The sequence below is a fragment of the Cetorhinus maximus genome, chromosome 21, assembly GCF_964194155.1.
Source record: "Cetorhinus maximus chromosome 21, sCetMax3.hap1.1, whole genome shotgun sequence".
Taxonomy (NCBI): Eukaryota; Metazoa; Chordata; class Chondrichthyes; order Lamniformes; family Cetorhinidae; genus Cetorhinus; species Cetorhinus maximus.
The window spans coordinates 76,165,965-76,238,053 of record NC_135899.1 but is presented as its reverse complement, the minus strand read 5'-3'; the positions used below and the strand labels follow the sequence as shown (position 1 = coordinate 76,238,053).

Sequence of the window (72,089 nt, the reverse complement as noted above, 5' to 3'; positions counted from 1 at the left end):
CAAAATAAATTCATTGGCGCGTAAAGACCGAGGAGTTTATGGGAATAAGGAATGCCGGCCAGAGACAACAGATCTTTACTCCACCTAACTATCTTCTCACCATGTCCTTCAGTCCATTCCCCGCAGAAACACACCATAAATATTCCCTATTTCACTGGCCATTCCTGATTAATGTTTTTACAATTTTATTATCCTTTGTGTAAAATGGGTCCCTTCGGCTCCTGACTTTCTAATTTTAAACTTGTGCCCCCTGGATAATTGAACTCGTTTCACCAAAATGAACCACTTTCCTCAACTGTTCCTCTTAATCTTAAAAATTAACTGAGATTACCTCAAAGTCTCCACTTTTCCATAGAGGAAAAAACATTGCTTCTCTGACCACTTTTCACAACCTGAATCTTTCATCCTTACAGTTCTCTTCAATGCTCCCCACTGTACTCTGTTAAAAGCAATTGTATTTTATTATGATTGCACATAGAATTCTAAATGACACTAACACCTTATTCATCTACAATTCAGGTTCTTTACATTTGTGTGACAGCATGTGTTAACTTTATCTTCTTTATCCCCTCAGTCATTAACTCACCAAACTCATTCTCCACTGAGCCTATTGAGCATGTGGTTACACCCAAAATGTATGAAAGCCCAAAGACGGACAGAAATAAACAGAAGAGCTTCACAATCAGTACTACAGTGGCTGCAACGTACAGGATCTATAGGATGCACTTCAGCAAATTGCCAAGATTATTTGCACAACACCTCGGGCTTATTCTTCATAACTGATACTCTTAAATCGATGCAGTCTTGGTAAAGCTCAGTCGCCAATGATGGAAATGAAATTACCTGTCAAAACAAAAACCCATCCGCAAAGAAAAAACTCATTCAGAACCTGCCTACTGTCTCAGAATCTCTGGAGAGCAAAGAACAAGAAAAGCTAGAAGAAAATTGGCATGATCAATGTAGAGTCCCAGATGCAAAGGAATGCAGCGAACTGTAAGAGCACGTTTAATGATGTCTCCAAACGCACAAAAGAGTAACTGCCTGACAGGAAGCATGCCTTGAAGGCGACTGAGTGTGAACTTGGAAGAGTGCAGTAACTCCGTCCAGCGAGGAGAGATGGAACCAAATGCCTGCCTTAGGGCACTGAGAATGATGGGATGAAATTGTGTAACTCACTGGTGAATGATTAACGGAGAACATGGCTTTGTTTTTGAGGCAGACTTGACAATACTTTGCACATAGTTCAACATCCAGGAATCTATAAACTCTTTGAATTTAGTCTAACCCCAGATTAAAGTGGGCATAATGTCATTTCAGTTCATAGCTCATTGAGTATTTGTAGTACCACTTCCTCTGGTTACATTGTTCTCAACCCCCATTGCACACTGGCACTGAATTCCCAGGCTATCTGCAAGTTGGACCCACTCTCATGGATTCCTGGAACCTGACACAATCCTCACCGACTCCTGGAGTCTGTGACTCCTATATCCTATTTACTCCCCATTGACTCCTATATACTGACTCACTCCTCATTCTCCGATAGCCTGGTCCCGTTTAACCTTGCCATCTGGAGCCTGTCCCTTTTCTCCATTGCACATGCTGACCTGGCAAGCAACCAGCCAATAGAACTTGTGGCCCAAAGGGAGTGAACACCACCTAGTACCCTGTGTCCCTCTAACCAATTGTTTGAGCACCTTCACTGTAATATACATTCCAAAGGATGCAGTTATTGATCTTGAGAAGGTAGCACCAACTGAGGCAGGAGCAATTGGCAGTGGCACATGATCAGAAAGAACCTGCTGGATTGATGAGTTATATGGCTATAATTAATACCTTCCCAATATGCCAGTATGATGAAATTGGGCAGGTGAATCATGTTGCTATTGCTATTCAGTGAGAAAGGGGAGGCAATTGCTGATCACAATGACCATTGCAGCTGTTATTTGTTTGATACATGCGTGGTCAGCGCATTATCTATTCCTGTCGTGCTAACCTTGTAAAAACCCATCTGGTTAACTAATGTCATTTAGGGAATGAAATATGCTGTCCTTACCTGGTCTGGCCTACTTGTGACTCCAGACGCACAGCAATGTCGTTGTCTCTTAAATGTCCTCTGAAATAGCCTAGCAATCCACACATTTGCAAACTGCTGCAAAGTCTCAAGAAAGGAATGAAACCGGACGGACCACCCGGCATCGACCTAGGCATTCGAAACGACAACAGCAAACTCAGCGCTGTCGACCCTGCAAAGTCCTCTGGGGGCTAGTGCCAAAAGTGGGAGAGCTGTCTTACAGACTAGTCAAGCAACAGCCTGACATAGTCATCCCACGGAATCTTACCTTACAGATAATGTCCCAGACACCACCATCACCATCCCTGGATATGTCCTGTCCCACCGGCAGGACAGGCCCAGCAGAGGTGGCGGCACAGTGGTATACAGTCAGGAGGGAGTTGCCCTGGGAGTCCTTAACTCTGGACCCCATGAAGTCCCATGGCATCAAGTCAAACATGGGCAAGGAAATCTCCTGCTGATTACCACGTACTGCGCTCCAACAGTTGATAAATCAGTGCTCCTCCATGTTGGAGGAAGCACTGAGGGTCGCACAGGTGCAGAATGTACTCTGGATGTGGGGACTTTAATGTCCATCACCAAGAGTGGCTCGGTAGCAACACTACTGACCGAGCTGACCGAATCCTAAAGGACAAAGCTGCTAGACTAGGTCTGCGGCAGGTGGTGAGGGAACCAACAAGAGGGAAAAACATATTTGGCCTCATCCTCACCAACCTGCCTGCCACAGATGCATCTGTCCATGACAGTATCGGTAGGAGTGACCACCGCACAGTCCTTGGGGAGAAAAGTCCCACCTTCACATTGAGGATACCCTTCATGGTGTTGTGCGGCACTATCACCCGTGCTAAATGGAATAGATTTCAAACAGATTTAGCAACTCAAGACTAGGCATCCATGAGGTGCTGTGGGCCACCAGCAGCAGCAGAATTGTACTCGAACACAATCTGTAACCTCATGGCCCAGCATATCCCCCACTCTACCATTACCATCAAGCCAGAGGATCAACCCTGGTTCAATGAAGAGTGCAGGAGAGCATCCCAGGAGCAGCAACAGGCATACCTAAAAATGAGGTGTCAACCTGGTGAAGCTATAACATAGGACTACTTGCATGCCAAATAGCATAAGCAGCAAGTGATAGACAGAGCTACGCGATCCCACAACCAACGGATCAGATCTAAGCTCTGCAGTCCTGCTACATCCAGTTGTGAATGGTGGTGGACAATCAAATAACTCACTGGAGGAGGAGGGTCTAAAATACCCTCATCCTCAATAATGGGGGAGCCCAGCACATCAGTGTAAAAGGTAAGGCTGAAACATTTGTACTACCTTCAGCCAGAAAGGCCAAGTTGATGATACATCTCGGCCTCCCCTGGAGGTCCCCAGTACCATAGACGCCAGTCTTCAGCCAATTCGATTCACTCCACGTGATATCAAGAAACGGCTAAAGGCACTGGATAGTGCAAAGGCTATGGGCCCTGACAATATTCCGGCAATAGTACTGAAGACTTGTGCTTCAGAACTTGCTGCGCCCCTAGCCAAGCTGTTCCAGTACAGCTATAACACTGGCATCTACCTGGCTATGTGGAACATTGCCCAAGCATGTCCTGCACACAAAAAGCAGGACAAATCCAACCCGGGCAATTACCGCCCCATCAGTCTACTCTCCATCATCAGTAAAGTAATGGAAGGGGTTATCAACAGTGCTATCAAGTTGCACTTGCTTAGCAATAACCTGCTCACTGATGCCCAGTTTGGGTTCCGCCTGGGTCACTCTGCTCCTGACTTCATTACAGCCTTGGTTCAAACATGGACAAAAGAGCTGAACTCCCGAGGTGAGGTGAGAGTGACTGCCCTTGACATCAAGGCCGCATTTGACTGTGGGATCAAGGGGCCCGAGCAAAACTGGAGTCGATGGGAATCAGGGGGAAAATTCTCCACTGTTTGGAGTCTTACCTAGCACAAAGGAAGATGGTTTTGGCTGTTGGAGGTCAGTCATCTCAGCTCCAGGACATCACTGCAGGAGCTCCTCAGGGTAGTGTCCTCAGCCCAACTATCTTCAGCTGCTTCATCAAAGACCTTCCTTCCATCATAAGGTCAGTCGTGGGTATGTTCACTGAAGATTGCACAATGTTCAGCACCATTTGCGACTCCTCAGATACTGAAACAGTCCATGTCCAAATGCAGCATGACCTGGACAATATCCAGGCTTGGGCTGACAAATGGCAAGTAACATTCGTGCCACACAAGTGCCAGACAATGACCATCTCCAACAAGAGAAAATCCATCCATCGCCCCTTGACATTCAATGGCATTACCATCACTGAATCACCCACTATCAACATCCTGGGGGTTACCATTGATCAGAAACTGAACTGGACTAGCTATATAATTACTGTGGCTACAAGAGCAGGTCAGAGGCTAGGAATCCTGTGATAAGTAACTCACCTCCTGACTCGCTAAAACCTGTCCACCATCTACAAGGCACAAGTCAGGAGTGTGATGGAATACCCCCCAAATGCCTGGATGAGTGCAACAACAACACTCAAGAAGCTTGACACATCCAGGACAAGACAGCTCACTTGATTGGCACCATATTCACAAACATTCACTCCCTCCACCGCCGATGCACAGTAGCAGCAGTGTGCTCCAACTACAAGGTGCACTTCAGGAATTAACCAAGGCTCCTTAGACAGCACCTTCCAAGCTCACATCCCCTGAATGAATAAAAAAAAAGAATAAAGGGCATGAGCAGAAGAACAGGATTTTTAAAATTCTCTCACGGGACATGGGCATTGCTGACTAGGCCAGCATTATTGCCCATCCCTAATTGCCCTTGAGATGGAGGTGGTGAGCTGCCTTCTTGAACTGCTGAATCTATGTTGTGTCGGTGCACCTACAGTGCTGTTAGGAAGGGAGTTCCAGGATTTTGACCCAGCAACAGTGAAGGAATGGTGATATATTTCCAAGTCAGGATGGTGAGTGACTCGGAGGAGAACTTACTGGTAGTGTTCCCATACACCTGCTGCCCTTGTCCTTTTAGTTGGTAGTGGTCATGGGTTTGGAGGGTGCTGTCGAAGGAGCCTTGGTGAGTTGCTGCAGTGCATCTTGTAGATGGTACACACTGCTGCTACTGTGTGTCATTGGTGGAGGGAGTGGATGTTGAAGGTGGTGGATGGGGGTGGATCCAGCAGGCTGCCTTGTCCTGGATTGTGTCAAGCTTCTTGAGTGTTGTTGCAGCTGCACCCATCCAGGCAAGTGGAGGGTATTCAATCACATTTCTGACCTGTTCCTTGTAGATGGTGGACAGACTTTGGGGAGTCAAGAGGTGAGTTACCCTCTGCAGAATTCCCAGCCTCTGACTTGATCTTGTAGCCACAGTATTTATATAGCTAGTCCAGTTCAGTGTCTGGTGAATGGTAACCCACAGGATGTTGATAGTGGGGGATTCAGTGATGGTATTGCCACTAAACGTCAAGGGGGGATGGTTGGATTGTCTCTTGTTGGAGATGGTCATTGTCTGGCACTTGTGTGGCACGAACGTTACTTGATGCTTGTCAGCCCAAGCCTGAGTGTTGCCCAGGTCTTGTTGCATATGGCATGGACTGCTTCAGTATCTGAGGAGTCACAAATGGTGCTGAGCATTGTGCAATCATCAGCGAACATCCCCACTTCTGACCTTATGGTGGAAGGAAGGTCATTGATGAAGCAGCTGAAAATGGTTGGGCCTAGGGTACTGCCCTGAAGAACTCCTGTAGTGATGTCCTGGGACTAAGATGATTGACCTCCAACAACCACAACCATCTTCCTATCTGCTAGGTATGACTCCGATCCCTGGGGAGCTTTCCTCCTGATTCCCATTGCCTCCAGTTTTGCTAGGGCTCCTTGATGCCACACTCAGTTAAATGCTGCCATGATGTCAAGGGCATTCACTCTCCCCTCACTTCTTGAGTTCAGCTGTTTTGTCTATGTTTGGTCCGTGGCTGTAATGAGGTCAAGAGCTGAGTGGCCCTGGCAGAACCAAAACTGAACGCCAGTGAGCAGGTTATTGCTGAGTAAGTGCTGCTTGATAGCTATGTTGATGACCCCTTCCATCACTTTACTGATGTTCGTGAGTAGACTGATGGGGCAGTAACTGACCAATTTGGATTTGTCCCGTTTTTTGTGGATAGTACATTACTGGGCAATTTTCCACACCATCTCGATGCCAGTGTTGTAGTTGTACTGGAAGAGCTTGGATAGGGGTGCGGCTAGTTCTGGAGCACAAGTCTTCAGTACTATTGCTGGATAGATTAGCTTGGGTGTGGTATTAAATGGTATGGGAATGAAGAGGAGAATGGGATTCAACTGGATGGGATATAAAAGCTTATAAGGGGTGAGCGGGAGAGTAGGATTGGGCTGGATGTGGTCCTAAGGAATGTGGGGAGCGAGCAAAAGAGTGGAATAGGATTGGATGGAGTATTAAAGACTATGCAGTCAGCAGGAGAATGGGATTGGACAGCCATCACCACATAACTCACCAACATTTTTTTTCAGTTGCACTTAAGACAATATTTCGATTCACAGTTATATACAGTGACTATTGATTGAAACCAATATTAAAATGAATTGTTCAGATAAAATCTGCAAATACTGGAAATCAGAAATAAAAACTGAAAATGCTGAAAATAGACAGCAGATCGATTAGCATCAAAAAGAGGCAGTAAGGACACAAGAACTATAAATGACAAACTCACCTGCCTTTTCGCTTTCAGGTGCTAATTGTCTTTTTTCAGCTTCAATTTTTATTTACAATTGTGTTGCTTAATCTTGTCTTCTGCCCTTGGGAGGAGCTGCCTCACACACAATCACATCGCATGAGACATTTCCAGGAGGCAATGGGACTTTTGCTTAACCTGAGGCGTTGAAAATCCTCTCTGCAATTAATGACACGTTAATGAAACTATGGGGTAAATATTTGGATTGGGGGAGAATGAGGTGCCACGTCACACATACCCAGCTTGTGACTTCTCTCTGGCTTCCTAATGGCCAGCTAATTAGTCAGCATTTAGACATGAGCTGAAACCCGTGGAACCATGAGCAGGCTGAGGCAGGACTTCCAGAAAAGCAAGTGGGGAGCAGGGAAAGGCAGGTAGCAGAGGTGATGGTGGGGGTGGGCGGGTGGGTGTGGGGTGATGAAGGGAGGTAAGGTCTCCAATCACACAGTGAAAACATTTGGAGAAAATTGGAGACAAGTTTGGGAGAAAACTGTAAGGGTGAATACAATTTGCAACCAGCAAAATTATCACAGGCAAAAAAAAACACAGGGCAGCAGGGATCTAGAGACTTTTTTCTACCCTGAGGGAAGACTTCTACATCCCGTGGGCGGGCGTGCAGCTGACCTGACCGGGTATAAAATAGTGCGTGATGACTTCGGGCAAGTTTCCCAGCGCCATTGCTCACTCATGCAATATTTCGGTCAGCAGGCGCGCGTGAGTGTTGGCAGCATGCCCGCTGACGATGAAGAGGCCTATTAAGACCATTAATCAATTAATCAACTGCAATTTTTCGCTGCCTGCCCAACCTTACAGTTGGCGGGCAAGCGAATTGGCCAAGCAGCCTTTGCATTTTTCAGGAAGCCTCATCCATGGGCGGTATGAGGTTTCCAACATTGATTTTAAAAAATAAAAATGCTTTGACAGAGTTTTTATTATGTGTATGTCCATGTGTGTGAGCTCTATCTGGGGACATTTTTTTCATTTTTTCCACATCTTTATTTAAGGGTTTTATATTCTTCAGCTCCCTGAGGCAGCTCTCTGCCTTCAGGGAGCTTTTATTGTGTGCTCCCCCACGCACTCGCAGACTTTGACACTCGCCCCCACCCCCCCACCTCCCACCCCCCACCCCGGCAGCGCTGAGCCTTTCACGGGGGCCATTCGTGGGTGGTGGACCGTTTCCCGGCCCATCGCACCCACCCAACGACCCGAAAATCCTGCCCTAAGCTTTTATGATCAGAAATGCACTGCCTGAAACAGTGCTGGAAGCAGATTCAGTAGTGACTTTCAAATGGTAATTGGATATATACTTGAAAGGGAAAAAACTTGCTGTATTATGAAAAAAGAACAGGGTAGTGGGACAAATTGGATAGTTGTTACCGAGATCCAACAAAGGCATGATGAGCTGAATGGTCTCCTTCTGTATTGTGTTATTCGATTATTTTATGAAATACAGCTGATGAATATCCATCAATTCATCCATCCTATGGTGAGCTGTTTGGTACTGAAAGGGTAAAACAACACACCAAAAACCTATCAATAATCTGTTGTAGTAATATCAGAGTTCATAGGTGGACATTAGCATGCAAAGCTAAAACACAATCCCCGCTGGTCAGATTACTGTCATACTCATTATTAATGTGCTTGGTTATAGACTCTAGCAGTGAAAAATATAGTAATTAGGACAACAGAATGGGAACCTCCTCTGGGGCTAGTGTGCTTAACCAAATGACCATGCATTAGCCACTGTTCCATGACCTCCCCCACCCTGCTCCCCATTGCTACCACCTCCACACCCCCACCTTGCCCCCACCCCCTACTTTCCTAACCTGACATAGTCTTCCTGGTACTTTAGTTGGATGCAGTGCTGTTGTGAAATGCATTTCATTGATGTGTGAGTTGAAATGCACCAGGGAGATGTAGAGGTATGAAGAGAGCTGGTCAAAAGCTTGATCAAAGAGTGTGGGTTTCAAGGGGGTTCTTAAAGGGGGAAAGAGAGGTAGACAGGAAAAGGGATATAGGGAGCATTTCCAGTGCTTGAATCCTAAGTGACTATAAAAGGAGCATTGCTATTGGTTAGATGAAGGGAAGTGCCAAAGTGTTGGGGTGGGGGGAGAGGAGGGGAGGAATGCAGGGGAATGCAGAAGAGGCCGGAGTTAGAGGAATAAAACATTCTGGGGTTGGTGGTGGTGGTTGTAGCACTTGTGGAGGCTACAGATTGAGGGAGGGATGAGGTCATGATATGATAAAAAAAGGAAGAATTTTAATTAATGGGTGGACAGTCTGATTGTATTAATGTCCTGTTGAGTGGTGAAAACTGCCTCCAATGTTGAGTGTTTAAATTTGAGGCTTTTGGGAAACAAGGTCTTTGTAGGTTGGAAAGGGTAAGGGTAATGGTTATGCATGGCTTGGTGCAGAGCAACAGTGTTTTCGATAAGCTGAATTTTCTGAGCGAAATGGGATGTTCTCCTCAGAGAAAAGAAGGATAACTAAAAGAAGCATTAAAAATCATGAAGGGTTTTGAGAGAGTAAATAAGGAGAAACAGTTTCCTGTGGCAGAAGGGTCAGTAACCACAGAACACAGATATAAGATAATTGGCAAAAGAATCAGAGATGGGGTGAGGAGAATTTTTTCTATGCGGCAAGTTATTATGATCTAGAATGTAGTGCGTGAAAGGGCAGTGGAAGTGGAATCAATAACAACTTTCAAAAGGGAATTGAGTAAATACTTGAAGGGGAAAATAATTGCAGGGCCTTGGAGAAAGAACAAGGGAGTAGGACTAATTGGATAGATCTTTTAATGAACCAGCACAGACATAAGGGGTTGAATGGCATCCTTCTGTACTTTATGATTCTATGCATATACAGGAGGGGGCCAATTAGCTTAGATGTCTAGCAAGTGGTTCAAAATAAGGTCAACAGCACGGGTTCAATTCCTGATCTGGCTGAGGACCTGCCTCCTTGCCCTGCTCCTGAGAATGGAAGGCAATGGCAAACCACCACTGACAAAAATTGCCAACAGATCAGGATGAATCATTAGCAGACAATGGGCGGAATCCTCCCAGAATGGCACTAGGTGTGGTAGCGGGTGTGAAAAAAAATGCTTTACCCGCCGGCCGCAATGGTGGGTTTTCGCACCCTATCGTCTGCTTCCCGCCTCATTAATTATGCAGCCACAAGAAACGCACTGTCTCGTTAGCTGGCGGCCTCGGAATCATCCACCACGCCGTTACCTCACTCCAGGTGCCATGTCTAAACTGCAGCCGCCCACACAGTTCTCAATGCTTGCAGGTCTGGTCCAGTGAAGACATGGCCCTGAAAGCCAAGAAGTGTTCAGTAACCCGTCATGGGAATGCCTTTTGGAATCCATCGTGATGTCCTCCACCCCTGCTCTGGCTGCAGGAGGTCCAGTAATCTCACCACTCCGGCTCAGGAGGTGGTGGTAATGATGGTCAGTGCCAATGCTGCACACAAGAGGTTGGCCATCCAGTGCAGAAAGAGAATGAATGATCTCATCTGTGCCGTGAAGGTAAGGCAACCATCTCATCTCTCTAAACTCACACACTCACAAGCCTATCACACATTCACTGGCATCTCACTCACTGCCAGCTCAAGGGACATCACCACTCACTCACTCACACACACCCTCACATTTCAATCTGGCCTCATCTCCTCTGGACACTACCTCCTCAGTCCTTACCATCTTGAGACCACTTGCACAGATCAACATGTGCCCCCACACATATCCTGGGATACCTCCTTCTCCAGTACAGCCCTCACCCTGCAGCGTCTCCCCTTCACTGAGGCTACTTCTCCCCCTCCCCCAAGCAAACCCTAGCCCGGCAGCAGGTGAAAAGCCACCCCCGACTTACAGCTGGTCTGGTAGGTAGAGACCTGCCTGCGAGACCCCCTAAAAGTGATGTGGTGCTGCCTGTGAAGCCTGGCACTGATGACCGCGGGTGCTGCCCGAAGCAAGGTAGGCTAACAAACCTCAAAGTCCCAAGTGCAGCTCGCCAGATGCACATCGCTTATGTTCAGATGTGAAACACGCCGGCGTGATAGGATGGTCCATTGTGGGGTGGGGGAGATGATTCTGGCGAACAGGGCTGACAATGAGATGCTAAAGTATTGAAATTAGGCTTCTGGCATTTGGTGGCGGGAAACACGGCCCGCCATTGGGGCCTGGAGCGGACAATCGCAAGCTGGTTTCATAACGGCGTAAAACTGATTTTCAGCCTTCTCGCCATATCATCCGCTCATGCTGCCAAACACACCCACCACCAATGGGAGTGGAAAATTCCGCCCAATAAGTCATGGACCTGCCTTCAGGCAGAGCACTCGTGGAATGGAATGGAAAACACAAACAATTGCATCAAGGTTCTCACCACATTTTTTCCAAAAAATATAGTTTATTTATAAAATGCATTGCATAAGGAGTTCAAAGTTGACATTACATAAAGTGCAAAACAGATCAATTTCTTTTAATACAGCATATGGCACTCTTTTACTGGTATAAGTAATGTACCCTTACCATTACAGATTGCATTTACAATATTCATTGCACATCAAACGTACAGACCATGGGGCTTTGCACGGTTTCCAACCCCTCTGTGAGATTTTCTCTCCACTTAGCCCAGCCATTAACTTATTTAAAATAACCAACATATGCTTCTGCTAAAGTAGCAGAGGAAGGCAATTGACACCAAGCTCATTATGGTTAATCCAGTGATATCATTCACAGTGATGTCCAGAGGCAGACACTGAAAAAAACTCATTGGCTGGGATTTTCTGGCCCCTCCGCAGCGGGGGCAGGGCTGAAACATGCGGCGAGCCAGCCAAAAGTCCATTGACTTCGGCGGGACCGACCGGAAGATGCCGTCCATTAATAATGAGGCATTGTACCGTTACATTACAGTGCAATACAGAAGGAGCACTGCATTGTCAAAGGCCAGCAGGCATGAAATTTGGAATATGTATCTTTTCAGGTAGACGCTGAAGATCCTATGATGCTATTGGAAGAAGAGTTGGCGGTTCTTCTGAGTGTCTTGGCCAACATTGCTCCCTCAAAAGCTAAAAACAGATTTAATTAGTTACTCATCTCATTGTTGTTGTGGTACATCTGTTGTGTGTGAAATGACTGTTCTGTTTGACTGATATCATCAGTCATTGCAATTCAAAGTAACTTGGAGTTTGTGAAGGAGTATGCAGTTGCAAAGCCAGTAAACATGGTGAAGTCCATATTGGGAATCCTTACTTCTGTTTTACATGTGTAAAATGGGTGCAAAAATGTTTATTTTGGGAACCAGAATTCTGCATCCCAAGGATGCCTGAAAACATCCAACCTGAAAAGAGGCTGGAATATTTTTCAGGCTCCCCAGTGACCACCTAAAGCAGGCGTTGGGCCCCTTACATGTGTAAACAATGGGCCTAACACTTGTTTTAGGACTTGTTCACCCAATTAGACAGTGCGGAGCAGAGTCAAATTGATCCTGCTCCATGATCAATCACCATCACCAAAAGGTCAATTTTAAAAATGTTTTCAATTCCCGTGTTCCCATACTACGAATGTACATAACAATGTTCTTATGCAACCAAGAGAAAAAAGGTTTGGGGCCTTTTGGTGCAGCAGTCTCTTTAAGGACCTCTAGTTGAATTATTTACTGCCTGGTACCAGGAGTCATAGGAGTTAGGGCTAGTTACACACACACACACACACACACACATTCATGTGCACATATATCATCACATAGCCAGTTCTTTCAGCATGATGCTGAACCAGACATTGTCTCCGTCCATTACAATTGACAGACTTTCCCCCCTTATTACCTGCTCTGTTACAATGCTTAAAGACATCTTACATTTGAAGCATATTTAGTCCAATTTTTAGTAACTATCTGATGGAGTGTAACAATACAATGCTTTACCTCCAGTAAATGGGTTATAGATGGTACAAGTTAGAGGTGTCCAATGACAATTGTTGTGCTTTATGACAACAGTAGGGCTGTGGGAATAAGTAGCTAGCACAGGCACAATAGACCAAATGGCCTCCTACTGTGATATCTTATATATATGTATTTATTTGTTTAGACAATATGTATAATATATATATAAGAAAGACCAAGATAAAGATAAACCAAGGTCCTGTCTGTCCACTCATGTGGCTGTTGACCCCATGGCACTATTTGAAGGAGAGCAGGAGAGTTTTCTCAGGTGTCCTGTCCAATATTTATCCCTCAGCCAACAATGCCGAAACAGATTATTTGGTCATTAATTTCTTTGCTGATTGTGGGAGCTTACTGAGCATAAATTGGCAGTGGTATTTCCTACATTACAACAGTGGCTACATTTCAAAAGTACTTCATTGGCTGTAAAGAGCTTTGGGATATCCTGATATTGTAAAAGGTGCTAAGTAAATGTACCTTGTTCCTTCATTCTGCTTTCATTTGAGATTATGGGAGGAATATCTTTTTCCCATTCCACACACCCTACCATCAACAAACCATTAATGTCGTCTCAAATAGACTAATGAAAGAAAATAAACAGGAGTTCAATGATAGTGGTTTGATTGCTCCTTGGTCACAACTAAATCAAAGATAACCAGAAGTGAAGTTTTCACTGAAGGCACAATCTAGGAAACATGCCCAAAATGGATTAGTCACTGGGTTGGTTTTGTCGAGGTAAAATTAATGTCCACATTGCCATAGAAGTTCATTAGCACAGTCTGGGAAGTAAAATCTCCCATGAATCAGCGCAATTAAGCATAACCAATCTGTGACTGGAACCATGTATTCTACAGCATCACAGAGAAGTGTGTGTTTGTTAGGAAATGAACCGTTCTTCAACTGACCAATTTCATGCTCTTGGTCTTACTTTTTAATTGGATTCAACTGACCGTTGGCCACACTGTCAAAGTCATTTGGCAGAATGCCTCATCGCCAGAACTTTCAAACAAGCACCAAGATGCAGCTTGGCAGGTGGTGAAAAAGACAGTCCCCGTCAGATCCTTCCTACATGCCCAAAGTCTCATCTCCTCTGTATATTGCCCACGACGTGCCTATGGTGGGGAAGAGGCTATTGTCCATCTACTTTTGGAATGCGGCTTTGCAAAGAATGTCTGGCGAGAGACACTGTGGTTTCTGTTGAGGTTCACCCCAAGCAGCAAGCCTCTTTGCTCTACAGGCTCTTCCCAGGGGTGCAAAAAATCAACTGTGGTTGGAGAACCATCAACTTGGTGAAAGACGCTCTTTGGTCTGCCCAAAACTTGTTGGTCTTCCAGTGCAAAGAGTTGACCTTGACTGAGTGTTGCAGACTGGCACATTCCAAGGGCCAGGACTATGCCCTGAGGGATGCATTAAAGCTTGGGGCAGCCGCTATAGTGGCGCAAAGGGGAAAGGCTGCTGTCTAAGCCATAGTACACTGGGAGGCTAGAAACTGTGTAGTATCCCTCGGTTGTGTGCGTGACAATGAATGTATATTGTAAATATCGAGACTTTTGAGATTGTATTGAGGCACCTCAGAGTGGAACACATCGTATGGAGCTAAGTTGAATTGTATAGCACTTTCTGTAATTTTCAAGTCGAAATGTTTTGCAATGTACTTTTATAAATTTTATGAATAAAATGTATTTTTGATTAAAAAAAACAGACGGTTGGTCACAGGCCTTACTGAGGACAGGTCAACTGACTGAAATTAAAGTGAGTTAAAGTGACTGCAGTGGCTACAGGAGAAACATACCCCGATCTGGGCTTTAATTGATTCCTGCTCACTGCAAGTTTGGGTGATTAACACAGGATTCATGTGACCACGGGTACATGTGTGCTCGAGATTCTGGATGCAATGTGAAGAACACCCCTGGAAGGGTGCAATTGACAGAAACTTGCCATTCTGACCTGTGGACATGCATGGCCAGTTTTGTGGTCAGAGACTGCTTCAGGCGAATGGACTTTCCAATCATTGTAAAAGATCGAGGATACTCCAACATAAAGCGGCTACAGGTACAGCTCACTTACATTTAAAGTTCCACAGTCTTTAGTATGATTTCATTTGATTTTGATCAGATTACACTGACCTCTGGTCCCAATTTACAGTTTGTGCTAACGCATTGAATGTGTTGGTGTTTCCATTGAGCTGTGCCAGAGCTGCAAGGCAGAGGATTGAGACGCCCATTTTCCATGAGGCAGTTTCTGTCCTTACCCAGGTCACCAAAGGCAAGTGATGAGTAAAGGCTCCCTTTACAAAGAGAGCGAGAAAATAACCATTTTGGGTCATTAATTCACAACAGACCTAGGAGCTGGCTAGGGACAGCAGGTAAGGAAACTAAGGGATTAATGTATTTATCCTCAAGTTTATCTTCAATTCACCTACCCCACAATGGAATGTTGTCCGCCCTTCTGTCTACACTGGTTTCAACATAGACACCAAAGTGAGACTGATTTGTTTTTAATAGCTGTTTTATAATTCATAAGGACTTACAAATTTGAGCATGTTAATTATTGCAGCGGCCAGTTCAAAAATGCTGCAGAAAACCCTCAACGTTTCAGCCATAAATGATTCCAAAATTGTGAGTGATTGCATGTGAGTGAATGAATGAGTGTTATTCAGCAATTGGGTGAGTGATTGTGAGCAGGTGAGTGATTGAGTGTGAGACTGAGTGGTGAAGAATTGGTACTTTTGAAGGTTGAGGTAATAAAGGGTATGTATGTAGTGGACATGTGCAGGGAGACTGAGTGGTGAGAATAGAGTAAAGCAGGAAACGGGGGAGAAGGAAACAAATAGAAATATAAGCTAACAACAAGAATGAGCGACAGATTGCGTGCCTTTAAGGGAAGAGAAAGCTGGTTGATAATGTCTAAGGTCAGGCTGAGGTTCTGTAGATTCACTATTTGGAAAAGAATTTAAGGATAAAAACAGAAAATGCTCGAAATACTCAGCTGGTCTGGTGGCATTTGTGGAGGGAGAATTAGTGTTTCAGGTCAATGACTTTTCATCTGAACTAATCTTTGGGATGTTGATTTGAAATGTTAGCTCTGTTTTTCTCTCCACACATGCTGCCAGACCTGCAGAGTATTTCCAGCATTTTCAGTCTTCATTCCAAGTTTATGGCATCCACAGTATTTTGCTTTTGAAGAATTTAAGGATGGCATTTTTGGCCAGTTTTTGAAGTTCAATATATATTATATGTTATGGGTGACAAACTGAGCTTTAATTTCTGAAGTTAATAAATGGTAAATGAAAGACTGCGCAATATAACAGGAAGTTAACAATGCTGTTAATGTCATTAAAATCTGTAGCTAAAAACTAGTAAAAGGAATAATTGTTTGGTACAAAAGTATAATTATAACGTTATAATTGTCTTTAATGTTGAATCAATCCAATTTTTTTTAATGCCCAATCTCATCCGATCTTGAGAAGCTAAGCAGAGCCTGGCCTGCTTGGTATTTGGGAATACTAGGTGCAGTTGGTTTTAGCTGCCAGCAGAGGCTGCTCTCAGCTCTGTGCACTCACACTGGCTTTAATTAATCACCAAGCTACTTTGCTACTTGCTGTTGTGTGTCTCTCTTGTCTTGTCTGTCTTGTTTGTCTCTCTCCCTGTTCCCCTCTGTCTTTCTCTAACTCTCTCCCTCTCTCTCTTTCACTCTGTTTGTGTGTCTCTCGTCAACTCTTGCTCCTGTTCTTTAGGGACACATAGGAACATAGGACTTAGCAGCAGGAGTAGGTGATTCGGCCCTTCGAGCCCACTTCGCCATTCAACTAGATCATGGCTGATCTGGTTATGGTCTCAACTCCACTTTCCTGTCTGCCCCCCATAACTCTTGACTCCCTTGTCTAGCAACGATCTATTTAAGACAACCTTGAATAAATTCGATGACCTAGGGCAGAATCGTCCCAGATTTGCGCTAAGTGCAGTAGCGGGTAAAACAACCCGCGATGGCGAGTTTTCACACCGTATTGTCCCAAACCCAACACACGACTTATGCATTCTCGGGAAACATGTCATTTTGATGGTGGGCGGGCTCTCATTCACCCACCACACTATCACCTCGCCGCTTCATCACGCCGGGCGCCATATTTAAAGTCCAGCTACGTGCACACATCCCAGTGCTTCCAGCCCATGACTGCTGCAGGGAAGATGTCCCCAAAAGGCAAAAAGACTGCAGCCCCCAGGTTTAGAGACGCGTCACTGGAACGCCTTTTGGATGCCGTGGAGACCAGCCCTGATGTCCTCTACCCCCGCTCTGGCCGCAAATCGGCAGCGGCATGACCAACCAGGCTTGGGAGGCGGTGGCAGCGGTGGTCAGCGCCAACACCCTTCAAAAGAGGAGAGCCACCCAGTGCCACAACAGGATGAATGATCTCCTCCGTTCCGCCAGGGTAAGTCACTCTTGTCACACTCTCAACTCACACACTCACAAACCTATCACACATCCACAGGGCCCTCATTCACTGCCAGTTCAAGGGACATCACCATTCACTCTCTCACACACACCATCATTATCCTCATCCCATCCATGGGACCACTCACCACCCACACATGCCAGGCATACTGGCCTGACAGGCATCCTGCTTACACTCTCTCCATCTCTATTCATGCAGGACAAGCTGGCACACAATAACAGGGAGAGATCGCAGACTGGTGGAGGAATGCCTGAAATCAAGGTCCTCATGGACTTTGAAAACAGAGTCACCCAGCTGGCTGGTAACAATCTGGACCAGTCCTGTGCTGACGGAGAGGTTGGCAGTGCTCACCAAGTGAGGGTCCAGCAATGAAACATCCATCAGACACCATTCTGTGCATGATGTGTCCTGTTTCACAGGCCACCGCCATGCACTAATTATCTCCCCTTGCTTCCACAGACGCATCTGGGAAACAGTCGATGGAGTCCATGACCCAGGGCCTCCAATCAAGACTCGAAGAAACCTCTGAAGAGGAATCTGAAGGCATCCTCCTTGAAATCCCATCACAGCACTCACCCATGCCCTCCACCAGACCTGGAGGCCTCTCGGCCTCCTTTCAGAGTCCTGCTGTGTGGCAGTGGCACCCTCCTCGGTGGGACCTGGCTTTAGAGTAGCCCCAGGATCACAATCTGGTGAGCACATCGCACTGTTTGATCCACAGCAGGGGGAAGCAGGGACTTCCCAGGTCTCTGGCACTCACAGGACTGCTGGAGGCCAGAACTTTCCTGAGTCCAAGTCAGATGGAGTGCGTTAATATTTACACGGGGTCTCCCGGAGTGTTTTAATATTTACAGGTGTTCTTCGGGAGCGTAATAATATTTACAGCATCTCTGGGAGTGTGTTAATATTTACAGGGGTTCTCCGGAAGTGTAATAATATTTACAGTGTCTCTGGGAGTGAGTTAATATTTACAGGGGTTCTCCGGGAGTGTAATAATATTTACAGGGGACTCCGGGAGTGTGTTACTACTTACAGGGGTTCTCCAGGAGTGTGCTAATATTTACAGGGGCTCCCCGGGAGTGTGTTAATATTTACAGGGGCTCCCCGGGAGTGGGTTACTATTTACAGGGGGTCTCGCGGAGTGTGTTAATATTTACAGGGGGTCTTGGGGAGTGTGTTAATATTTACAGGGACTCCCAGGAAGTATGTTAATATTTACAGGGGGTCTTGGGGAGTGTGTTGATATTTACAGGGGTTCTCCGGGAGTGTGTTAATATTTACAGGGGGTCTTGGGGAGTGTGTTAATATTTACAGGGGCTCCCCGGGAGTGGGTTACTATTTACAGGGGGTCTCGCGGAGTGTGTTAATATTTACAGGGGGTCTTGGGGAGTGTGTTAATATTTACAGGGACTCCCAGGAAGTATGTTAATATTTACAGGGGGTCTTGGGGAGTGTGTTAATATTTACAGGGGTTCTCCGGGAGTGTGTTAATATTTACAGGGGGTCTTGGGGAGTGTGTTAATATTTACAGGGGCTCCCCGGGATTGTGCTAATATTTACAGGGGGTCTCGGGGAGTGTGTTAATATTTACATGGGCTCTGGACTCGGTCATGTCACAGTTGCTGGAGCTGCAAAGGCAAGCTCAGGAACATCAGGAAGGGATGTCCGCTGCACTTCCCAGATTGCAAGGCACGATGGAGGAGTGCACCCATCTTCAGGCTGAGGTGATAGCGCGGCATGTCAATGCACCGAGGTCAACACAGTAGAATAGTGGCTGCCATGGAGAACTTGGTCCAGGATGTTGCTCCTGCATTGCTGCATGGGCTCAGCTCTGTCACTGAGGCCATAGTTAACCTCCAACAGTGTTTACATGAGAGGGGTGTAGGGATCTCACTCCAGCTACCCCTTCTCCTCAAGGAGTCAGTCTGGGGCCCTTGGACATACACAGGATGGAGGATCAGCAGGTGTTCCCCTCCGGGGCCATCCACCCAGGTGACTCCGAGAGTGTCCGATCCATCCAAATCCCCTCTTCCTGTGACCTCAGCAGCTCCAGGTCCACAGGCCGAGGAGGGTGCCACTGCAACACAGCAGGACCTCAGCCCTCCAGAGGATGCCCGCCAAGGTCATCACAGACTGGACATTGCAGTCAGCAGGCTGCCTCCACCTTCATTGTAGATGTCTGGGAAGCACCAAGACGTACTGGCAGGGTTAGGAAAGTTAAGAAGATGTAGTTGCACAATCTGTGTATGGGTGTTATTCACTTGTACATATTGTTCACTATTGTCAATAAACTCCCAAGAATGTCTCCCTGTCTATGACTCCCTGTTCTGATGAGCAATGTTCATGTCACTCAGATGTGAAACCTTTCTGCACAAGATAAAGACAGGTGTCTCAGTCCAGGGCCTCTTCCCTGTGCTTTGTGCAGCCTTCAGACCAATGGTCCGGCCTCACACTCCCTGGACACATTACTGATGTCTGCACCTCGATGCCGTTGGTCATTGCTGCCAGAATATCATGAGCAGGCATCACAGAGTTCCGTCATTCTCTCTGTGTGCTCTTAGCACCTTTGAGGTGGGGCTGGCCCCCATCTCTTCAGCACCTGTGACCAGTGATGCTGTGCTCCTGAAGGGGTCAGGTGCTGAAGGCGGGCAAAAGATCAGGTGCTCCTAAAGTTTCATGGCTGTGTCATTATGATATGACCCTGATCACAGAGCGCAAGTGAGCTGCCCTCAGCCAGTCAGAAGTCAGACATTCACAGAGGCTATGTGAAGATCCACGGAGTGTCCTCACTGCATGTTATCATGGTCCTGCAATCGAGTGACTATTAGGGCCTCCACTGCGTCTCCATGACAGGAGCATTATCACACAGGGTATGTGCACTGCCATCAGCCAGACTGGAGTCAAATGTTCACAGATGCAATGTGAGGATCTATGGGGTCCCCTCACTGTATGTCGTCATCATCCTCCACAAATCTAGCAGCTATGACGGCCTCCCGAGTGCACCTGCCTCATCTGGTCACCTCCTCACCCTCATACCTGTTGGCATCCTCCTCATCTGAGGGGGCCTTCAGCTCCTCCATCTCCTCCTCAGCCAGCTCCCCTCCCTGTTGCAGCGCCAGGTTGTAAAGGGCACAGCAGGCGACGACAATGTGTGACACCCTCTGTGGACTATATTGCAGGGCTCCACCAGACTGATTCAGGCGCTGGAACCTCATTTTCAGCATCCCAATGGTCTGCTCCACCGAGTTGCGAGTTGCAGCATCAGCCTCATTATACCGTCACTCTGCTGCAGTCTGAGGCCGCCACACGGGTGTCATCAGCCACATCCTCTGCGGGTAGCCCTTGTCCCCAAGGAGCCAAACTTGCAACTTCTGCGGACCCTGGAATACATAAGGGATCTGTGACCGACAGAGATGTAGGAGTCATGCACACTCCCTGGAAACCGTGCGCAGACCTGCAGGATGCATTTCTGGTGGTCGCACACCAGCTGCACATTCAGCAAATGGAATCGCTTGTGGTTGATGTAGACCACGTGTTGGGGCGGAGACCTGAGCACCACGTGAGTGCAGTTAATCACACCTTGAACCTGTGGGAAACCTGAGAGCTGGGTGAATCCAATCACTCTTGCATCCTGCCTGTCCTGGTCCCGGGTGAAATGCACTGTGTTGTGTGCCCTCGCGAAGATGGCATCCGTGACCTCGGATGCATTTGTGGGTGGTGGCTTGTGATATGCCACAGAGGTCACCTGTGGAGCCCTGAAAGGAGCCACTGGCGTAGAAATTGAGCGCCACTGTCAATTTCACGGCCACTGGCAGTGGATGCCTTCCATGTCCCTGTGGCACCAAATCCTGCAGTAGCTGGCAGATGTGACTGACCAGTTCCCTAGACATGCGCAGTCTTCAGTGACACTGGTCCTCAGTCATCTTCAGGAATGAAAGGCCGAGTCTATAGACCCAGGGTCTATAGACCAGCGACAGCTCACTGTGGATTTCAGCCTCATGCACGGGAGTCCCAGCCGCCTCTTCTTCCTGAAGGTGCTACTCCTCCCTCTGTGCAGCCAAGCGCCTCAGTCGCTTACTCCTCCATCGTCTTTGCTCTCTGTACACCACGAGGCATACAGCTAGTTCACCAGCCTCTTTGATCCTGATGTACTCCTCCTGCAGGATGAAAGAGAGAGACATGTGCGTTAGCATGGGCATACGAAAAACCTGCCCTGGTTAAGTGTGAAGTCCCCTTAACGCATTGCGAAAAGTGCTGGCCACCACTTGGATGGCCAGAGGTTAGTGCACTGCATAACTGCCCGAAACCCCACCCACCTCTGCCCCACTCCACCTGACTGATTGGCGGCAGCTTTGTCCACTGGACTGCATGCTGTGCTCTCAGCTCAGGCACAGGCATTCTCCTAACCCACACTGCAAGGCTGCGCTGTTAGTTCGAACCATCGGGGAGACTGGTCCAAACCTGAATGATAACATTGCAAGGGGCTGTGAGCACCTCCACCAGTGACTGCTCCATTGCCGGCGTTAGCAAGGAGATTGTACAATGTGCACAGTCGTCCAATTGTTCTGCAGTCCACTAAAACACTCATTAGTTTGCAGTCTATATTTGAGAGGTGTAAAGCTCTGGCGCACTTGGTGACTTTTTGGTGCTTCTGTGTTGCTTGAGTGGGCAGATAAGCTAGAGGCCCGACTCCAATCATCTCAATGGCTGCGCCTGAACTGTCTCAGTTGCAGAGGAATGGTCACTTTATATAAGGCGTCCCTAATGCATGCTCGCTCCCTTGCCCACCCTACCCCCACCCCGAATGCTTGTGCGCTACATTCAACCACAGTGCAGCCCTAGCTTCCCGCCCCAAGTCACCTCAACCACAGGGCTGCCTTTGCCCGAACCACCCGCAACATGTCTGAAGCTTGAAGTCCAACAGGTGACCTTGGTGAGTGCTGCGCAATGTTACTGTGCACTCACCTCAAAGTTCCCCTCAAAGTGCAGCCCGCTAAGTGCATGCCTTTTATATGCTGTTGTGAAACACATCGGCGTGCTTTCTCGCCAACGTTGGCCGACGATCCAGCGGCAGAGGGGAATGATTCCGGCGGGCAGGCCTAATAATGATGTGCAGATTTATTACGATGAGGTTCCCAACGTCAGATGGCGGGAAAACCATTGGCAGGCTGAGTGGATGATCACAAACTGGTTTCACGCCGTCGTGAAACTGATCACACCATATTGTCTTCTCATGCCACCGAACACGCCCGACACCGGCGGGCATGGAAAATCCTGGCACTGGCCTCCACAGCTTTCGAGGGAAGAGAATTCCACATTCTAAGCACCCTCTGAGAGAAAAGATTCTCTTCATCTCCGTCCTAAAAGAGAGACCTCTTATCTCAAACTGCATCCCTTAGTTCTAGTCTCTCCCTTAAGAGGAAACATCCTCCCGCTATCCACCCAATGAAATCCCCTTAGGATCTAATATATTTCAATAAGATCACCTCTCATTCTTCTAAGTTCCAATGGGTCCAGGTCCAACCTGTTCAACCTTTCTTCATAAGATAAGCCCTTCATCCCAGGAATGAGCCGAGTGAACCTTCTCTGGATTGCTTCCAACACAATTTTATCCTTTTTTTTCAAATAAAGAGACCAAAACTGTATACAGTATTCCAGATGTGAGGCGGAATCATCCGTGCCCGCTGGCATTGGGCATGTTCGGTTGCATGAGCGGACAATATAGCGAGAAGGCCAAAAATCAGTTTCACAACATCATGAAGCCAGTTTGCAATCGGCCGTTCTGCCCGCCAATGGCGAGCTGCATTCCTCGTTATCGGACGTTGGGAACCTCATTGTAATACATTAGCATACATTATAAGGTTAGCCGCCAGACTCATTCCCTGCACCACCACCCCCCCCTCCCGCCCCTGCCGGCCCGTTAGATCATCCGCCCACGTCGGCGGTGTTATGACACAGCAGTTTGGTAAAGCTGAGTTATTTCAAAATCCCAGAAGGAAACTTTAAACAACTGTCATAACCTATATTTTTAAGAGTTATGTTTGAGAGGCAAGTCTGAATTCGGGAATAAGACCATCAGTTCTCGAGAGGTTTTTATATTGAACTAAATGAAACATTTTATTAAGTTACAACACATTAAACACATACACATGGTTACAGGCAAAGCATTTTCACCTTACGAATTCAAAATGAGGTTCCTTTCACTTTGGTTCCTTTGCAGACACAGTTGTAGGCTTACAGGCTTTGATCTTACACACAAACCTGCTATCGGTTATTCCTAGCACATCTCATTGAATGTAAATTCTCATTGTATCACCAGCCCCTTTGAACTCCACCTCTTCTAACAATAAAACCCCTTTCATAGTACCAATTTTATTAGTAATATAAACATTGCTTGGTCTCTGCTAGCTAGGTGCCAGATTTCACTCCCCTCCTTGAATGCTCTATTCAACAAAATGCAAACGCGCTCTACCTCTCTTACATCTCAAAGCTAGTACACATCAAAGCACCCAGACTAACTGGCTTTAATCCAATTAAGACACACCCACAGACTAACCCTCCATTTTTATTAAAAAATTTCCAATAACATTATATAATAGATTCATGACAGTGGGGAAACATGCAGGTATAGAACATGTCTTCACAACTGCGACGTGCAGAAGTTTGGACTTACCTGCCAGGTACTTGCTCACATCGGAGGAGCAGAAGATGCTGGAGCCCAACAGCAATGGAGTCTTGGAGGAACATCCATGGCATGCTGGGTGGATTCTCATGGACATGGCTCTGCTGCGAAGCAGCTCACGGAAGTCGGATAGTAGCTGTTGATGCTCACAACGGACGATGGTCGTGGGGGTGGGAGAGGAAGGTCGAGTATCAGATGGGAAAGGAGGAGGTTTCAGAAGGGTGAGGTTGGAAGGGGGGAAGGAAGGTGTTGGGGGGGGTGAAGTTGGGAGGAGGGTAATGAAGTGTCGGGGGTGGGGTGAGGTTGGGAGGAGGGGAATGAAGGTGTGGGGAGGTGAGGTTGGGAGTGGGGGAATGAAGGTGTCGAGGGTGGGGGTGAGGTTGGGAGTGGGGGAATGAAGGTGTTGAGGGTGGGGGTGAGGTTGGGAGGGGCAGGGAATGAAGGTGTCGGGGGGCTGAGGTTGGGGGGGAATGAAGATGTCAGGGCATGGTTGGGAGTGGGGGGAGGGATTATGGGGGGAGGAGAGGGTAACAGAGGAGAAGACAGCAACTGGGGAGGTAGGTGCAAGGGGGTGTAAGGTATAAGAAAAGGGGTGTGGAGAGGGGAAGGAGTGCAGAGAGGAGTGAGTGTCAATGGGGAGGGAGGAGTGTGGAAAGGGGAGTAGAGTCCAGGGGAGGAAGGAGTGCAGAGAGGGGAGGGAGTAAGGGCGGAGGAAGAAGTGAGGCTGGAGGAAGAGGTAAGTCTGGAGGAAGGAGTCGGGGACGAATACTAAGGGCGGTGGAAGACATGAGGATGGAGGAAGGAGTCAGGAAAAGGGAAGGAGTAAGCTGGGGGGGGTGCAGTCTGGAGGGGGGGAGGACTAAGGGAGGGGAAGGGGTTCTGGGGGGGAAGGGGTTCTTGAGGGAAGGGATCTGGAGGGGGAAAGGAGTCCAGAGCGGGGAAGGGGTCCGGGGGTGGGGCATGTGCAGGTGAACGTGCAAGGGGGGGGGTCTGATAGGTTCATGTCTGCCTCCTGGGGAGCAAACTGAGAATGGGCATGATATGAAGGAATGGTGACAATGACTGAGGGCTGAGTGAGGCATTTGGGTTCGGCAGCAGTGATAGAAAGGACACCGAGGGTAGTTGGTGGGGACTTAGAGGCAGACATGCATTCAGGGGTAGGAAGGAGGAGGTCGGGGAGGTTAATGTGGATGCGGGTGGGATTTTCGGGAAGGGAGGGAATGTGGATGTTCACCTGGACATCCCCGAAGAGTTGTGGCTGGTAGGTCATGGAGGAGAGGTGGAAGGTGATGCTGGGGGCGGGGTGTGGGGTTAACTGTGATAGGGAAAAGGGAATGGGTGACTGGGGGAGGAAAAGCGACGGGGGAACTGATGAAAAATTGAGTCCAGACTATGCAGTCCAAATCGAAAGTGAATCGACAGTCATGGTGGGTGACATCAGTTGCTGCATGAGAGTGTGATCATTGGGTGGGTGGAGATTCAGGTCAGCTCAGATGGACAACTGAAAGCAAACCCCAGCAGGCAGTGTTCAAAAGGCTCAGGACATTAAGTGTGATATGTGAAGGATACGAGTGCGTGTGAGAATGCTTGCACAAGGATCTGAAAAACACTCCCACACTCACACTTTTCCCTCCAGAATCACTCGTGCACCAGCTGCTCCCTCTGCGGTGACAGAGGATGAGGTTGAGGGGCTCACAGGCAGGTCTTCCAGCCTGTTTATTTCCAGTTCTTCAATAGAGGAGGTGTCCTCTTGGCTACAGATGAGGACCTGGATAGAGCTGAGGGACTGGCTGGCTGAGGGTATTGGTCGCTTGGCAGAGCTCCTTGTGAACCAAAGTAAAGATAATTAGTGCATGGCAGCACAGTCAAAGCAGGAGAGGGAGCACTCACAGTTGCAGTGAGGGAGCGATGATGCGGTGCAGGATCCTCATGTGGGTGTTCACCACAGACCTCAAAATCGCCGCAGGCATGGTCCATGTCCTCACCAGTTAGTGCACGCTCCTCAAAGTGAATGGGGGGTCTAATGTGGGCCACTCCACCAACGGTCTGGGACCTCTCCCTGCTGATATGAGCAGGCTACTCCTGCATGGAAACAGATGGAGAGAGTGTGAGCAGGACACATGGCGCTCGTAGAATGTTTGTGTGGTGAGCGGAGCCATGGACAGGACGTGGACATGAGCTCAAGAGGATATAAGCCTGATGGAGATGTGAGGGTGTGCGTGAGAGTTAGTGGTGTTGTCCCTTGAGGTGTGAGATCCTTGTGGATGTGTGTTGGGTTTGTGAGTGTGTGAGTTGAGAGTGATGAGAAGAATGAGTTATACTGGCAGAATTGATGAGCCCATTCATCCTGTAGCGGTACTGGGTGGCTGTCCTCTTTGGAAGGGCACTGGCGTTGACCACCATTGCCCCTGCCTGCCATGCTGGACTGACGATGCCACTGCTCTTCCTGTGGCCAGAGTGGGGGTAGAGGACACTGTGGTAGACCTCCATGGAGTGACGCGTCATTTAACCTGGGATCTGCAGTCTTTTTGCGTTTTGTAGATGTCTTCCCTGCAGTAGCCGTGGGCTGGAGGCACTGAGATGTATGCGCGCAGCTGGACTTAAATATGGTGCCTGGTATGATGAAGTGGCGAGGTGATGGCGTGGCGGGCGAATGAGAGCCCGCTTGCCATGGAAACAGCGTGTTTCCCAGGAATGCATAACTAATGCAGCGGGTCTGGGATGATACGAAGTGAAAAGCCGCCATTGCGGCTGGTGGGTAAAATGTCGTTTTACCTGCCCACGACCGCACTTAGTGCAAATGTGGGATAATTCCACTGTGGTCTCACGAGGGCCCTGTACAGCTGCAGTAAAACTTCCCTACATTTATATTCCATTCCCCTTCTAATAAACACCAACATTCCATTTACCTTGCTAATCACTTACTAACTTTTTGTGATTCATGCACCAAGATACCCAGATCCCTCTGTGCCATCTCGTTCTGCAATCTCTCTCTATTTATACTGCTTTTCTATTCTTCCTGCCAAAGTGAACAAATTCACATTTCCCACATCATACTGCATCTGCCAATTTTTTTTCCCCACATAGTTAACCTGTCCATATCCTTTTGCAGACTCTCAACCTCCTCTTGACTTTCCTACCTACCTTGGTGCCATCAGCAAAATTAGCTGCCATACATTCGGTCCCTTCATCCAAGTCACTGATATAGATTGTAAATAGTTGAGGCCCCAGCACTGACCCCTGTGGCACTCTACTAGTTACAGCTTGCCAACCTGAGAAAGACCCATTTATTGTTATGCTCTGCTTCCTGTCAGCTAACCAATCCTTTATCCATGCTAAAATGTTACCCCCTACATCATATTTTCTTATCTTGTGTAGTAACCTTTGATGTGATGCCTTATCAAAAGCCTTTCGGAAATCTAAGTACACCACGTCTACACATTTCCCTTTATCCACCTTGCTTGTTACTTCTTCATAAAACTCTAACAAATTAGTTGAACACAATTTCCTTTTCACAAAGCCAGGTTGACTCTGCCTGATCATGTTATGATTTTCTAAGTATCCGGCTATAACTTCCTCAATAATGGATTCTAGCAATTTCCTTATGACAGACGTTGGGCTAACTGGCCTGTAGTTTCCTACTTTCTGTCTCCCTCCCTTCTTGAAAAAAGGTGTTACATGAGCTATTTTCCCTTTCAGAATCTAAGGAATTTTAGAAGATTATAACCCAGGCATCTACTGTCTCTGCAGCTATTTCTTTTAAGACCCTAGGATGCAGGCCATCTAGTTCTGGGGAGTTGTCAGGTCTAATAGCTTTCCCAGCACATTATCCCTAGTGCTGGTAATAGTTCTAAGTCGCTCCCTACCATTCACCCCTTGATTTTCAAGTATCTTTGGGAAGTTTTCCAAGTCTTCTACAACGAAGACAGATACAAAATACTTGGCTCTGCCATCTCCTTGTTTCCCCATTATCAATTCCCCTGACTCACTCTGGAGAGGACCAGCACTAGGTTTAGTTCCTCTTTTTCTACTTAAATACTTATAGAAACTCTTACTATCTGTTTTTATATTACTAGCTAACTTCTGCTCATACTCTGTTTTCTCTCTCTTTATTTTTTAGTCAATCTTTGCTGCTTCTTAAAATCTGACCAATCTTCTAACCTACCACTAAGCTCTGCAAATTTGTACAGAACTTCTTTCAATTTGATAATACCCTTAACTTCGTTGTTCAGCCTTGGATGGGGCATCCTTTTCAAAGAGTCTTTCTTTCTCACTGGGATAAATCTTTGCCGAGAGTCATTAAATATCACCTTAAATTCTGCCATTGCATCTCTACTCTTTACGGTCCTACCTTTTAACCTAGTTTTCCAGTTCACTTTGGCTAGCTCTGCCTTCATGCCCTTATGTTATACACTTATATTCAAGTTTAAAACACTACTCTTAGAACCACACTTCTCCCCTTCAAACTGAACATGAATTTCTATCATGTTATACTTGCTGTCAACTAAAGGCTCCTTTACCATGAGGTTATTGATTAATCCTGTCTCATTGCTTAATACCAGGTCTAGAATAGCCTGCTATAATAAATGCTGGAAACACTCAGCAGGTCTGACAGCATCTGTGGAGAGAGAAACAGAGTTAATGTTTGTTCAGAGCTGAAGAAGGGTCATACAGACTCGAAATGTTAACTCTGTTTCTCTCTCCACAGATGCTGTCAGACCTGCTGAGTTTTTCCAGCATTTTTAGATTTCCAGCATCTGCAGTATTTTGCTTTTATCCAAATAGCCTGCTTCCTGGTTGACTCTAGAATGTACTGCTACAAGAAATTCTCCTGAATTCTCTCTGTAAATTCATTTTCCAGGATACCTTTGCCAATCTGATTCAGCCAATATACATGTAAAGTAAATTCACCAATGATTATTGCAGTACCTTTCTTACACGGCCCATATATTTCTTCCTGTCCTAACATGTAACTCCTGTTGGCGGGTCTATAAACTACTCCCACAAGTGACCTCTTACCTTTCCTATTCTACCCAAACTGATTCTACATCTTGCTCTTTTAAGCTACAGTCATCTCTCATTACTGTACTAATGACATCCTTAATTAACAAGACTACCCCACCATCTTTTCCTGGCTTCCTATCTTTTTGAAATGTTAAATGCCCTTCAATATTCAGGTCCCAGCTTTGGTCACCCTTTCTTTCTCTTTCTCTGCCTGTCTCTCTCTCTCTCTTTCTTTCCTTTGCTCATCTATTGTACATTCTCCTGCTACCAGACAAAACGAAGAGGGTTGAAATATAGTAAATGAAAAACAAAGAAAATAAGTTAGCCAAAAAGCAGCAAGTCTTTAGTTAAAGAAAATCAAAGCAGGCTACTGCCCACTGAAATGATTCTAAAATTATCCCCAATCCATCTGATCTCAGAAACTACGCAGAGTCAGGCCTGAATAGTGTTTGCTTGGGAGACTGCCTGGGCATACCAGGTGCTGTAGGCTTTTCTTGTCAGCAGAGGTTACTTGGTGTTCTGCAGGTTGACAATGCCTTCATTCAGCAATCCCTGGGCTATTCTCTCTCTCTCTTGTATGCTTGCTCTTCTCTCTCGCTATGTCTCTCCCTCACATTCTCTTGCTCTTGCTCACTCACTATCCTCACTTGCTCAATCTCTCTCCCTTTAATCTTTCTCTCTCTCACTCGCTCCCACTCGCCCTCTCTAACGCTCTTATTTTCTCTGTTGCTCCCTTTCTTGGTCTCTCCCATGCTCTCTGGCTCCCACTCTTTTTCTCACTCTCTTGCTCTTTCGCTCTTGCTCTCTCTCTTTTTCTGTCTCTCTCTTGCTCCATCCCTCTCACATCCTCTCGCTCTTTCACACACTCACTCTCTCTGACTATTTTGCTGTCTCTCTATTGCTTTCTCCCACTCTGTCTCTCAATCTCACTCTCTCCCATCCTCTATCTCTGGCTCTCTTTCTTGCTCTCTCTCTGTCTCATTCTCTCTGTCTCTTGCTCGCTTTCGTGCTCTCTCCCACATTCTCTTGGTCTTTTGCTCTTACTCTCTCTGTCTCCCTCTCTCTCTCACAGTCACTTTCCTCAGGTCAGTTATTGGCATATTATCCTGCTGGGTAGACCCTCTGGCCAAGTCAGGGCCTCGACCCATTTGCAGAAAGGCCAGCATCTTTTTCCAACAATTAATTTTAGGTCAGAATTTGACAGATCGGTGAAACAAGAGCCTCTGAAAAAAAATTATTCCACAGATGAGCATGGTTGAGGTCTGATCATGTTGAGAAATAGATATGCTATTTTTTTCTGTGAAAAAGATTTCTATTTATTTTCATCGTTAAATTTATAAGATGAATATGTGCATTGATTTTTTTTTACCTTTCCCTCTTTTCTTCAGATTCTCCATCACAAATCATCTTCTTAAATTGCCCTTCCCATCTCCTCCACCCTCATGCCCAGCAACAAGTGTAAGGAGCATATGGACTTTTTTGCCACCAAGAGGAATCCTATCCATTCAACCTTGTCTGCTGCTCCCTTCACTCCCCCTAGCCCACCAGACAAAAATTTCCCTCATGTTCCCTGCTGCCCTAGCCCTGAACTCACATCGTTCTCTAGTTTCTATCCCATCTTCTGCCTTGTTGTCTCCAAACTCATCCTGTTCATGAGACCCATTCCCGGCTCACCCGATCCTAAAACGACCAAACTGCTGACCACTCAGCTTCACTTTCTGGGCTCCACGTTAGTTGATATTGTTAACAGCTCGCTCTCCTCAGGTGCTGTCCCCACCCCCACTTCAGATCTGTCATCACCACTGCTCTCCTCAAAAAAAAACACCATTGACCCCTAAAAACTACTGCCCATCTCCAACTTCCCTTTCCTCCCCAAATTAGCTGAAAGTACCTTCACCTCCCAAATCCTTTCTTCCCTGCAGCTGCATCACGAGTCCTCCACCTGCTACTGGATGAATACCAATGGTGGTGGGATGAGGCCCTCTGGTGGGCATTAATTGCCCATTTAAGGGCTGCAATTGGTGGTGGGGTGGGAAGGCAGCCTATGAGCCTTCCCGCCACAGACTTAATTGGGGCAGAGGAGGGTGGGCAGCACAGTTCCCACCCACCACCCTCCTGTCTGACTAAATGCCACCCGCCACCAAACTTGCTACGAGGGAGGGCATTAAATTCCAAACATTGAGTGCTAATTCTCTCAATGTAAGTGGCTAGTTCAGCAGTAACTTTTCCATTGATCACCCAATTGTGCTTCCCTTGAGCGCACCCTAGCCCATCTAAATAAACAGAAAATGCAAACTTAGTAATTTCCTACAAGCATATTAAAAATGCATTACTTTAACTCAGATTGAAAATATAAACTGTGCTCTGAGATTCATTTGATGTATAACTCAATATATAGCTCAAACAACCCAGTTCTGTTAAAAACAATGTAGGATTGTTTGTGAGATGAGATTGTGTTGTGCAGCAGTAGTGCAGTGTAAAGTTCCTTTCTCTGCTACTTTAACTGGAGGCCTATTACATTTATCTTAAAAAGGTTAATTTCTTTGTTAAATCGAGAAACAAAGAATATCATACAAATGCCTTCTTAAAATAATCATTCTCAAACTGTGGTTGTCACTCACTGTCAAAGCCATCATTATTGCACGTCCCTAATTGCCCAATGCAAAGGTAGTGGTGGGCCTTCTTGAACCGCTGTGGTCCTTGTGGTGAAGGCGTTCCCGCATTAAGGTAAGGAGTTCTGCGATTTTGACCTAGTGACAATGCTGAAATGCATCATGCAGATAGCACACATTTTAGCTATGGTGCGCTGATGGTGAAGGGAGTGTATGTGTAGGAGTGGATGAGCTATTAATTAAGCGTACTGCTTCGTCCTGGATGGTGTCAACCTTCTTAAATGTTGCTGCAGCTTCACCCATCCAGGCAAGTGGAGATTATTCCATCACACTCCTGCTTTTTGACTTATTGATGGTGCAGTGGCTTTGTGGAGTCAGGAGGTGAGCTGCTTACAGCAGGATACCCAAACTCTGACCTGCTGTAGTAGCCACAGCATTTTCATGGCTGGCCTAGTTGAGTTTCTGGTCAATGGCAACCCCCAGGTTGTTGATAGTGGGAAATTTAGGGATGATAATATCATTGAATGTCAAGGGGAGGTGGTTAGACTTTCTCTTGTTGGCAATACTTATTCCCTGGCATTGGGCTAATAAATGGCCGTATGCCATTTATCAGCCCAAGTCTGGATGTTATCCAAGTCTTGCTGCATGAACTTAGAGAACTCAGGAAGCTTATCCTTGTATTCAAATCCCTTCACAGCATCTCACCCCTCCAACCCTATGACCCTCCAAGATCTCTGCGGTCTTCCAACTCCGATCTTTTGTACAACACTGATTTCTATCTCCTCACCATGGCAGCCTTGCCTTTAGCCATTTGAGCTCCAAACTCTGGAATTTCCTTTGTAAATATCTCCACTTCTGCACCTCCCTCTTTGGCTGGATCTCAATTTTTGTCTGAGTACACCTCTGTGAAGCACTTTGGGAATTTTTACCAGGTTAAAGGCACTTTATAAATGCAAGTTGCTGAAATTGTCCAACATAACAATTTAACATCTATTTGTGTTCCAGGGCACAGAAATTCGCCAACACATTGCTTGGGTCCATTTTTAAACAGTGGCTGTATTTTAAACTCTTGACTTCCTTCTTTTTTCCCTCAGTTTGCAAGCTTTTAACCACATCAGCTCATTGCTGCTTCTCATGTTTAACCTCAGTGGTTCTGAGCTTTAGGCCTTGGCTGCTCCGTCTCGGTCCCGCAAGACCTAAAAAAGGAAGAGACTTCTGGTTCTTTAAATGAAAACCAAAAATAATGGCTGCCTGTGCTCAAAAATATTCTAATATAGATTTATCTGATAACTGGATGGTGATATCAAAAATTTTTAAAAACCCTTTTTCTCAATGCAGAATGAGAAATAAAATGAGACAACTTTACAAAAATCAACTCCCCACCCCCACTAAACAGAAATAAAATTGAACATCAAAAATGTTTGAGTGAAACACAAAATGTTTAATGGAAAGTGTAATGACAAAGTTTTTAACATCAGTAATGATTGCAGAATACATTAGGACAGTTTAGCCTTCCAGGCGTTTTAGAGTCTGATGGATTTTTTTCTGAACTCTATCCCATTTGGGACAGCCTGGGGAATATTCTAAATTGGAGAAAAGTTGCTGGAAGACACCGGCAATGTTTGGAGGTCAGAGATATGATTTTAAAGATTGCTCCATGTGTTATTCATTTTAATCACTTGGCATATTTTTATTTTAGTTCATTTACTCTTTCCCCCCGCCCCCTTCCTCTCCCAAAGACATATGTTGAAAAGATCTCTCCTGATTTCACTCCTAATTGACCTAGCTCTAATTTTAAGATTGTGCCCCTTTGGGGTCCCCCACTACATTACCACAGCGACTATGCTTCAAAAATACTTCATGGCTTTAAAACACTTTGGGTTGTCCTGAGGTCACTAGAGGTCCAATATAAATGCAAGTTATTTATTTTTTTCCATGATCCACTTAATGAATAAATATCATATTTAATATGGAAATTGCTAGATGATACCAAGGCCCATCTAGATTGCTCCCTGATAATGTCTTCCTTATGTAATTCTTTTTACTCTCCAGCTTTATTGCTGCAGTTTGGCTCTGGAGATGCCTCCTCTCCATAGCTCACCTAAGCTTATAACCACATCACCTTTGTAAGTATAGATAATGAGTGTCGGCAGACTAATTGAATAAAGATGGGATTGCAGCCAAGTACAAGCCCTGGGTCTCCCGCTTAGGGTTGGTGGTCAGGCGCTGGTGTGCCTTCGCACCCAGGTGGCAACTTTCCGCCTTCAAACCCTGCAGCAATACCTTTACGTTGAGCCTCCTCTGAGATGGTGTGCCCTGGCGACGTATTTCTTCCGCCAGGTGCACGGCCTGAATTATGACATGCAGCTCCTGTTTATAGAGCAGAGGGGCCTCGGGGGCTCCTTACAGGCGTTGCCCGTCTTTTACCAGGACCTGATCAAAGTCTGGAACGTGGTCGCCTCGCGACGCAGCTCTCCCCCGTCAGGAGTAGCGGCTATCATCAGAGAGCCGCTGCTCAGGAATCTGCCCCTCCTTCCCTTTCAGTGGCTGGCGGAGAGGAGGGCTGTGGCTGCCGGGGTGACCAGGATCGGGGACGTGCTGGGTGGCGGAGGACTGGGCTGGATGCTCCCGCAGGAGTTGGCGCGCCGCGTGTCAGTGAGTGTCCAGGTCGCAGCCGATGCCATCCAAGACCTAAGGATGGTCGTGCCCGGACCCGAAGTCATTTTAGGTCTCGAGGTGGCCCAGGTGCGCGGTGGTCTTCCGTCTGAACGTTCCCCTGTTCGGACGGAATTCCACATTGGCCCCAAGCCCCGAACCCTCCCTCGGGTGCCGGTGCCCCGCAATAATATGAGCCGCCTCGGGGACATGCCCTCCATGCCATTTGGCACGGCGCGGAGGGGTTTTCTGTAAGGACTGTTGCTGCACACCTTCCATTTTCTCGCCCTGGTCCGCCGCCCGGACACGCCCTGGCGTGCCTTGTTGCCGTCCGGCGGCAGAGGCCCCCGATGGGAGGCCCTCTAAGGAGGTGTTCTCCCTCTTTCTATCGGGGACCTGGGTTGGAGGGTGTTGCATGCAGCAGTCCCCTACAATAGAAGGATGTTCAGGTTCACGGACTCCCAGGACACTTGCCCTTTTTGCGGTCTTGTGGAGTCCGTGGACCATGCATATATAGGGTGTCTTGGGCTGCACTCCCTTTTTAGTTATTTGAAAAACCTTTTGTTGTTGTTTTGTTTGCACTTCAGTCCCACGCTCCTGATCTACGGACACCCGGTGCGGAAGGGGGTCGGGAAGGAGGAGGACCTCCTCGTGAACCTGCTCTTGGGCTTGGCCAGGTTGGCCATTAACAAGTCCAGGCAGCGGGCGATCGAGGGGGGAGTCCCGCCCGATTGTTTGTCCTTCTTCCGCGGCTACGTTCACGGCCAGGTGTCCCCGGAGAAGGAGCACGCGGTGTCTGCTGGCACCATCGAGGCCTTCCGTGCCCGGTGGGCACCGCGGGGACTGGGGTGTTTTGTTGACCCCTTTAATCACATTTTGGTTTAATGTTTGTAAGGTTCCTTTAAAGTTTTTCCTTGATTTTACAGCTGACCTGACTTAGGGGCTGTGCTTGATTTCTCCCCTGTTATTGTTAATTTAGTTAATTGTTTTAACTCTACAAGAGATACAAGGAGATACAAGCCCTGGGTCTCCCGCTTAGGGAGAGCGGTCAGGCGCTGGTGTGCCTTCGCACCCAGGTGGCGACTTTCCGCCTTCAGACCCTGCAGCAATACCTTTACGTTGAGCCTCCTCCGAGATGGTGTGCCCTGGCGACGTATTTCTTCCGCCAGGTGCACGGCCTGAATTATGACATGCAGCTCCTGTTTATACAGCAGAGGGACCTTGGTGGCTCCTTACAGGCGTTGCCCATCTTTTACCAGGACCTGATCAAAGTCTGGAACATGGTCACCTCGCGACGCAGCTCTCCCCTGTCAGGAGTAGCGGCTATCATCAGGGAACCGCTGCTCAAGAATCCGCCCCTCTGTCCCTTTCAGTGGCTGGCGGAGAGGAGGGCTGTGGCTGCCGGGGTGACCAGGATCAGGGACGTGCTGGGCTGGATTCTCCTGCAGGAATTGGCGCGTCGTGCGTCCGCGGATGTCCGGCTTGCGGCCGATGCCATTCAATACCTCAGGACGGTCGTGCTCGGACCCGAAGTCATACTGGGCCTTGAGGTGGCTCAGGTGCGTGGTGGTCTTCCGTCTGAACGTTCCCCTATTCGGACGGAATTCCACATTGGCCCCAAGCCTCAAACCCTCCCTCGGGTGCTGTTGCACTGCAATATAAGCTGCCTCGGGGAAATGCTCTCTGTGTCCTTTAGCACGGCGCAGTATGGACTGCTGCTTCACTTCCTTGCTCTTGCCTGTCGCCCGGACACACCCTGGCGTGCCTTGTTGCCGTCCGGCGGCAGAGGACCCCGTTGGCGGGCCCTCTACGGAGGTGTCCTCCCGCTTTCCATCAGCGATCTGGGGTGGAGGGTGTTGCATGCAGCAGTCCCCTACAATCATAGAATGTGTCAGTTCATAGACTCCCAGGATACCTGCCCTTTTTGTGGTCTTGTGGAGTCCGTGAACCACGTTTGTATAGGGTGTTGTAGGCTGCACTCCCTTTTCAGTTACTTAAAAAACCTTTTGTTACTGTTTTGTTTGCACTTCAGTCCCACGCTCCTGATCTACGGACACCCGGTGCGGAGGGGGTCCGGGAAGGAGCTCTCCTCGTGAACCTGCTTCTGGGCTTGGCCAAGTTAGCCATTAACAGGCCCAGGCAGCGGGTGATCGAGGGGGTCGTCCCGCCCGATTGTTTGTTCCTCTTCCGCGGCTACGTTCGCGGCCGGGTGTCCCTGGAGAGGGAGCACGGGGTGTCTGGCGGCACTGTCGAGGCCTCCATGCCCAGTGGGCACCGCGGGGATTGGGGTGCTTTGTCGACCCCCTTAATCATATTTTGATTTGATGTTTGTAAGTTTCCTTTAAACTTTGTCTTTGGTTTTACAGCTAACCTAACTTAGGGGCTGTGTTTATTTTATCCCTCATTTTGTTGATTTTGTTTAATTGTTTGACCCTGAAAGAGTTACAAGCCCTGGCGACCATTCAAGTATACTTTGCAACAGGTGTTATTAGATAGCGGTCATCTGTGGGAGCCCTGGCTGGTTACTCCCCTTCCTGAGGTCAATTCCTTACTGTTCTATGGAATTTCTACTATTGCTCAAGCTGAGAGAAGGTAACTCAAAGCATCCAACCTGGGACTTTCCTGGTCTATATAGTTCAGTACCATTTTAGGTGGTGCATTCTGGTGCTCTAGTGGTTAGGTTTTGGAGGTCTCATCTGCCAATGACCTGGATTTGATTACAGGTCATTTTTTAAAAAAGATTAAGCTAGGGTTAGACCAAGAAAGGTGGGAGGAAGCTATTGGGGCATGAACATTAGGCGAATGAACCAGTTGTGCTGTTTCTACACTGTACATTCTATGCAATATTATGTAATTCATCTCCTGAATACCACACTTTCAGGCATTGCATTCCAAACCCGAACCACTTGCTGTGTGAAAATCTTTTTTCTCACATCGCATTTGCTTCTTTTGCAAATCGCTTTAAATCTGTGCCCCTCTCCTTTTCGATCTTTTTATGAACGGGGACAGTTTCTCCTTATCTACTTTGTCCAGTCCCCTCATGATTCTGAACATCTCTATCAAATCTCCACTTGGCCTTCTCCTCTCCGAGCAGAACAGTTCCAACTTCTCCAATCTATCTTCAGAACTGAAGTTTCTCTTCCCTGTAAACCTCTTGTAAACCTCTTCTGCGCTTTCGCCAATGCGGTCACATGCTTCCTAAAGTGGGGCACTCAGAACTGTACACCATACTCCAGCAGAGATCTAAAAAGTTCAGCACAGGCTCCTGAAAAATAAACTTTAAATTGCAAATTAAATGGGAAGAAGGCCGTTCCCCTAATCTGCCCAGAGGGGGCGCTGCTGCGCACCTGTCCCCGCTCAGCGGCGATGGGCGGGGCAGGGAGGCGGCGTGGTGCACTGTGGGGGCTGTAGTCCTTTGTCCACAGCGGCTGGAGCGAGGTGGTGATTGGGAAACTACAACCCCCGGCGTGCCCCGCGGGGGAGGTAGGCTCAGTCTGGAGCGAGGAAGAGCCGGGGCCATTGGGGATAGACAGGTCTGCAGAGCGCTTTGTCCGGGTGCAGTGAGACAGGCAAGCTGCTGGTAAGTTTGGGTTAGGAGATGGGCAGCAGCATTACCACCAACTAGGCAGGAGAGGAGAGGGTTTCCTAGCTACAGCTTCCAAAAAGTTGATTTTGGGGGAAAAACTGGCTGAAGTTTTGGAGGAAAGTTGGAGGAAACTTTAAGTTTCTGCTTTCAAGGAGAACTTTTACAAACTGAATCTGATTTAAGTGCGTTGCACATATTTGACAACAATGTCCTGTGTTTCGAAAGGGATAGTGACATCAGCAAGAATATGTGTGATCAAAAATCTGGTTGTTTACAAACAAACAATAGCTGAAGAGACGGCTGGGGAGGAGGGGAGAAGGTTGAAAGGGAAGATAGGAGAGAGGGAAGGAGTAAGGGGGCATTGCATTGTCCAGGCTCGGAAGAGTGGGGTAAAAGCTTTGCTGCAAGCAGAGTATACGATTTAAACGCATCATATGTATGTTGCTAATTGTGGCAAGATTTGTGAAATGGGTCTGTGTATCCAAACGCAAAAATAACATGTTTTACCGATTGTGTTCCGTGTTGATGCTGCTGTTTACAGCTGGTGCAGTCCGAACAGAGATATACAGAGAAGTTGCAACATGGGGACAGACCAGCCTAACTTTTATAATAAAAGCAAAATACTGCGGATGCTGGAAATCTGAAACAAAAACAGGAAAGTGCTGGAAAAACTCAGCAGGTCTAGCAGCATCTGTGGGGAGGAAAACAGAGTTAACGTTAGGGGCAGGTGCTGTTAGACCTGCTGAGTTTTCCCAGCATTTTTCTGTTTTTGTTCCAGCCTAACCTTTGTCGCTCTATCCTTCACTCCCATAAATAGCTCTAAGTATTAGGCATTTTTTTCTTTTACCGCCGTTAATTGTTTTGAAGGTGTCTCCTTGTGTCGCGAGAATATTACATGTTGCGCTATTGTGCTTATGGTTTCTCTTGAAAAAAGAGAATGAAAATGTGTAAAGCTGATTCATGCCTACATCTGTATCCCTTGTTGTTAGTCTTGGCTTTAAAAAATCATAAATATGTTTGTGTTGTCTAGAATTGTCAGGAGGAGTCCCTGTGTGTCACTGTTTCATTGGGTATTGTGGTTAGTGCATTGAACGCAGCGAACTGAGTGAATCATACTTGCTGAAAATCTTCCCTCTGCCTGGTACGTCAGTAACCCAGCTGTTGGGATTTTATTTAATGTTTTTATTGCAATATAGAGAATCAAAGAAACTGTTGAATTTAGTGATGCCCAGTGCTAGGCTTTGCCCTGGAAATTTCTGGGTACCTGATGGACGGTGGGTCTGAAAGCATTGCTTTCCATTTTATTCTAAACACTTGCTTGCCCCAACGCCAGCTTTATCCAGTGATCCTTTGAACCCAAGCCCCAGGTTTCATCCCTGGTTGGTGGTGTTATCTGATCTTCGATTCTAAGAGTTGCTGCATTTTGTTTCAGAATCACTGGGTTAGGGAGGGTAAAGTCGGTCACAGTTCTCACTCCTACTCAACTATTCAGTAATCCTTACTGGGAGGGGTGTGTGAGCATGGATGTTGTGAGGGAGATTGGGCTCAAGTTTTGGTTCCTTCCACAGCCAAATATTCCATTGGTCTTTGCTGTGTAGACTCACAGGTTAAAGATGATACTGCTGGGTAAGCAGTGCAGAAAGAGAGTCTACCAAAGGAAGAGATTAATGTCTCTGGGAAGAGTAGCATAAATTTAAGTTCAGTTGTATTCAAAGATTTGGAGGAATTACAGAGGAAAGTTTAGAGGAGTGGTGACCTGATCATAAATTAATGGAAAAGGGCATGTCTTGGAGGGAAGTGATGGAGAGAGTTAGGAGGCTAAAAAGAAGGCACATGTTTCTACTGCTGCATTTTAGTGCAGGGGGAATCTGTTGGAAGCTGCACTCTCAATCCTTCAGGTGATGGGGTTCACGAGGGCTTTGAAAACCTTTTGTAGCTGTACACGGACAAAATTACATCTTGCAGCAATCGCACTGAATAGGATAAAGCTTAGCTTCTGAGCCAGAAATGGTTCCGTTTTTTTTTGTTGTAATTACTTGACAACAAGGCAAGACAGTCAACATATGTTTGCTCTTTGTATTCTAGGGAGTGGATCTAGCTCAACAATCCACAGGATCATGGGAGGGGTGCAATCACTGGAACTGCCTCCTGCAAAAGGGCCCTATAAAGTGGGCTGCACAGACATCATGGCTGATCACACAAGGCAGGTAAAGTGGATCTATGTATTTCAGTAAGCAATTATATTTAATAAACCTTTGGGGGAATTGTGTTTTTGTTATCTAGTAATTTTTAAAAATTCTTTTATGGGATGTGGACGATTTACACCAATGACTTAGATGAGGGGAGTGAAGACATGGTAGCTAAATTTGCAGATGAGACAAAGATAGGTAGGAAAGTATGTTGTAAAGAGGATGAGAGGAGATTGCAGATGGATATAGGTTGAGTGAGGGGCAAAGATCTGGCAAATGGAATTTAATGTGGGAAAATGTGAAGTTGTTCACTTTGGCAGGAAGAACAAAAAAGCAGTGTTACTTAAATGGAGAACGGCTGCAAAATTCTGAGGTGCAGAGGGATCTATGTTTCTAGTATGAGTCACAAAAAGTTAGTATTCAGGTGTAGCAAGTAATTAAGAAGGCTAATGGAATGCTATCCTTCACTACGAGAGGGATTGAACATAAAAGTAAGGATGTTACGCTTCAGTTATACAGGGCATTGGTGAGACTGCACCTCGAATACTGTGTACAGTTTTGGTCTCCTTATTTAAGGAAGGATGTAAATGCATTCGAGGCGGTTCAAAAGAGGTTTACTAGATTGATACCTGGAATGAGTGGGTAGTCTTATGAGGAAAGGTTGGACAGACTGGGCTTGTTTCCACCGGAGTTTAGAAGAGTGAGGGGTGATTTGATTGAAGTATACAAGATCCTGAACAGCCTTGACAAAGTGGACGTTGATAGGATGTTTCCTATTGTGGGTAAGTCCAGAACTAGGGGGCACTGTTTTAAAATTAGAGGTCGCCCTTTTAGGACAGAGGTGAGGAGAAATTTTTTCTGAGGGCTGTGCAACTTTGGAACCCATTGCCTCTGTAGGTGGTGGAGGCGGGGTCATTGAATATTTTTAAGGCAGAGGTAGATAGATTCTTGTTAGGCAAGGGAATCAAAGGTTATCCGGGTTAGATGGGAATGTGGAAATCAAAACACAAGAAGATCGACCATGATCTTATTGAATGGCAGAGCAGGCCCGAGGGGCTGAATGGTCTACTACTATTCCTGTTTCTTATGTTCCTCTGTTGCTGGGAAGGCCAGCCTTTGTTGTCCATTTCTAATTGTCCTTGAGAAGCTGATGGTGAGAAACCTTCTTGTATCTTCCTTGTACCTACATATCTACAGTACTGTGAGGAAGGGGTTCCAGGACTTTGATCCAGCAACAACGAAGGAATGGCAGTGTAGTTCCAAATCAGGATGGTGCTTGGCTTGGAGAGGAATTTGTAGGTGTTCCCATGTGTCTGCTGCCTTTGTCCTTCTAGGTGGTAGAGGTCGCAGGTTTGGAAGATGTTGCCATTTGGTGAGTTGTTGCAGTGCATCTTATACATGGTACACACAGCTGCCACTGTGCATTGGTGGTGGAGGGATTGGATGTTTAAGATGATGGATGGGGAGCCGATCAGGCAGGCTAAATTAATTATCAAGCAAGAGGCTGGTGCTTTCGCTGCACTTGAGGCTTTCCGTAATGGTACACTGGCTGTAACATCTATGCACACGTGTAGAAATTCATTTTTAAAATTAATTCTTGGGATGTGTTTGTCGTTGCTAAGGCTGCTACCTGTGTGATGAATGTGCCGTTAGGGGTTCCAGGATGTTGATTCAGCGATGATGAAGGAATGGCCAATATAATTCCAAGCTGGGATGGTATGCGGCTTGGAGGGGAACTTGGTGGTGGTGTTCCCATGCACATGATGCCCTTTTTTTTCTAGGCAGTACAGGTTGCAGGTTTAGGAAGTCCTGTTGAAGAAATGTTAGGGAGTTGCTGCAGTGCATCTTGTAGATGGTGGAGGGAGTGGATGTTTAAGTTGTTGGATGAGATGACAATCAAGTGGGCAGCTTTGTCTTGGATGGTGTACAACTTCTTGAGTGTTGTCGCAGCTGTACCCATCCAGGAAAGTGGAGACTGTCCATCACCCTACTGATTTCATGCCTGGTAGGTAGTGGAGTGACTTTGGAGAGTCACATGTCATAGAGTACTCACCCTCTGACCTGCTCCATGGTATTTAAGTGGCTGGTCCAGTTGGGTTTCTGGTCAGTGGTGACCCCATGGTTGTTGGATTTGTAGCACTATGTGAAATCACTTGTAGTTTCTGTACTGCGGAACCGTGTACCCAGTGGGAGGCCCACGTTGTGGCCTGTGTATTAGTACTTTGCTATGCTGTGCAGGGATGTTGTGAGAGGTATGGTGTGAGATCGGTTCCTGATGGGGCTGTAGGAATTCCGAGGATTTTGTTCCTCTTTGAGTGAAAACCACAATTGATTAACAGGCACTGTATCCATGAGATATCTGGTTTTAGATTCTCACCCCTCTCTCCCTGCTCAGTGAGGCCGATTTCAGCACCACCATTACTATCTGGCTAACTCAGCAGCACATGGATGATGTGTAGGGCTCAGAACGCCCTAGCTAGTGTACTCGCTTGTTTGTGTCTTATCTGAGGAGAAAAAAGGGATGCAGTTTTGTCTTGTTGGCACAATCACTAACCCAATTCTGCTTCCTGCTTTATACACGCTAAAACTAAAAACCACATAACCTTCAACAGCGAAATAGTTTTTCAAGACTGTTGATGTAATGGGAGGGTAAGGGTGGGGTGTTTTGATTTATTCGTTCGTGGAGTATGGGTGTCGCTGGCTAGGCCAGCATTTATTGCCCATCCCTAATTGCCCTTGAGAAGGTTGTGGTGAGCTAGTGATAGACTACATGTGTGAAGTAGTCAAATCTGGGCCTCGATGGAGTAAGCTAGATGCTCTTTTTACTCTTGGCACTCAAAGAATATAGGAACAGGTGCTTACATTCAGCCCCATCAAAATTATTCAGTTCCTTGAGCCTGTTCTGCCATTCAATGAAATCATGACTGATCTGTTGTCTGACTATCCTAACTATTTTTTAGACCGTGATGTAAAGGCGCAGAATGCTGTCTGACGCTTATGAATTTTATTGGTATACAATTTGACTAATATGATAATAGAAAGGAAGGTAGGTAGACTACACCCGATTATTTAAACCACCTTATGTAAACTAAAGGAAATGTGCAAATTCTTAACACTTGAGCCAACTCCTGTTTAATTTTATGTCTTGATCGTTTAAATTTCACTTCCATTTCAATGTTTGAAGTCTGGGTCCCTGGTTGTGAAATGTGTGTGGCAAAGTCTCTCTCTGGTTTTGCGATTATAGTCAGTATAGTCTGCTCCATGACTGACAGGATGGAGTGTGGTATAGGCTCGCTGTTCCCTCTTGGCCACACTCCTACTGCTAAAGGTGGAAAGAAAGGCCTTGTATTTATATAACTCCTTTTGCAACCTCAGAATGCCCCAAAGCTCTTTTTGAAGTGAGGTCACTATTCAACTGTAGGGAAATGTGCAACCAATTTGCAAAAAACAAGGTCCCATCCAAAATATGGCAACCACATCAGTGCAGCGCTCCCTCAGTACTGCACTGAAAGTGTCAGCTGGATTACGTGCTCATGTGTCTGGGCTGGAACTTGAACCCATGACCTTCTGGCTCAGCTGTGGCATCACTCTTGTTCCACAGACCAGTCAAATTACTGGAATAATTGTGGAGTGATGTGGCTGCAATTGGTCATTCATATTGGTAAAAAGACATGGTTTGAACAAACCAATCAGATTCCCAGAAGAGTAATCTGACCCAAAGGTTTTAATCACAGGTTTTCGTTATTGTGGAGATTTTTTTTCTTTCCTATTTGTTGAAACATCAGTTGAAGAGCCAAGCTCCAAATCGCAAGACGCAAACCCAATAGAAATGAGGAAAGATGAAATAATTCATAAATTGCTGGTTGGTTGATTCTAAACTTAGGTTTGAAAACCCTGCAATACTGGTTTGCATAAAGGGTCCCAATGAAGAAATCCGTAGTAAACAATTTAAAAGTTGATGTTCTTCCACCCCCCGAAAATGAAATATTATTACAGATGTGGCAAGTCCCAAACTGTCAAAATGATTCCCTGTTTACACTGAGCTTGCAAGTGTTAGAAATGTGTTTGATATGAGCCAGCTGGATCCAGGAAGAGTGACTGTGGGGTATATTTTTCTGGAACAACTAAACTAAATTGTACACCAGTCACCCCTTGAAGCGAGGCTGAGCTGAGACATCACAATTGTAACCTTGTTGCTCTGAGGTTTGTGAGCTTGTTATCTTGGCCATTTTGGTTGGCTAGAAGAAAATTGTGCTGGGTGATGTCTGTGTTTTATGTAAATGAAATTGCTGAGTTTCCTAACTAAATGTATTGTCCATTGTGGTAACAACACACAAACTGAACAAGCCCCAGCTTCCAAGAACATGCTGATTGACTGACCTCAGCTGGGTGTCGGTTTGCAGCCTTATGGGGAGAAATGTGAAACAGTAGGTTTTAGGGGAAATATATAAGGAAAGGAAACATACACTACATGGGAAAAGTTCAAAAGTAGAGAAGCAGAGAGAGATCTAAGGTCCAATATACACAAAATGCTCAAAACTGGGAGGAAATGTCAATAAAGCTGTTTTTTTTTAAAAAAGCTGAAGGTATATAGGTTTATTAAGGTTCTGTCGTGTAGCATCAAAGATAACAAAGTAGTTTCTGATAAGCTGACTCTGTAATTGAAAAGAGAAATGGGAGTAAGTCGATAGTTCTTTCAGAGTGATGGAGCAGGTTCAGTGGACTGAATGGTCTTTTTCTGAGATTCCAGAGGGGCATAAAGTTGATCTCGGTTCCCTGAGTTAGGGATGGGAAAACCAGGCAGGGATTCCGACCGCTATTGAGTGACTCCTGCTGGAAAGGACGGTGGGAGGAGAGAGAGGAGTGGGTAGAATCCTTAAGAGTTCAGTAATCTGCTAATGGCTGCTTCCTAGATTCTCGCACAAAGCGTGGCCGAGGTATGGGGGAGCAGCTGAAGCTGATGGACAAGTCAGCACCTTGGGGCTGGAGGAGAAGCTTGATGAGGGAAATGAAACATGTTGTTTATTGAAAATTTCTCACGAGGCCAGAGTGGTTCTCTGTGCTGTGTCAGGAGATTGTGGGTAGAGCTGACTCACCAAAACTTGATGTCTTGCTAGACCATAACCTCAACTTCTTTTCCCTGCTGTACCACGTGATCCTTGTCTTGGGACTCGAACTGTGCTCCTTCCAGCATCTAACGCATGCTGTGTCTGCCCTGAGAGTGTTAGGGGCAGTGTAGAGGGATTCACTCTATCTAACCTGTGCTCTACCTGCCTGGGATTGTTTGGGACAGCGTAAAGCTTGTTTGGGACAGAGTAAAGAGAGCTTTGCTCTGTATCTAACATGTGTTGCACCTTCCCCGAGAGCGTTTGTTCAGGTAGTTTAGAAGGAACTTTACTCGTAATAAAAACAAAGCGCTGGAACTACTCAGTAGGTCTGGCATCATCTATGGAGAGAGAAAAACAAAATTAACGTTTCAAGTCGAATGTGACTGTTCAGAATTGAAGAAAGATTAAAAACGTGATGGATTCTATGTCATTGAAAAGGGGGAGGGATGGAAGAGCAAAAAAGGTCTGGGATAGGGTTCAGGGCAGGAGAGATTAAATGACAACGATGTAATCAAACAAAAGGGAATGGTAATGGTTGTAGTAAAGAAACAAAGCATTTGTCCAGAGTAGGTGTGAATGCCAGAATAATGAACAGCTCTGTCCGTAAGTTAAAATCATGAAAACAAGATTCAGATCGGCACATGGCATAAAAACCGAACCAAATTAGGGACAGAGTTCATGGTCTGAAATTGAACTCATTGTTGACTCCAAAAGGCTGTAAAGTGCCTAATCAGAAGATGAAGCACTGTTTTTTGAGCTTGCATTGAGCTTCACTGGAACACTGCCGCAGGCAAAGGATGGAGATGTGAGTGCAAGAATAAGGCGGTGAATTAAAATGGCCAGCAACCAGCAGCTTGGGGTTATGCTTGCGGACCGAGTGGAGGTGTTCCACAAAGCAGTCACCCAATCTGCATTTGGTCTCCTCAATCTAGAGGAGACCACACTGTGAGCAGGGAATATAGTATAGTAAATTGCAAGAAGTACAGGTAAATCACTGCATCACCTGGAAGGAGTGATTGGGGCCTTGGGGAGGGAGGAGGTAAAAAGGCAGGTGTTACATCTCCTGTGATTGTGTGGGAAGGGGACGAGGTGGTGGGGGTGATTGAGGAGTGGGCCAGTGTGTCATGAAGGGAACCGTCCCTGTTAAATGCTGACAGGCGTGGGGAGGGGGGTTGTTTGGTGGTGGCATCATGCTGGTGATGGTGGAAATGGTGGGGGATGGTCTGTTGAATCTGGGGGCCGGTGGAGTGGAAGGTCAGGACAAGGGGGAACCCTATCACAGTCCTGGGATGGAGGGGGAAGGGGAGAGAGCAGAAGTGCGGGAAATGGGTCAGACATGGTTGCTGCCGCTCTCATCCACTGTGGTGGATAATTAGGACATATCAGAAGTGCTGTTGTGGAAGGTTGCATCATCAGATCAGATAAGACAGTGTAGAGGGAGCTTTGCTCTGATGTAACATGTGTTGTATCTACACTGAGAATGTTTAATGGAACAGTTTAGAGATAATTTTGCTCTGTATCTACCCTGTATTATAACTTAATGTGCTTTTTATTCTTATACTTGGCACCTAAAATAAACATTGGCATTGATAAATTTTGTTCTTGTTAATTGTGCAAAGAAACGTGAAGAATTGCAAAAGACAAATCTTGCAAAAACGACTTCCCTGCCCCTTCACCATCAGCCTTGATGCCCATTTCATGTCCTTAATGTAACTTATTAAGAAACCATATCCTAATCCACTGGAGGTTTCAACAGAACATTTATGAAAAACACGAAGAAAGTTGCTGACTTTGATTTTCTGAAGGGAGGTTGCGCTGGTTCTTAAAGTTTTGGGCCTTGGTTCTTTTGTCACAGTTGGAAGAAATCAGGTGCACTGAAGACCCTGTCCTTTGAAATGGTAGAAATACACCATACAGAATACTAACTGGAAAAGCACATGAATTGGATGAGATCAAAATCAGCTGTCTAACAAACACACAATCTGAGAGCTGGAGATTCCTGTGGGGTCATTTCATGGACTGATTTGAAGCGCTGTTAACTCGAGGCCCTGTCTGCCCCCTCAATTAGAGGTATGAGATACTTTGCGGCAATTTTGAAGAAGAGCAAGGGAGTACTCCCTAGTGTTCTGGCCAGTATTTATCCCTCAGCCAACATCGTGCGAAACAAATCATCTGATCATTATCACATTGTCGTTTGTGGGAGCTTGCTGAGCACACATTGGCTACCACATTTCCTACAAAAGCAAGTGTACTTTAAAAGTACTTCATTTGGTTGTAAAGTGCTTTGGGACACTCTGAGGTTGTGAAAGGTGCTGCAGAAATGCAAGGCTTTTCTTTCTGTCGCTTGCTGTCCTTACAATCAATTCATTCCTAAAGCGGAACATCATTTAATTTGTTTCAGGGAAGTTTCTTCCGTTTATATTATCCCTGTGAGGCCAGTGGGCAGCTGAAGCACCCACTCTGGATTCCCCGATACGAGTACTGTGGAGGCCTTGCAGATTACCTGGAGAGGAACAAGAGGTGGTGCGCCCCTATACTCAATTTGGCATTTGGTGAGAATGGTTCAACAACATAACTGGGATGGCGAGCTACACAACCAAAAGATTAGAGCAGAAGTTCCCAAGCTGGGGAATGTGCCCAGCAGGGAGATGGGGCACATCCAGGGGTGGGGGTTTACCAAAGAAGGGGAGATGCGCAGGACCACCCAAAGAACGAGAGTCACTCGTGCAGCGACCAGAGAAGCTTGTTTATAAGGCGCTCTTGGTATGTTCTCGAAGTGGCTGTTGGACCAAGTGGAGTTTCGTACTTCAGGTGCATCTGTTGTCATCAGTTACTATGCACCCCTAATGGATCCAATGACCATGTCTAGAAGTTGGTGTGGATTCAATTGTGCCTTTGCTGTGCTGACCCTGCACCATTTAAGGTGTTAACTGTGGCTTACTGCTTAATGCTGTCACCTCTGGGTCAGAAAGTGGGGTTCAAGTCCCACTCTAGAGACTGAGAACAAAATCCAGGCTGATACATGCGGTGCCAGTACCAAGGTAGCGCTGTACTGTCAGTGGTGCTGTCTTTCGGGTAATACATTAAACCGAGGCTCCTTCTGCTCTCGCAAGTCGATGTAAAAGATGCCATGGCGCAGTTCAAAGCAGAGTAGGAATGTTCTCTTTGATATTCTAATCAATGTTTAACCCTCAACCGACGTCATTGAAACAGATTATTTGGTCTTTATCTATGTGGGAGTTTGCTGTGAGCAAATTGGCTGTCACGTTTCCTACATTACAGCACTGACTGTAGTACAAAAGTACGTCATTGGCTGTAAAACATTTTGGAATGTCTAGGGGTTTTTTAAGGATGCTGCAAAGTGGAATAATGGGACTTGGATCTGTATTATAAAACATAGATAAAAGCTTTACTAGTTAAGTGTGGTCCATGATCTCCTGGAATGATTTCAATCGCTTGAGTGAGTCAGAAAATGATTTTCCCAATTTTTATCTTTTTTTCCCCCCTTGGCCCTGTGTTTTTGTACAGTGCCTTTAATATAATAAAACATCCCAAGGCATTTCACAGAAGCGTTATCAGACCAAATTTCACATCGAGCCACATAACGAGATGTCACACTCAGTGATCAAAAGTCAGGGAGACCAGTTTTAAGAAGCTTCTTAAAGGAGAAGAAATAGAGGCAGAAAGGTTTAATAGGGGAATTCCAGAGATTGGGGTCAAGCATCTGTAGGCATGGCTACCAGTGGTGGAGTGTTGAAAATTGGATGCGCAAGGACTGGAGATACCTTGAAGGGGTTGTCAGGCTGATCAAGGCTATAGAGATAGGAAGGGGCCATGGGGGAATTTGAACACAGGGGTGAAAATTTTAAAATCTAGGTATGGTCAGTCCAGGAGCCAATGCAGGTTGTTGAGTGCAGGGGCCATGTTAAATGGGACCTGGTGTGAATTAGAACATGGCCAGCAGAGTTTTGGAAGAACTCGAGTTTACAACGTACATTACACTTTGCAATGTGGGAGAGCATTGGAATAGTCAAGGTAAGAGGTAATACAGCATGGGTTTCAGCAGTGGATGAGCAAAGCTGGTCAGCTAGCCTCACAGGATTGATAGTTCCATTCAAATTAAAAAGCTGCAGCAGAGAAACTGAGGTAAGGCAGCTTTCTCTCACTGGACAACAAGAGGTGGAGAGAAAGAGAGAGACAACGCATGACATGGGACATTTGAACAGACGGGTAGGCCATGGCTGGAGGTCTAGAGAGCAACACAACTTAACCAGTGCTGAAGGATAAAGGGAGATAGTCCATATAGAAGAAATGCTCATGGATAGTGACTGACAATGACTTTGATGCATCATTGTAATGGTATAAATTATCGCCATTTAGATCCAAATAAGATGCATCTTAAATCTTTGTGATTTTAAGATGAAATTATAGTGCGGACCAAAGTATTCATCCCACCGGCCATGAGATATTTTGGAAGACTAGAAGAGAAACAAACATAAATAATGGAATTTTACATTTTGTTAACCAGCGTAAACTTTTCATGCACCACTTTTATAATCCTTCAGGTTACCATGAAGTCCCGGTTGGATGGGGCGCTCCTTTCAAAGCTGCAGAGAAGTATCCACTGATCATATTTTCTCACGGTCTTGGGGCTTTCAGGTAGAGTGCCAATCCCAGTGACAACTGGTTTTCATATCTGAACTTTAACCTCTGTCAGTTTGCCCCCCAACACTCCAACCCCCACACTCCCCTCCTCGTTTAGTTCCACCAAAGGCTTTCTTCAGCCTATGTTCTAGAACTGATGAGGGATTCAATTGTTGATCTATCATCTCATTATCCATCTTTGTTTCTTTTTCTTCCCTTACTTTTTTTCTCTTGTTTATACTTTTTCTTGCCCACTTTCACTGTTTTCGCTCTAATGACATATCCATGTCATACAGCCTCTTTTCTTTCCATATGGTAGTGTGTTCCTGGTCTGTAGGCCTCAGTCACTCCCTTCCTGAATTAAGGGCACTGCATCTTCTTACTCTACACATACGATGGAAATTTCCTCTGTACTGCCTCCTTCCTTTTGAGAGCCCTCATTGGCGAGGAGAAGACAGCCAGTACTGACGTGTTAGGATCTGGGAGGAGGATCACAGTGCTGAAGCATCTCACTGTTACATTCTTTTTCTTATGACAGGACCGTATACTCCACTGTCTGCAATGAGATGGCATCTCGGGGGTTTGTCATCGCTGCTGTCGAGCACAGGTCAGTGTCTGTGAGGAGGCTCCAGCACTTTTGCAGTACTCAAATATGTTCGAGGAGCCTACCACCATTCTAGAGAGGCTGCCAAAGGATTGTTACCGTGTAGGGCCGTGCACTATGTGATGTGTCCTGAACTGCATACCCCTTAACACAATGTAGATAAATAGAGCTTTACTTTTGTATTTAATCTGTTCTGTACCTTCCCTGGGAGCGTTTGAGACAGAACAATGTGTTGTTTGCCTGTCGAGTGGAAATTTTGAACATTCACAAGGCTAGTGTGGGTTTGTGGGTTGTGTAAGTAGATTCAGGCTATTCTTTTGCAATACCTGTGGTTGGAGTTCACTGTCTTGCTAAACTAGATCCACAACTTCTATTTCATGTATCCTAATCTGTGATTCAGGCCTTCTGCATGTCTTAAATTCTGCTCTTTCCACTGTAGAGGGAGCTTTACTCTGTGTCTAACCTGCGCTGTACCTGTCCCGGGAGTGTTTGGACAATGTAAAGGCAACTTTACTATTTATAAGAGTTTATTGCGATTATCTCTCTTTCTCGTTGTGTTTTGAATCAGAGATGAATCGGCTTGCGCCACCTTTTTTTTCAAGTCTTCTGTTGAGGATTTTGAGCAGCCAATTCGAACAACAACTCCAATGGAACAATCCCCCGAGGAACCTGGATCACGCCAAGCCAGCCCACCTGCGCTGGAGGAAGAATGGCTCACATATAGGAAACTGCATACAGCCGAGGAAGATTTCTCCCTCCGGAATAAACAGGTTGTTTTTAAAATCCAGGAACTAAAACGGAGATCCAGCAGAGTTGCTCCCTTGATTACCCCTGTTTCGGTTTTGGCATCGGGGAGGGGCACTGAATGTTTCAGGAAATTTGTTCCTCAGCTCCCTGGTTACGTTTCCATACAAGAACGCTACTCTTGGTCCAGTTACCAATCATATTTGGGGGATAATTTTAAACATTGGAAATAACTGGCACAGCCGGAATGTCTGCAGCCCCTCAATTGACATCTGACAGTAAATTTGGAACTCAAAGGGCCCATTTAGACTTTAGCCCATTTGGCTCTTTGAGCCTGCTCCATGATTCATAAGATCATGGCTGGTCTGGTTGTGGTCTCAGCTCAACTTTCCTGCCTGCCTCCATAACGCTCGACTCCCTTGCCCAACAAAAATATGTCTAACTCTGTCTTATGCTGCTTATAAAATGCTGCTTCTATTTACCTTATTGGCAGAGGTTAAAAAGAAGACATACATGCATTTATACAACACCTTTCACAACCTCAGGCCGTCCGAAAGTGCGTTGCTGCCAATTAAATATTTTGCTGAAGGGTAGTCACTTTCGTAATGTAGGAAATATAGCCCTCGATTTGGACACAGCAGAAACACACAAACAGCAATGCAATAATGATTAGGTAATCTGTGTTGATGGTGATGGTTGAGAGAGAAATTTTGATGCATGACTCCAGGCAGAATTCACCTGCACTTCTTTGAAATAGTGATCTAGGTTCTTTTTCACCCACTTGGGAGAGCAAACAGGGCCTCTGTTTAATGTTTCATCCAAAGGCAGTGCTTCCAACAGTGTAGCACTACCTTAGTGAAGCTTCAAGTTTGTTTTTGTGCTGCAATCTCTTGAGTGAGACTTGAATCCACAAACTTCTGACTCAGAAGTGAGAGCACAACCCTCTGAGCCACAGGTAACACAGTTTGCTAATGTCCCATTCACCCATTACTCACTGACCTACAATATCTCCTGGTTAATCGACACCTTGATTTTAAAATTTGTATTCATCTTCAAAACCCTCCTTGGCCTTGCCCCTCCCTATCTCTCTAATCTCCTCCAATTCCAGAACCCTTAGCTGCTCTCTAGGAACTCTGGCCTCTTGAGCTTCCCAGCATTTGAGATGTCCACGGTCCTTTGTATGAAGAAAAGCTTCTTGATTTTAAAATTGTGCTCCTTGATTTGATTCACCCACCTGAGGAAACAGTTTCTCTGTAACTAACCCTTGGATTATTTTAAACGTTTTAAATACCTCAATTGGATCGCACCTCAGTCTGCTGGACTCAAACAAATATAAAGCAAACTGTCTTCGTAATTTAACCTTTTAAGTCCTGGTATCATTCTGGTGAATCCTATCTAACTGTGATACAAAATTTAATGACTCCGAAGTACCATACATCTAGGTAAGGTGAATGCTTGACTACCTATACCCCTGAGGTGATACATATGTGATCCAAAATTTAACGGTTCTGGCTGTTTGAGGTCAAGCAGATTGGAGAAGAATCTGCAGGAAATGCAGCGTCCCTGACATCTGGTGGCAGATTTCAATACTACAGCATAAAGAAATGTGGAGCAGATATGGAAAGTGGTCATTTGGTCCATCTAGTCTGCAAGAATTGTATTCTTCAATGGAGCCACGCAGTCTAATCCCACAGTCATCATTCGCCAGGCACTTTAATATTTTTCAAAGAGAATATCAATTGCAGTTCAGAGAAAGTTCATTTGGACATCATTTTTGGGATGAAGGAGTTGCCTTATGAAGAAAGGTTGAACAGGTTAGGCCTATGCCCATTGGAGTTTAGAAGAATAAGAGGTGATCTTATTGAAACACATAAGATCCTGAGGAGACTTGATAGGTGGATACCGGGAGGATATTTCCTCTCGTGGGGGAGATTAAAATTAGGGGTCGTGGTTTAAAAATAAGAGCACTCCATTTTAAGGCCGAGATGAGGGGATGTTTTTCCTCCCAAAGGGCTGCTGGTGCATGGAATTCTTTTCCCCAGAAAGTAGTGGAAGCTGAGTCATTGAAATTATTCAAGGCAGAATTGGACATATTTTTATTAGGCAAGGGAGTTGAGGGTTATGGGGAGCAGGCAGGAAAGTGGAGCTGAGACCACAACTAGATCAGCCATGATCTTATGAATGGCGGAGCAGGCTTGAAGAACCAAATAGCTTACTCCTGCTGCTATGTTCCTATCTTCCATATCTTTTCTGAGGTGTGGTGCCCAAACTGAATCTTCTTCTGGTGAGGTTTCACCAAGAATATGTGCTACTAAAACACAATGTATCCCTCTTTGTATTCTAGCGCCTTGAGCTACAATCCAAAATTCCACTAGTTTTTTGATTACTTTTGCACCAGTATGCTAGCTTTTAATAATCTGTAGACATCAACCCTTAAATCTCCAGGTTTCTGCACAGTTCCTAGACGGAGATGAGGAATTTTTTTTCTGAGGGTTGTGAGACTTTGGAATTCTCCTCAAAGGGTGGTTGAGGCAGTCTTTGAATATCTTTAAGGCAGAGGTAGATAGATTCTTGATAAGCAAGAGGGTGAAAGGTTATCGGGGATGGGCAGGAAGTTGAGGTTAAAATTAGATCAGCCATGACCTTATTGAGTAGTGGAGCAGGCTCAATGGGCCTAGTGGCTCCTAATTCGTATGTTCCCACTTTTAAGGAAATATTAAGGTGCTGCATCGAAATGAGTTGTGGAAAGTTATATAAAGATATATTTGTTTTGCTGTCCCTTCTCCCTTCCAGGTTCATCAGCGAGTGGAGGAGTGCAGCCGGGCTTTGAACCTTCTTACAGATATCAACGATGGGAAGCTCATCAAAAATGCTCTTCCTGGCGACTTGGACCTCTCCGTTATGAAGGTGGGTATGTTGGGAGCCAAACATCTCTCTCTCAGCTAAATTCTGACCCTGGTGCTGCCGCTATTCCCCCAAACAATAGGAACATGCATTTCCTCACGTACAGGGAGGTGTTGCATTAGGAGGACAAAGCAGGAGTGTCACCGGTGGGCTTGGGGAGCATGAAAAGAAAGAAAGACTTCCATGGCACCTTTCATGACCTCAAGATGTTTCAAAGCATTTTATAATCAATAAACTACTTGAAACACAGTGGGCTGGAGCTTCCGTGGACTGGCAATCAGAGTCAGAGTGCTGGGTTGGGGGGTTCTGGGCAGTTGGGTGGATGGGGGCTGTTGGACAGGTGGAGGGGCGTGGGAGTTCCAGGCAGTTCGGTGGGTGGGTGGAGTGGGGGAGTGGTTTCCAGACACTCGGCAGGGTAGTGCGGTGCGGGTTTTCCAGGCAGTCAGCAGGGGTGGGGCATGGTTCTGGGCAGTCGGCCGGTTTTGCGGGGCGGGGGTAGGGGGGTGGTTCCGGGCAGTCAGCAGCGTGTGCAAGTCGGGTCAGGTTTGGTCTAGCGTTGGTATTTGTAGGAGGGAGTCCCCTGTGGGTTTGGAGATCGGAGGGAGTTCTGGGGGGAGTCCTGATGGCTATGGTGGGGGAGCCCCTGGGGTTTCAGAGATTGGGGGAGGGGGAGTCCCATGGGGCGGATATTTGGGGCTGGGGGTTAATCAGGGTTGGGGGTCTCCCATGGAGGGGATAGTCAGTGAGGGGAGGCCCCTGGGAGCATTGGGGGAGTCATATTTGGGGGTGGGGTTCCCCACGCATCTCTGGGATACGCCCAGCTGCACCACCCTGGAGCTCAGAAGTTATGGCCCAAGTGTTGTGATCTGGAATGCACTGCTGACAGGATGGTGTTTCAAATGGTAATTGGATAAATACTACTTAAATACTTGAAGGAAAAATTATTGCAAAGTTGTGAGGAAAGAATAGGGTATTGGAATTAATTGAATAAACCTACAAAAGAGCCAGCATGATGGGCTGAATGGTTTCCTGTGCTGCATCATTGCTTCTATAATTCTATAATAACAGCATGCATTTTACAGCACTGTTATTTTTTTCAGCAAGATGAGCACCATTGACTTTAGAAGGAGGCAATAGATTACAGATGGATTTGGATTGATTGGGGAAGTGGGTCCAAGGTTGGCCAATGACTCTCAGTGCAAACAACTGTGTAGAATGGGTGCCCACAATTAGAACTCTGGCAACCCATGGAGTCTGGAATCAACCCTGGCTGAGACTAGCTACATTAGTGAGCGTGGGGATAGAATCAGTGGTTTTGGGGTTGCATTGCTCAGCTGTGGGTAGAAACTGATCAGAATGGAACGAAATCTGAGGTAGTGGTCTTCATTTCCACAGGGCTGCATTGACCTGGAGAGGGTTGCGGTGATGGGTCACTCATTTGGAGGCGCCACAGCGATTCTGGCAGTCGCTAAGGACTCACGGTTCAAGTGTGTATAATACTTTGGTTTTAGTCACCATGTCAGTGGAAATGTAATTGAGGAACGTTTTCAGCAGGAATAGTTCATCCTAATAAGGCAGTGTGATGAGTCATGTTGGCTTAATGCCGTGGAATGATTCAGACGCGAACCTATGATTTTACACCCATAGAGGCTGTGACTTCCATGGTGCTATTAGTCTCATAAAATGTAGAATCTAAGAGTGAAGAGGTAAAGATGAGCTTAAATAAAACCTCAGTTAGAGGCCTGTATATGATATTAGATACAGAACCCAATAGTAGGTCACTTCCTGACTCCCCAGAGCCACTCCTCCACCTACAAGGCACAAGTTGGGGATGCAATGGGCTATTCTTCACTTGCCTATATGGGTGTGCTGCAACCACATCCTAAGCTCGACACCATCTAGGAATAAGCAGTTGCTTGATCAGCACCCCATCCACCACCTTAAACATCCACTTCCTTCAGCACCAGAACACCATGGCTGCAGTGTGTACCATCAACAGGATGCACTGCAGTCACTGGCCAAAGGCTCCTTTGGTAGTACCTCCCAAACCTGCAACCTCTTCCACCTACAAGGGCAGCAGACGCATGAGAACACCACCACCTCCAGATTCCCTTCCCAAGCCGAACAGCCATCCTGACTTGGGTGTATATCACCCATTCCTGCGTCATCACTGGAAAAATCCCATGATGGAAGTTGAGATTTGGGAAGTCATTGAAGAGAACATTGGAGAAATTGGCCCTCATGTGACAGAGGTGGGGATGCATCAAATCCGATTTATAAACCAGCTTGAGTGGATACACGAGAGACAAATGTGCTGCTCCTTTCGCACCCCTCCAGAGGAGATGTTCATTCACATCCAACCAATGGCAGCATTGAGCAATCTGCCCAGAGATAGTGTTTTGGGCTTCATTAATAGTCCTCCCTTATATGTGAGAATGTGTGTTGCCCGCCTTTTGTGCGTCGGTGTCGTTTGCTGACTATATGTATATTCTTGCCGTGCAGGTGTGCGATAGCTCTGGATGGCTGGATGTTCCCACTGCCAGATGATGTTTATTCCACTGTGCAAAATAACAATCCTCTGTTATTTGTCAACTCTGCTAAATTCCAGACCGATGACAGCATCAGTAAGATGAAGAGGCTGCACTCTACTGGCAATAAGATCAAAATTATCACCATAGCGTAAGTATAGGGAGGAGAGGTCTAATTGGAATGTGTGCTATAGACTTGAGTATCAAGGCTTTAAAGGGGATCCAGCGCAGGTTCTCTGGGATGCTGCTTACTGTGATGAAACACAAATACTTAAGAATAATAATTGGCTCTTTTTTTCCAGTGGAACAACGCAGATTACAGGGTGATATAATAGAAGTGTTTAAAGTTATGAAAGAATGGGACTGGGTAAATTGAAGCAAACTGTTTCCAGTAGTTCAAGGGTTAATAATCGGGGGCCAATGACACTAGGTTAAATGTGAGCGATTCAGAGCAGGGGGCAGGTGAAATCTCTTCATACAGAGGATTGTGAGGCTTGTGTGTACGGATGGGCGGGGGGGTGGGGGGGGAGGTTGTGGGAACTGGGAGAGCTGGTACCTGTGAGTGGCCCCTGGCTGTGTGTCTGTCTGCCTGAGGTTAGCAGGATAAGAGTGGTTATGGATGTCCACTCAGGCGGTGTGGAGGGGAGAATGTGGATGTCCATCCACACCAGCACAGGCTGGGAAATTGGGCACCCTGGAGTGGATTATAATCCTAGTCCCTTTTTGGGACTATTCTGGATCAGGTGTACCCCTCAGATGATCATTCTTAATTAAGGTTGAGAAAGACAGGCCTCATGGATACTTAAATGGGTCTGAAAAACTGATCTAACTTTCCCCGAAGGAAAGAACCCACCAGAGAATAAAACCATCCTCCAGATAGCCTTTTTAAATTTAATCATTTTTGCTAGATTATAAGAGGCATACCTCCTCAATAATGTACTTCTCCGCTGAAGAGTGTATGGAGATGGGTTCTCAAGTTTGGATACAGAAGACTATATGAGACAATATATTTTCTAAATTATGTAAGAGTTTATTAAAGAACTGAAAATGCAATTCACTTTTGATGGTAATTCAATCACAACATTGACAGTTCTAGGAAAGATAAGCATAATCTTGTTTCTAATAGAGAATCCAGGTCTTATTCATGTTGCAGAGAGATATTTAAGATATCCATCAATATTTAAAGTTACATTTACCTTAAATCCCTAAGTGGAAAGCTGTTGAGTATAGCAATATATCTCTATCCCAATTAAGGGGAGAACTATCATCACTACACTACAGCAGCTACCTTTACCTTGAGACACTGGAGTGAATCCAACATATCTAAAAATCCTACTGCGTGGTTCAATATTTATACCATAAAAGAACTAAACTAGCAGAAAGCATGTTTGGCATGCATGCTGGACAACATCCTTTGTTTTTCATCAACATCTTTCAATTAAACAGGACACAGAGAGGTGCAGACAGTGGTCACTTGCAACACCCAGTTTCCAGGATTCAGTTAACAAGTTATTTAGGGTCATCCTTAAGGTTATCCATTGTTAGATTGTAGTATCTTACAATTTACCATTGCCTTCCTGAGGTGATGTAAAGGCCAATTCCTGTTTTTTTATCCGGAAATGCCATGTGTTAGAGGATATGCCACAGGAAGTTGTTGACCTTGAGATACAATTATGCCGAGGCATGTTTATAAACTTCTTGAACCTTTGTCCAGAAGATGAACTCGGCTTTTAATTTTTAATCCCTTCTTCATAGGAGAATCATTCTCTCTTTAATCTTATAACACCTTATTTATAGCTGGATTCTTTTATAACTTCGTATTTACAGCTGCATCCCTTCACAACCCAAGGGGATGAGGCTCCACACGTCCCTATAAAAGGCAACGTTTATCCCTCAACCAACACTAAAATGAGATTAAATGGTCATTATTGTTTTACTGTTTGTGGGAGTTTGCTGTGTGCAAATTGGTTGCTGTGTTTCTGATGTTTCTACAGTGGCCATACTTCAACGGCTGTAAAGTGCTTTGGGGGATATCCTGAAGCCATGAAAGGCATTATGGAAATGCACGTTCCTTTTCTTTACACACCTTCCTGAACACCTTCACCCTAAAAATAGCACTAATGTGTACCAGGAGTCAGACACTCGCTAAGAAGACGGTGTATCATTATATTTTTCTTGTAAAACCTAAGTATAGGTAGCGCTATTTTGGAGGAGCAGAATTGGGCAAGAGTTTACGATGCATTTGAAATGTTAAAAGGATACAACAGGGTTGCTATGAAGAAACTATTTCCTCTAGAGGGGCAAACAGAAACAAGGGAACATCACCTTAAAGTTTGAGGTATGCCATTTAGGAGCAAAATCTGGATGTACTTTTTCACACAATGGATAGTAGAAATCTAGAACTCCCCCCCCCCCCCCCCCAACCCACCCACCCAAAAGCATGTGGATGCTGGGGGATGATTGGAGCTCTCAAGATCAAATTTTAGTCTTTTAGGGTATCAAGGGAAATGGAGCTAAAGCTGGTAAATGGAGTTGAGGTGCCAATCAGCCATGATCTATTTGAATGGCATATGGGCCTAAGGGGCTAAATAGCCTACTCTTGCTCCTAATGTTAGGCCTGTATTCCTTGGAGTTTAGAAGAATGAGAGGTGATCTTATTGAAATATATAATCATCTGAGAGGGTTAGACGGGGTAATTGCTGAGAGGATGTTTCCGCGCGGGGGAATCTTGAACTAGGGGGGCATAATTTCAAAATAAAGGATCCCCCCTTAAGATGGAAATGATGAGGATTTTTTTCCTCTCGCAGGATCATTAGTCATTGGAATTCCCTATCCCAGAGAGCTGTGGAAACTGGGTCATTGAATATATTCAGGGTTGAGTTGGACAGTTTTTCGATCTATAAAGGAGTCAAGGTTATGCAGGGGTGGGCAGGCAGGAAACTGGAATTAGGCCATGATCATATTGAGTGGCAGTGCAGTTTTGAGGGGCCAAATGGCCTACTCCTCCTATTTCTTATGTTCTCATAAATGATACAGGCAAATTGTTCACCATAGGGAAGGGTTCCAGGTACCAGGCAAGTGAGTTGGAAGTTTGAAGCAATGTTGCCTCTAAGCTGTGTAGGTATGCGGCTGTGCAGCAGTATGAACTTAGAATGCAGGGAACATTCAGGCCCTTGTGTGCAAGTGTGGCCATGCAGCAGTTTTAAAGGTACAGTGCGTTACAACACATAGATTGCTCACAGCAGAGGGAAATTGGAAGGAACATTAAAAGCATTTCATTAGTACTTTATTAGCTGTAAAGTGCTTTGCAACATCTTCTGGTTGTAAAAGGAGCTAAATAAATGCAAGTCCTTTTTTAAGGATGGTGAGAGCTTCCACCTAAATTATGATTGAGTTGTGCCACAAGGAAAGAATGACAGACTTCCATTAACATAGCACCATATTGCACCTCTGAGAAATGACTCAAAGTGCTGCTTATCCAGCGACTGGTGTGTGGGTAAAAGCAGCAGCTGTTTCTGTGCACAACAAAATTCCTTACACAGCAATGAGATGAATGGCCAGCTGATCCAGTACCGGGCAAGGCCACTGACACGTGCTGGTATGTATCGGTGTTGAGACGAGTGCTTGCGGAGAGAGAAAGAGAGTGAGGATTTTTGGGATGTGGTGAGAATGTCAGATTTGACATTAGTCAAAAAGTCGGGACTGTGAGCCCCTCGGCCTCTTCCTCCTATTCCCAAAAGATTCTTCTGTCCTTAGTGTTTGCTCTGTTGATGCTTTGTTTCAGAGGTTCAGTACATCAGAGCCAGACGGATTTCACACTACTAACAGGTCAGTTGCTCAGCTTGGCGTTCGAAACAAAAGGAACCATAGATCCTGAAGAGGGCCTCGCCATCACCAACAAGGCCTCTCTGGCCTTCCTGCAGAGACATTTGGGTAAGACAGCCTTGAAATACCATCACTTAGAATCTTAGAGCACAGAAAGAGTCTATCCAGCCCCTTATGTCTGTGGTGGCTCTTTGAAAGAGCTGTCCAGTTAATCCACTCCCACTGATCTTTCCCCATAGCCCTGCAGTTTTTCTTCCTTTTAGGTATTTATCCTGTTTTCTTTTGAAAGCCACTGTTGAATCTGCTTCCACCGCCCTTTCAGGCAGTGAATTCCAGATCATCATAATTCGCACCATAAAAATATTCTCTTTTCCCCTCTGGTTCTTTTGACAATTATCTTAAATCTCTGCCCTCTGGTTTCTGACCCTCCTGCCATTAAAAACTCAAAGCCTCTTCTTCGACTGCACCTTCTAAGTCCCCAACCTCTGTCACCTAGAAGGACAAAGGCATCAGGTGCAATGGGAACACCATCCGCTCCCAGGTGTTTTTTATTCATTCACGGGATGTGGGCTTCGCTGGCTGGGCCAGCATTTATTTATTTATTTTGAAAAATATACTTTATTCATAAAATATCTGGAAGAACATTATAAAATATTTCAAAATGGCCATCACAAAAAGTGCAATCATATTCAAGGTTTCAACATAGATTATGAAGTGCTTCAGTCCATCAATGAACATTACAGACAATTCGATATGGTCATTACAAACAGTCAGACAGTGAGATGGTATTTAAGTTATTTACATAGATCATGTTGCACTCTGAGGTGCTTCAATACAATTGTGATACGTGTAGTGTTCACTGCGTAAACTCAATGTGCGTCACACAGCCCAAGGGGTCTATACAATTCCCAGCCCCTTGGTGCACTATGGCTGAAAGGTCTTAGACAGTGACCTTTCCCCTTTGCGGTGGCTGCCCCAAGCTTTAGTGCATCCCTCAGCACGCAGTCCTGGACCTTGGAATGTGCCAGTCTGCAACACTCAGTCGGGGACAACTCTTTGCACTGGAAGGTCAACAAGTTTCAGGCAGACCAAAGAGCGACTTTCACCAAGTTGACGATCCTCCTGCTGCAGTTGATGTTTGTCTTGGTGTGTGTCCCTCTGGCTGGGCCAGCATTTATTGCCCATCCCTAGTTGCCCTTGAGAAGGTGGTGGTGAGCTGCCTTCTTGAACGGCTGTAGTCCATGTGGTGTAGATACACCCATAGTGCTGTTAGGAAGGAAATTCCAGGATCCTGGGCAGTTCCATCCTAACTTGGACATATATTAGCCATTCCTTCATCATTATTGGGTCAAAATCCTGAAACACCTTGGGCAGAATTTTGCCGCTGGCATGTGGGGACAAGCCCAACACTCCGACGTGTAAAATGACGTGCAATGACATCAGGCGTGCGTCATTTCGATATTTCCTTCGGTGTGCTGGAGGTAGCTGCACAACAGCCAAACTGTCAACGGCCTATTAAGGCTATTAAAAAAGTAATTTACCTTATTGATAATGCTGCCCGTCCAACCTTCAGGCTGGCGAGCAGGTGAAGAGCCCAAGTAGCCTTTGCGTTTTTCAGGAACCTCATCCTGCCCGTGAACCTCATTCACGGGCAGGATGAGGTTTCCTGAAGGTTTTATAAAATAAATAAATAAATTTTGTTAAATTCACAAACATGTCCCAGCTCATGTGACACTGTCACATGAGGGGACATGTTTAAATCATTTTTTACTTCTGATAAAACTTTTTTATAAATACCTAATCTCCCTGAGGCAGCTCCGTGCCTCAGGGAGATTGCTACGCGCAGGCCCCGACTCTCCCTCTTCCCCCCCCGCCCGCACAGGTAGCGCTGAGCGCTACTGGCCACGCGTTACGCTGGGCTGGCCTTAATTGGGCTGCCCACATAAAATGGTGGCGCGCAGCCGATCACGGGCGGCGATCGGCTCTTCGCCCGCTCCCAAACAGCCTGCCCGCCATAGGAAAAATTCACCCCCTTATCTAACAGCACCATGGCTCACCGAGACCTTCTCAAGAGCAACTGGGATGGGCAATAAAGGCTGGCATTGTCAATAACGCACATATCCCAAGAATTGATTAACCCTCAGCACACCACACAATTGAACAATGCCATTTCAGTCTAATGACTCTGGTAACTGCAATGTCAATATTGCCCCTGGGCCATAGGTGTGCAGTCAGCTGACCTCAGCCTTGTTGGTGTGTTACTTTTGGGTACAGCACCTTTTGGGCTTGGGGAGGGACATCCCAACACCAGTGTGAACCAAAGAGTTGGAGGTGGGGCTGGCCCTGTGGCAGTCTATTTCACAGCGAAGTCTATTTAGTCAGAAAACTGTCTAATTAAAAATAATCTCTATAAATATAGCAAGCAGGACTCATGACAAAACTATGGCAGTATCTTGTGGTAATAGCAAGGTTATTTCCCCAGCAAAATGCAGTGAGTGTAGGATAGTTACATGGTACAAATTATGTGTGTTAAATCAGTCCTAGTCACCTGAGGCATTGCAGTTTCCAGGTGTGATTGACAGGGGAAATAACCCAACCATCGCCATTCTGCCCAGCATCGTGGTGTCACTTAACGCAGCAAAAATAGATTTGGCCTGAATTATCTGCTTTGCTTTCCTGTCCAGTTATTTCTAGTGGGCAGTAACCCAAAGCAGGTAATTCAAGCCAAATTTTTGGAAGTGGATGTCAGGCTGAGCAAGCAGGGTGAGTTGGAACAAAGCCATGTGCTGATCCCCCATTTGGTCTAGGGAATCTGTTCAAAAAATCTTAGGAAAAAATTATATTTATTCCACCTTTTCTATCCACATTTTTAGACCTAAAAAAGGACTTCGACCAGTGGGATGATTTTTTGGAAGGGCAAAGACATCATGTGACTCTCGTAAAGTGAATCTTATCTTCAGGCTCAAATTGTCCTGATGCTCGACATGGAATCCAACTGGTTTGTAATGTGAAGGCTGATGAAATTGTGTTGCAGTGACTGGATTTCCAAGGGTCAAATACTCGTATCTTGTGTCAGGATCCTAAATGGCACATCATGCAGCACTAATGTGACATGGCATTTGGCCTGCAGCTAAACCAATGCATCCATTCCCCCCTAAAACATTCAAACAACAATTCAGTGTACAACAATCCATAACCAGCACAAATACTTATAAAAGGAAAAATTGCTTTTATTTCCTGAATGATGGGGAACGAGTGTTTGGGATGAGTACAGTACAACCTACATAGAATTTCACTACTCACTCCTACTTCCTCTCCCACCAAAGAACGGATGAATAGCTGCACCTCCCAGCATTTTACTGAGTGGTACAGCTCAAACCGGCTCGGATTTATTCGCTGATCTGTGCTGAGTTAGCAAATCTCAAATAAGGAGGACCTTAGAGAATTAGTTCCCTGAGTTAGGTGACAAAGGAATCATTCTCTGCCGTGATGCCCTCTATGGTAGAATAGTCTACCTGCACATACTGCCTGAGCTCACTCACAAAGTAAAGCCACTCGGGTTGGGTGGTAATAGAATATATCAAATCACTCTCTTTATCCTGCCACCCCTCTCCATTGCTCTGACGTGGGCTTCAGCTGGCATTAACAAGATCAGCCTGACACACTGTCATGGATATGAGCTGGCTCAGACCAGGCTGATTTAGGTACTGGATGGAAGTTGGCATTCGTAGAACTGAGCCCCAGCAACAGTCAGTGCTTTTGGGCTGGTGATGAATATAATTTTCATGTGCTTTCATTGGCCTGTGGTTACAGTAGTAAACTGTAATTATGAAGAGGATATCTGATGAGTCCTGGGAAATGGAAACATTTGAAGATTGCAAAACTTCTCGTTGGACATTGGCAGCTACTGCTGCTTTAGGGGATGTAGGGAAATATGACCCTAGTCAGCTTTATATTGGAAGTTATTTTTGTAGATTTCTCAGGTATAGTTGGGATTTCACTGCTCTATCCAGCAGTAACTGGCACAAGGTTGTGCAGCATACTGTTCATATATTAGAATTGCAAAGTGTCCCTAAGATTTAATTAATTGCAATGTTAATGCTAGAATTTCTGATGTTGGTCTTTGGTGTTTTTATGGTTTGATACTTCTAAGGAAAACCAGTCCCCAGGCACTCCATCTCAGCTTTAATCTGTTTGGGTGGATGTCTGGGATGGAGAAGATGAGGGGACTTGAGTCTCATTACACTGAGGGGTCAGTGGGTCATTGCCTTCAGTGACTGTCCATCTCAACAGCTTTTTCAGAGAGCATTTAAAGTCAATCACATGGCGTGAGACATGAAAGAAAGAACTTACATTTAAATATCACAACCTCAGGACAAACCAAAATATTTTATAGCCAATGAAATACTTTGTGTAGTTATTGTTGATAATGTAGCTAATTTTCACACAGCAAAATTCCACACATGACAATGACCAGTTAATCTGTTTTAGTGATGTTGAAGACCTCCCATGCTGTTCTTTCAATAATGCCATGCGATCTTTTGCATCCAGATTTGGTAAGGGCAACAGGTTTCCTTCCCTAAAGGGTGTTTATGAATTAGTTGAGGTTTTATGACAATCTGACAGCTTCATGCTCACTTTTACTGATACCAGCTTCTTAATGCCAGATTTTTATATTTTTAACTGAAATCAAATTCAATTGGTTGGTGACCAATAGCTTGGTCAAAGAGGTATGTTTTAAGGAGTGTCTGAAAGGAAGAAAGCAAGATAGAGAGGCACAGAGATTTAGGCAGGGCATTCCAAAGCTCAGGCAGCTGAAGAGATGTCCATCATCGCTGGAGTGAAGAAAATTGGGGATGTGCAAGAGACACGTTTGAGGTGCGCAAAGATCTTGGAGGATTATTGGGCTGGAGGAGGTTAGAGATGCAGAGTGGAGTGGCCATGTAGAATTGTAAAATTGAGGTATTACCGGACCAGGAAATAAAATAGGTCAGTGAGCACAGGTGATGAGTGGACTTGGTGCGAGTTAGGATAAGTGGTGTAAGTGACCAATGTTAATTTGAAATACTCTGCTTAGGGGTGAGCAAGACACCTCAGTTAAGTGTACAGAAATCTCCCTTGGCAACATATATGGCCCTGCCAATGCGACCGTACAATAAAGTTCCCTTACCCTTTAATTTCATTCTCTAGAATAATACAAGGTGGCATGCTGTATGCTACTAGTTAAAAAGAGCATTGGCTCCGGTGGTGTTCAGTATCAGTTTCTTCAACCAAGTTAGCTCCTTGCTTATGTAGAGATTACACAAACGAAGGTACTATTCCCTGGAATGTAGAGAGTTAAGGGGTAATTTAGCTGAAGTTTTCAAGATATTAAGGGGGACAGACAAAGTAAATAGAGAGAAACTATTTCCACTGATTAGGGTGTCTAGGACTGGGGGGACACAAGCCTCAAAATTTAGAGCCAGACCTTTCAGGAGTGAAATTAGGGGCTGGACTTTTGTGGACTCAGGATGACTGCTGAGGCCTCTAAAAATGGCAGGCCGGGCCATATCCTGGGACCCATACCCTCATTCCTGGCGTCGGCAGTTTTTACCAGCGCAGGATAAGGGTGAGAGTGACGATCCTGCACCTTGCACTCCCAACCTGGCAGGTTCCGTTGCTGGGGTAGGCATCACCTATCCCTTGCAATTTTCGTGGAGTCAAGCCAGTTTCTTGAGGACATGTGGTTCACTAAGTCTGGATTCCAGAACCTTTTGAAAGGTATATTTAAAAAATCTAACCCAAGCCCCTGCCATGTCCCCATTTCACCTCCATTCCTTTTCCATGACATCAAGCTACCTCCATGGCCATTCACGCAGTATGCACTATGTACAGAATCATAGAATAACAGTGGCAAGCCTTGAAATTCTGATTGGTACAGAAAAGGACACCCATTCAGAAATCTGCCTTATAAAACACTACTGCTTTTACACCGTGTAAAAGTGACAGCAGACAGAGCCATTATAATATCAATAACATGCACTTTACCTCACTTCACACCTCTTAATCACGTCCAAATAAACATACAGATGTTGAAAAACAAATAAAAGAATAATTTACTATAATCTCATAAAGATACCAAGCAAACACTCCACTTCAGCCTGTGAAAACAGACCTCCTGATGAGCTAATCCACCAATGAGTTTTGGAGCTCAACCAAGCTTCCATCATGAAGCCATCTGAGAACTGTATCAATAGAAACAGATGGCCAGACATATGTTTCTCTAGAGGGCCTCATTTTGAATGTTTGGATGAACTCCAAGACTCTCTACTAGATTAGCTAGGCAGTGGTCTGTTTCCATAGGCTAAAGTGGAATGTTTGCTTTGATTGGCATCTTTATGAGGTTATAATAAGTTATTCTTTATTTGATCTGTTCTTTTAATGTCTGTTTATTTGGCTAGATTAAGAGGTATGAAATAAAGTAAATCTTCTGTTATTGACACTATAATGGCTCTGCCTGAATTTTACAGTATAACAATGACTTTTAATAACAGTGGCAAATCTTGAAATGCTGATTGGTACAGAAAAGAACACTTATTCAGAAATCTGCCTTGAAAGAAACTGCTGCTCTTACAGCCTATAAAAGTGACATCAGACAGAGCCATTACAGTATCAATAACAGGAACTTTACCTCACTTTGCACCTCTTAATCTTGTCAAAATAAACACACACATTGAGAAATGGATCAAAGAAAGAGCAGCAGTTTTATTTTCAAAGCAGATTCTGGACTGGGTGTTTTTTTAAAATCAGCATTTCAAGACTGTAAAGTGTGTACTGGACAAGTGGGCATGGAGGTGACTGACATGGAGCTATTAATGTATATAATGTAATTGGATTTTTTTTAAAAATAGAGGTTTAGTCTGTGTGTGTGTGTGTTAATTGGATTAAAGACAGCTAATCTTGGTGCTTTGATGTATAGTAGTTCTGAGATGTAAACAGAGAGGTAAAGAGTACATTTGCATTTTGTTGAATAGAGCATTCAAGAAGGGGAGTGAATTTGCATCTAGAAGACACCAAGCAATGTTTATATTACTAATAAAATTGGTACAATGAAAGGAATTTTATTGTTAGAAGAGGTGGAGTTCAAAGGACCTGGTGATACAATGAGAATTTATGTTCAAAGGGCAGACTGGGTATAACCTGAGAGGAGTTTGTGTGTGAAAGACAGAGGCATGTAAGATCAAAGCCTGTAAGCCTACAACTGTCTGCAAAGGAACCAAATTGAAAGGAACCTCATTTTGAATTTGTACGGTGAAAATGCTTTGCCTGGTGCCTGCTTAAAGCCTGAGTTGTTGCCTTAGTGGAGATTAAGTTGGGAATTTGTTAAAAAGTTATAATAGTAGTAATTTGTAGCCATGTGTATATGTTTAATACCTTGTTATAAATTAATAAACATCTCATTTAGTTTGATATAAAAACCTCTCAAGAACTGGTGGTCTTATTCCTGAATTTAGAGCTGCAACTCAAAACATACCAATTGAAAATATAGGTTGTGACAGTTGTTTAAAGTTTCCCTCTGGGATTTTAAATAACTCAGCCTTTTAAAAACTCCTGTGTCATAACAGTGACATGGGGAGTTGGTGAGGGCTAGAGGCCTTAACAGCCTTTAATACAGCTGGGATAAAGTCCCAGAGAACTGAGATGGGCCTTCCAACCAGCCAGCCTTGTCACTTGCCTGCCTTTGTGGCCGCATTGAAACTGCTTCTGGGATCAGCGAACCTGACTTGATCTTGTCCCCACCTCCATGGAGCAAAAATGTGTGCAGGGGCCATTTATATGGAGACTGGTCTGCTGAGTTGGGAAATTTCCCAATTTGCTTCCTGCCATGATGGTGAAATTCTAGCCCTACAAAGCACTTTTGCACACAAGAGGTGGGAGAAGTTTAGAAATCTCTTCTAAATGGCAATTGTTGCTGGTTCAATTGTTAATTTTAGATCTAAGATTGAAAGATTTTTGTTAACCAAAGGTGCTGAGGGATTTGGTGGCAAAAACAGGAATGTAGAGTTAGGCCACAGATTGACTGTGATCTCGTTGAATGGTGCAACAGACTCAAGGAGCTTAGTGGCCAATTCCTGCTGCAATGATAATGTGGGGATGAGGGTTGCTAACTTGTAATTACTGGGCAGGGTTATTTCTGTTTGTCTCCAGTCGCCGTTGCTTCTTGGTAGCTTATCTGCTACCTACCTGTAAATTGAACCTAGGTAATGTGAAACAATAGTGAAATAAGCTGGTTATTTGGCAACAGTTATCTGCTTCCTGAGCTTCGATGGAATTCATTGCAAGTCTACTCCAAAATTCAACTGAGATATAAACATGGAATAACAAGTAACTAAGAGTGAGTTACAGGCTGGAATCTAATCAAAGGCTTTGGGTGGTTTAAAAATGAAATAACAAATTGTCATGCCAGTGACACCCATGTCCCAAGAATGAATTTTTTTTTAACGTAGTTTAAAATACAGTTTGTTGGGTGACTGAGTGGTGGACTGTGTCAGGCACTACATTTTTATCTCTCGACACGCTTCCCAATCCAGCCCAGACTGTTGGAGGAGGTTACAGCCCATTCAAAATGGTCAGAAAAGCAACCTGACAGCATAGAAACTAAGGAGAAGTTGAAAGAGGTGGTGGAGAGGTGAGGTTGCATTTCACCATGTGGAAACTGATCTCATGACTTCAAATGATGCTGCTAAGGGGCAACATGTGGATAAAGGAAGTGGGTGAGGCGGTGCAAGGAGAGATCTTCAGGAGAATTCCAAGGTGAGAGTGCAAGCCATTGCAGGAGGTGCTCTGCATATAATTGTAAAGGTAAAAGTGGAACTGAGTGAGCACTGAAGTGTGGAGCTCAACAATATAGGGGAGGCCTTTCAGGAGGATGATGAGATTTACTACATCAAAGGAAGGTGAGAGATTAAAGAATGCTGAGTGAGATAATGCACCACAATCGCTGTCACAAAGAATGTCATTTGTGACTTTAGGGCACTAAATTGATATGGATTATTTGATTGTTATCACATTGCTGCTTGCGGGCACTTGTGTCCACAAGTTGGCTGCCATGTTTCCTCCATTTCAACAGTGACTACACATCAAGAGTATTTCATAATGTGTTTTGGGACATTCTGAGCTTGTGAGTAATGCTCAATAATTAGAACTTTGTTCTTTTCCTTGCTCCTGCTGATCGAAAGGGGAAATCTGCATCAGGTTCTTGCTACTGCTAGATGCTAAGTTACCCCTTCTGGAAATTAAATGAGGGGAGGCAGTGGTATAGTGGTAATGTCACTCTACTAGTAATCCAGAGGCCCAGGCTAATGCTCTGGGGACACAGATTCAAATCCCACCATGGCAACTGGTGGAATTTAAATTCAATTAATAAATCTGAAAATTAAAGAAAAAGCTAGTCTAATGGTGACCGCAAAATTGTTGTTGCTTGTCATAAAAACCCATCTGATTCACTAATGTCCTTATGTGGTCAGGCCTACATGTGACCCCAGACCCACAGAAATGCACTCTGAAATGGTCTAGCAAGTCACTCAGTTATAGCATCTAAAAGGAATGACACTGGGCAGATCACCTAGCATCGACCTAGGCACCAGGAATGACACTGGCACACCCAGCCCTGTTGACCCTGCAAACTCCTCCTCACTAACATATGGGACCTTGTGCCAAAATGCTATCTTTTATTATGAGTTGGATTGAACATAAACGTTAGGATCAAACAAAAATGCTGGAAAAACTCAGCAGGTCTGACAGCATCTGTGGAGAGAAAGACAGAGTAAACGTTTCGAGTCCGTATGACTTCTTCAGAGCTTGAGTTTGTCTTTCTCTCCACAGATGCTGTTAGACCTGCTGAGTTTTTCCAACATTTTTTGTTTCAGATTTCCAGCATCCACAGTGTTTTGCCTTTATATAAGTAAGGATGTTAGGCTTAAGTTATACAGGGCATTGGTGAGACCGCACCTAGAAAATTGTGTGCAGTTTTGGTGGTCCTCTTTAAGGAAGGATGTAAATGCATTGGAGGTGGTTTAAAGGAGGTTTACTAGGTTGATAAAAACAAAAAACTACTGCGGATGCTGGAAATCCAAAACAAAAACAGAATTACCTGGAAAAACTCAGCAGGTCTGGCAGCATTGGCAGAGAAGAAAAGAGTTGACGTTTCGAGTCCTCATGACCCTTCAGCAGAACTGAGTAAAGTTAAGAGAGGGGTGAAATATAAGCTGGTTTAAGGTGGGGGGTGGGAGAGAGAAGTTGGGTGGGGGCGGGGGGTGATTGTAGGGACAAGCAAGCAGTGATAGGAGCAGATAATCAAAAGATGTCACAGACAAAAGGATCAAAGAGGTTTTGAAGGTGGTGATATTATCTAAGAAAATGTGCTAATTAAGAATGGATGGCAGGACACTCAAGGTACAGCTCTAGTGGGGGTGGGGTGGAAAGACTGACAGGGTATTACAGTTATAGATTTAAAAATAGTGGAAATAGGTGGGAAAAGAAAAATCTATATAAATTATTGGAAAAAACAAAAGGGAGGGGGAAGAAACGGAAAGGGGGTGGGGATGGGGGAGGGAGTATAAGATCTAAAGTTGTTGAATTCAATATTCAGTCCGGAAGGCTGTAAAGTGCCTAGTCGGAAGATGAGGTGCTGTTCCACCTGTTTGTGTTGGGCTTCACTGGAACAATGCAGCAAGCCAAGGACAGACATGTGGGCAAGAGAGCAGGGTGGAGTGTTAAAATGGCAAGCGACAGGGAGGTTTGGGTCTTGCGGACAAACCGCAGGTGTTCTGCAAAGCGGTCGCCCAGTTTGGGTTTGGTCTCTCCAATGTAGAGGAGACCGCATTGGGAGCAACGAATATCAGTAGACTAAGTTAGGGGAAATGCAAGTGAAATGCTGCTTCACTTGAAAGGAGTGTTTGGGCCCTTGGACGGTGAGGAGAGAGGAAGTGAAGGGACAGGTGTTGCATCTTCTGCATGGGCATGGAGATGTGCCATAGGAGGGGGTTGAGGAGTAGGGGGTGATGGAGGAATGGACCAGGGTGTCCTGAAGGGAACGATCCCTACGGAATGCCGCCGGGGGGGTGAAGGGAAGATGTGTTTGGTGGTGGCATCATGCTGGAGTTGGCGGAAATGGCGGAGGATGATCCTTTGAATGTGGAGGCTGGTGGGGTGATAAGTGAGGACAAGGGGGACCTTATCATGTTTCTGGGAGGGAGGAGAAGGCGTGAGGGTGGATGCGCGGGAGTTGGGCCGGACACGGTTGAGGGCCCTGTCAACGACCGTGGGTGGAAAACCTCGGTTAAGGAAGAAGGAGGACATGTCAGAGGAACTGTTTTTGAAGGTAGAATCATCGGAACAGATGCGACGGAGGCGAAGGAACTGAGAGAATGCGATGGAGTCCTTACAGGAAGCGGGGTGTGAGGAGCTGTAGTCGAGGTAGCAGTGAGAGTCGGTAGGCTTGTAATGGATATTGGTGGACAGTCTATCACCAGAAATTGATAGTAAATACTAGGTTGATACCTGGAATGAGTGGGTTGCTTTATGAGGAAAGGTTGGACCGACTGGGCTTGTTTCCACAGGAGTTTAGAAGAGTGATTCAAGATCCTGAACGGCCTTGACAAGTTGGATGTCAAAAAGATGTTTCCTCCTGTGGGTGAGTCCAGAACTAGGGGGCAAATTAGGGGTCGCCCTTTTAGAGATGAGAATTTTTTTCTCTGAGCATTGTGCGACTTTGGAACTCTCTGCCTCAGAAGGTGATGGAAGTGG

At 45.6% G+C, this 72,089-nt stretch overlaps 1 protein-coding gene across 3 annotated transcripts; it reads left to right on the top strand.

Annotated features, from left to right (window-relative positions):
* The first annotated feature begins 37,670 nt into the window (after positions 1-37,670).
* LOC144696012 (platelet-activating factor acetylhydrolase 2, cytoplasmic-like) lies at positions 37,671-65,132 on the top strand. 3 transcript variants are annotated; one of them, XM_078567180.1, is made up of 12 exons: positions 37,672-37,703; positions 38,787-38,897; positions 39,842-39,963; positions 47,455-47,605; positions 49,619-49,712; positions 50,236-50,304; positions 50,870-51,071; positions 53,839-53,952; positions 55,345-55,436; positions 56,452-56,628; positions 60,262-60,410; positions 63,176-65,132. In XM_078567180.1, exons 3-12 carry the CDS (start codon positions 39,874-39,876, stop codon positions 63,247-63,249), a joined length of 1,212 nt encoding a protein of 403 aa, XP_078423306.1. In that variant the 5' UTR covers positions 37,672-37,703; positions 38,787-38,897; positions 39,842-39,873; the 3' UTR covers positions 63,250-65,132. The 3 variants fall into 3 exon arrangements, with proteins under 3 accessions (XP_078423309.1, XP_078423306.1, XP_078423308.1); XM_078567182.1 differs by having other exon boundaries at positions 37,675-37,750; XM_078567183.1 differs by lacking the exon at positions 38,787-38,897 and having other exon boundaries at positions 37,671-37,750.
* Positions 65,133-72,089: the final 6,957 nt, after the last annotated feature.

Coding starts and splice junctions, on each gene's coding strand:
- LOC144696012 (XM_078567183.1), top strand. CDS start 39,874: ATGGGAGGGGTGCAATCACTGGAACTGCCTCCTGCAAAAGGGCCCTAT. Junction 50,305..50,869: donor ATCGCTGCTGTCGAGCACAG/GTCAGTGTCTGT, acceptor GTTTTGAATCAG/AGATGAATCGGCTTGCGCCA. Junction 55,437..56,451: donor GCTAAGGACTCACGGTTCAA/GTGTGTATAATA, acceptor CTTGCCGTGCAG/GTGTGCGATAGCTCTGGATG.